The following is a 72,089-nucleotide window of genomic DNA, read 5'->3' as shown; positions in this document are numbered from 1 at the left end:
GTGAAATAAGCTATACTTCCACCACAAACATAAATATGCAGTCATACACAAAGACTTCAAGTATGCCAACCAAATGACAAAAAATCAAAAGCGATTGTTGTAAATTACAAAAAACAAGCATGGCTCCAAAGGAAAAAAATAAAATGCTCCTACTCTGCCCCTTTGCAGAGGTGAGAGGTCCATGAGTGTGGTACATTGCACATTTTCAGACTTTTGTGATGCCTTAATCAATTTTACTGCTTTTCTTTTTCTCTTCAAATAAAATGAAAAAAAAAAAGGCAAGAGGTGATAAAGGTCTGAACTAGGGTAGTGGCTATGTGAATGGAGAGGGAAGGATGTATACAAGATATATTGTGGAGAGAAACAAGATTCAGCAAGTGTTTGGATATGTGAGGTAAGTGAGAGTTATGAGTTTAGGATGATATTATTCTTAGGAATCTGGGTGACCCCTCGCCCACCCTTTCCCATTAGTTCTAGGGAAGTTCAAAAGATAGGTAATAGGGAACCATTGATGTTTATTGGAGTGGGTGGAGGTGGGGGAGGGGGGTTGACATAATCTGACCTGTTTAGAGTTGGGAGAGACCTGAGGAAGGAGATCATTTAGAAGGCTGTTGCAATAGTCTGGGAGAGAGGTGATGAGGTCCTGAAGTAGTGGGAGGGCTACGTGAGTGGAGGGCAGACGTACAGAAGAGATGCTATGATGATAGAAATGACAAGATCTGACGACAGACTGGATATGTGGAATGAGACTAAGGAGTAGAGGATGATACTGAGATTATCGGCCTGGATAACTGGGAGGATGGTAGTGACCTAATCAGCAATGGGGATGTTCAAACCAGAAGATTTTGTGTGGGGAAGCTATTTTTTGTTATAGCCATGATGAGTTCATGATGTCATGAACTGGGACACCTAGTTCATGAGAACTAGAAAACATTTTGGTGATTTGGGACTGGAGTTTAGAAGAGAGATTAGAGCTGGATAAATAGATCTGAGAGTCATCTGTATAGAGGTGGTAATTGATGGGATCTGATGAAATTATCAAAATAGTATAGAGTAATGAATAGGATTTAGCTTTGGGGGATGCATAGTTAGTGGGTATGATCAGGTGACTAAAAAGAGGTGATCAGACAGGAGGAAAACTGTAAGAACAGTATTCTGAGAGTGAATATGCAGGAGCAGATGGCGATCAATAATATCAAAGGCTATAGGGAAGTGGAGAAGAAGGAGGTTGGGGAGTAGAGTTGGAGGGTAGTTTAAAAGATCACAACTTTGGAAAGGACAGTTTCAATTGGAAAATATCAGAAGCCAGATTTCAGAAAGTTTAGAAATTAGAAGAGAGAAAGTAGAAGCACCTAGTCTATAAACAGCTTTCTGAAGAACTTAAACAAGAAGAGAAATATCCAACAACTTTTGGATTTTGTCAGATCAAGGATCAAGCCAAAGTTTTTAAGGACGGGAGATATGAGCAGGCTTGTAGGCAAAAGGGAAGGAGTCAGATAGGGAGAATTGAAGATTAGATAGTGGGGGGCCATCTGCTGGAGAAGATTAGAGGGATGCAGCAAGTAACTTAACTTCCCAATGACGCAGGCAACTCTCAAAGACTAAATTACAAATGAATTGCTGATCTGTATCACTATGGGGACTTTCTATAATAAGAGTTTCCCTACACCCATGAAATCTCAGGTATAGACCAGACCCAACAAAAGAACCAAACTGTTTAGTTTTTGCTTAAGTTTGGAGATGATCAAACTTAATAGCTGTATTTTTCTGTAATTTAAAATAAAGGAAATAAATACCTTAGGATATACTTTCACGTGGCTATTTAATATGGTATTGGAGAAGCAAGAATTGCTTTTGTAACGGAACAAAAATTACTATACAGAAGCTATGTGAAAAATATTGCAGTGGTTATAACTCAAAATAACCAGAAAGAAAATACAAAAATCTAAATAAGAATGGGAACGTCATTTACAATTCTAGAACTTATCAGCCCTAAGAGGTAGTTTTTAAACTTCTACTTTTTTGAGAACAGAGTGCCATGATCTTATAAATGAATCTGGTCATATCACTTCTCTGCTCAAAAACCATCAGTGGTTTCCTCTTACCTCCTAGGTAAGATTTAGACTTCTTTGATTGGCATTTAAGACCTTCTGCCTTATGGCACTGCCCTACCTTTCTAGCCTCATCTAGCATTTAACTAGATTTTGCTTCAGTCATTCAGTTGTGTCTTACTTTTCATGAACAGGACTGTGCTGTCCTGGGGTTTTCTTGGCAAAGATGCTGGAGTGGTTTGCCATTTCCTTCTCTAGTGGATTTAGGCAGAGAGTAAATTACTTTCCCAGGGTCACACAGTCAATAAGTGTCTGAGGTCACATTTGAACTCAGGTCTTCCTGACTCTAGGCCCAGTTCTCTATCTACTGAGTCATCTAGCAGCCTTCAACTGGACATAACAACATTCTTAAGGTCCATCCAAATTGGACTACACTCTATACCTTTCCTCTACATATTCCTTGTCTTTGCTCATATTGTTCCCTAAGTCTGGAATGTCTTATTTTCTAATGTTTAATTCCTAGGCATCCTTTAAAGCCCAACTGAAAAAAGGCAGTGATCACCTAGGCACAATTATTTTTCTCTTTAGAGCACAAAACACTTTTATACGTAACATACCAGGAAGGGACATTGGAGGTTAAATAGTACAACCCCTCTCATTTTTGCTTTATACCTCTCTTAATGCATTTATCATAAAATATAGAATCCAATTCAACTCAGTATTTCTTTTTACAAAGTTAAATAAATTATTTATCCAAGTTCCAACGCAAAGCAGAGTGTAACTGTTCTCCTCCAACAAGCTTGAGGACCTATAAACAACATAATACTAGACAAGTTCTAGCACTGACACTGACAAAGTGAGTGGGCAACCACTGACATCTCTGGCTTGTGAAGATTCACTGTCAGCACCATTTGTCACACAGGGAAAGGGGCACATACAGCCAAGGGTGTAGAAAAGAGAGGGAGAAGTTCAACTCAATATTTTTAACACCTATTATTTTGAAAGGCAGCTAGGTGGCACAGTGGATAGAGTACTGGGTTTGGAATCAGGGAGACTCATTTCCATGAGTTCAAATCTAACCTCACATGTATTAGCTGTGTGACCCTAGGCCAGTCACTTAATCTTGTTTGCCTCAGTTTCCTCATCTGTAAAATGATCTGGAGAAGAAAATGGCAAACCACTCGTTTCTTTGCCAAGAAAATGGGGTCACAGACATGACTGAAAAACTAGAACAAAAGATCTGGTACTAGGCCATTTTATACTTTTTTTCATTTTTTTTCTTGGAGATTCTTGATTTTTTATTCCTCCAGATGAATTTTGTTATTTTTCTCTCTATAGTAGTCAAATTCCAAAATTACCAGGTCAAAGAGAAAATACTGCAAGCAGCCAGAAAGAAACAGTTTAAATATCATGGAACCACAGTCAGGATTACATAGGACCTTGAAGCTTCTACATTAAAAGACCATAGGGTGTGGAATATGATATTCTGTAAGGCAAAGGAGCTTGGATTACAACCAAGGATCAACAACTCAGTGAAAATGAGCATGATCTTTCAGGGGAGGAGATGGATATTCGACAGAACAGGGGACTTCCATACCTTCCTGATAAAAAGACCAGAGCTCAGCAGAAAATTTGATCTTCAAATACAAGACTCAAGAGAGACAAAAAAGGTAAACAGGACAGAAGGTAATAACATGTTATTAATAAAGGCAAACTCTTTACATCCCTACAAGGGAAGATGACACTTGTAATTCTTGAGAACTGTATTGTTATTAACACCATGTTAAAGGGGTATACATAAAGGGGGTAGGTATAAACTAACTTTGATGTAATGATGAAAAAAATCTAATCAAGCAGATTGGATTCAAGTAAGTGGATTAATCTGATCTAACTAAGAAAATGTACTGAGAGAAAAGGAAAGGAGGAGTCAGACAAGGGTAAATTAAATTACAGGAAAAGGCACAAAAACTTATTACAGCAGAGGGAAAGAAGGGAGGGAGATGAGCATTGTTTGAACCTTACTCTCATCAGATTTGGCTCAAGAAGGGGATAACATAATCAGTTAGGTATAGAAATCTAACATGCCCTATAGGCAGTAGGAGGGAAACAGGGAAAGAAAAGGGAGGGGACTAATAGAAGGGAGGTGGTGGTCAAAAGCAAAACATTAGCGAGGAGGGAAAAGGAGAAAGGAGAAAGAAAAGCATAAACGGGGGGGAAAAGGATGGAGAGAAAGACACAGATAGTAATCATAACTGTGAATGTGATAAATGAATGTAATGGAATACTATTGTGCTATAAGAAATGATGAACAGGGGGCAGCTAGGTGGCGCAGTGTATAGAGCACTGGCCTCAAAGTCAGGAGGACCTGAGTTCAAATGTGGCCTCAGACCAAACACTTGACGAGTACTAGCTGTGTGACCTTGGGCAAGTCACTTAACCCCAATTGCCTTACCAAAAAAAAAAAAAGAAATGATGAACAGGCAGACTTCAGAAAAACCTGGAAAAACTTGTATGGACTGATGCTGAGTGAAGTGAGCAGAACCAGGAGAATGTTGTACACCACGTTGTGTGATGACTAATATTGATAGACTTAACCCTTCTCAGCAATACAAGGATCTAAGACATCTCCAAAGGCCTCGTGATGGAAAATGCTATCCACATCCAAAGAAAGAACTATGGAGTTTGAATGCAGATCAAAGCATAATACTATTTGCTATTTTTTTTCTTCTGCTGTGTTTTGTTTCCTCTTTCTGGTGGTTCTTCCTATTAGTTCTAATTCTTACTTACAACATCACTAATGTGAAAATATATTTAACAGGAATGTATATGTATAGCCTATATCAGATTGCATGCCATCTTGGGGAGGGAGGAGGAGAAAAATTTAAAACTCAAAAACTTATGGAAGTGATTGTTGATAAATCAAAATAAATTAATAAAAAAAGAAAAACAAAAAAATCCTTTGTTAGTTTGATTGACATGGTACTGAATAAATAAATGAAGTCATATTAACATTTCTATTATATTCCCAAGGTCTACTTACAAGCAATTAATATATTTCCCCAATTGTTTACATTTGTCCTTATTTTTATAAAAAGTATTTTTATTTATACTCCCAAAGTCCCTGTGTGTGTCTTGCTAGGTAGACTGACAATAGTTCATATACTAGTTATTCCAAATGGATTTTATCTTTCTATCTCTTCCTGTTGGGTTTGGTTGGTAATCTACAGAAGTGCTATATGGGTTTATTTTATATCTTGCAATTTTGCTGAAGTTTTGGGTTCAGTTAATTTTTTAGTTGATTCTTTAGATAGGTCATCATATATCATCTGGAAAAATGATTTTTTTGGTTCCAGTTTTGCCAGAGTTTATTACCTGCAGCCTCTCTCTCTGATAAACTGGTACCTCCTAGAATCTCCAATTTAAGGAGGAGACTCAGGCCAATCGTTTCTTCATTCCTCTCAAGGCTGCACTACTAACTTATCTCTACCTTTCTTCCTACTTGAAGTCAGGGACTGTCTTCCTTTCTGCTTGCATTTATATCCCCAGTGCTTAGTACAGTGCTAAGTAAGTAAGTGCTTAGTAAATGCTTGTTGACTGACTCAATTTCTTTTTTTAATGCTATTACTATAGTTAGCATTTCTACAATTGTTACAAATAAAAATGGTATTAATGGACATCCTTGTTTTAGCCTTGTAAAAATCTAACCTCTAGCCTTTCTCAGATAGATAGAGAGATAGATAGGTTGCTCTTCATGCTCAAAGAGGACCAAAATGACATCGCTATGTCAAGGTACAGTGTGTTCAACTGTGGCTGATCAGATTAATATGAGCTTGGAAGGCTCTACCACAGGTTGGGTACAAATAGCCCATGTGAACATATGGAGTAGATATGTCTCAATTTGCTCATCTCATGTTTCTTTTGAGTCATTGCAATTCTGCTTTGCTCATGGAGCACAGCACCTTCTTTGATGCAGGCGCACCATGCGAGGTGGTCCTGTGCCAGAGCCTCCCACGTCTCACAATCAATTCCAAAGTTCTTCAGAGAGACTTTGAGAATGTCTTTGCATCCCTTCTTCTGATCTCCATGTGAGCACTTGTTTTGTGTGAGTTCTCCATAAAATAGTCTTTCAGGCAGACGTACATTTGGCATTTGAACATGGCCAGCCCATCAGAGTTGCCCTTGAGATAGGACCTCAGTGTCTGGTACCTTACCTTGCCAAGTGATCTTCAGAATCTTTCTAAAACAATTCAAATGGAAGCAATTCAGTTTCCTGGCATGGTGCTGGCAAACTGTCCAGATTTCACAGGCATACGAATAATGAGGTCAGCATAACAGCTCTGTAGACCTTCAATTTGGTAAGCAGCCTAATATCTCTTCTCTCCCATACTTTGCTTTGCAGCCCCCCAAAATTGAGCTAGCTCTGGCAATACATGTGTCAACCTCGTCATCTATGTGTACATCCCTGGAAAGTATACTGCCAAAATAAGTGAATTTGTCCGCAGCATTCAAAATTTCTCCATTTGTTGTAACCCATGGTTCCACTTATGGATGGTGTGGTGCTGGCTGGTAGAGAACCTCTGTTTACTTGGCGATAATTGTCAGGCCAAAATTAGCACAAGTGGCAAAGAACTGATCATACTGTCTTGCATATCAGCCTCAGAAGCTACATTGAGTGAACAATCATCTGTAAGCAAAAAATCATGCACCAATTCTCTCTCCACTTTAGTCTTGGCTTATAGCATTTTCAAGTTAAATAATTTACCATTAGTGCAATAGCTGACCTTGATGTGATTTTCACCCTTGTTGAAGGCATCCAACAACATTGCTGAAATAATCATGCTAAAAAAGACAGAGACCTCCTTGTGATTGTCACAGGATAACCTATTTCCTTTTCCTTTATAGAGATGGACAGTGGAGGCATCCTTAAACTCCTGGGGGATAGCCTCCTCTTGCCATATAATTTGGAAGATTTCGGTTAGCTTTTGTTTGAGCAGTGGACCCCTTGCCTTGTAAATCTCTGCTGAAATAAAATCAGTACTAGGTGCTTTGCCACAGGAGAGGAGCCTGATGCTGGCATTCAAAACCTCTTCTTTAGTTGGAAATTCAGCTAGAGAGGGATTGACTTCAATCTGAGGTAAACAGTCCATGACTTCAGCATTGGTTGATGATGGTCTGTTGAGAATGCTATGAAAGTGTTCAGTCCATCTCTCCAGGATCACATCCTTATCACTAATCAATGTGGCTCCATCAGCACTGAGTAGTTGAGACTCACCATCGGCCTTTGGTTCATAAGTAGCCTTCAGGGCATAATAAAAGTGCTTTGGGTTGTTACTATTAGTGTAAAACAGAATTTCATCTGCCTTCTCACCAAGCCAGGAATCCTGCACCTCTCTAAAGCTTCCATTACATTTTGTATCTCTTGTTTCATTTTGCCAAGGTATTTTTGTAATCCATATGACCAGGTCATTGTTCTGAAGCTTGGTGTTGCTATGGAATTACTATCTTCTGGATTTACTTGTCTCTTCTGCCCCTTTCAATCCATAGTATTTCTTCATTATATTCAGCATTTTCTTCTGTTTACTTATATCTCAGCCTCAGTTTCTGATTGCTTCACAAAATAGTTTGAAGTGTAAGTTTTGGCCCTGATTCCTTCTCCACCTCCTCAAACAATCCTGAACCTGGAATTGACTGTCTCTTTCTGTGACAGGTGTCTTGCCACACTCTCAGCTACAGGCATACCTTGGAAATATTGAGGTTTTGGTTCTAGAACACTGCAATAAAGTGAATATTGCAATAAAGAAAGTCACAGTTTTTTTTGTTTCTGAGGACATATAAAAGTTATATTTATACAATACTGTAGTCTATTAAATGTACAATAATACTGTATCTAAACAATGTGCATACTTTAATTGAAAAATACTTTATTGCTAAAAAAAATGCTAACCATCATCTGAGCCTTCAGGGAATCATAATCTTTTTGCTGATAGAGAGTTTTGCCTCGATGTTGATGGCTACTGACTGATCAGGGTAGTGGTTGCTGAAGGTTGGGGTGGCTGTGACAGTTTCTTAAAAAAGACAACAATGAAGTTTGAAGTATTGATGGACTCTTCCTTTCACTTGACTACTTAGAGGCCATAGTAGGGTTGGTTATTAATTAGCCTAATTTCGTCATCATTTCATCTCAGGGAATAGGGAGGTGCAAGGAGAAGGAGAGACTGGGATGGCTGGTCAGTGGAACAATCAGAACACACATTTATGCCCATCTTATATGGGCACAGTTCATGATACCCCAAAATAATTACAATAGTAACATCAAAGATCACTGATCACAGATCACCATAACAGATATAATAATGATGAAAAAGTTTGAAATATTGTGAAAATAACCAAAATGTGACGCAGAGATAGGATGTGAACACATACTGTTGGAATAATGGCACCAATAGACTTGCTTGATTTAGGGTTGCCAAAAACCTTCAATTTGTTAAAAATGCAGTATCTGTGAAGTACAGTAAAATGAAGCATAATAAAACGAGATATGCCCATACTTTTTTCCTAGGAACTGCCCTGGCCATTTATGATGGCTGTATGTGATACTGAAGAGGAGGCCATAACATAACCAACTGGTGCAGAAAGGGGCAGAAAAGAAAGCAGTTCACATGAGAGCTAGAGCCACTCAATTTGTGACCCAACTAACTTACAGGAGAAACTATAAGAGTGGTTATACATGTAGTCAGAAGACAGTACTAATGTTTACCCCTCTAATGTATGCCTTGCATGTAACTGCATATCTTTATTGATGCACATTTTTTTTAACATTCATTTTTAAAAATTTTGAGTTCCAAATTATCTCCCTCCAGCCTCTTCCTTTACCCACTGAGAGGGCCAGAAATATGATATATTTATACACATACTAAATAATAAGTATTTTGGAGTTATGATTCTGCTTTTTACTTTGTTGTTTATTTTGATGTACATAATAATATTAGACATATAGTATAGCAACATCTTTCTATTAGGTATGTCTTGTTTTGGGGTTTATATGTATAGCAATAAACATGAACTTTTCCAATTTACAAAGTAATGCTTATAATGCTTGTAAGTTTTTATGTAGGCCTTTTGATATTATTATTACTACTATGGCTTTTTTTGCTGTTATTTTTATTTACTGGCATACTATGGTGATTCTTCTGTTATCATGGTATGCATATATAATATGTCCTGCATGTCATTTAGAAAGCTGGTCCCTGAAGCAGCCATTCAAATACTGCTTTATGGTGTCTATTGCATAAAATGCTAGTAAGGATTTGTATAAATAGTTCCATGGGATGATAATCCAGGATGCTAGAATAACCATCCTTTTTATTTTAAGTGTTAATATTTATTTAGATAAGTTTTGGGGCAGTTACATGGTGGTGTGGATAGGGTGCTGGGCCAGGAAGACTCATCTTCATGAGTTCAAATCTAGCCTCAGACACTTAATAGCTATGTGACCCTGGGTAAGTCACTTAACCCTATTTGCCTCAGTTCCTCATCTATAAAATGAGCTGGAGAAGGAAATGGCAAACTGTTCTAGGATCTTTGCCAAGAAAAGCCCAAATAGGCTCACAAAGAGTTGGACATGACTGAAACACATGCACAACAACAAAATTATTTTAATATTTATCAAATATACCTCACTGATTTTGCAAGAGACAGCAAACATTTATTTATGGCTTCAGGGAAGACTATAACCTGGCCTTACTGTAACTCACCCCTCAGAGTCATTACCTTAAAAACTTGGGGTGCCAGGTATCTTTCTGTCTATGGGCTAGCCACAGAGTTAACTAGGTTCTTGTGGTTTTGTTCTTGACCTCGAACCAATTTGCTAGAAAAAGTCAGGAGAAAGCTGAGGAAGAAATAGCAACCATGTTGGAATGTTGCACCATGTTCTGGTGGAAGTCTTAGCTGGGACTTCATCTGAGATCAGTTAAGCAGGGAGCTGAGTAGTATCTAATGGCCAGAGCCTAAGCTTCAAGGAGAAGTTATTGAGGATGAGGTATGGAGGACAAACTATCGAAGAAGGGTACAGACCGGAGAAATCAAAAGAAAGTGGGATGAGGTGGTGATGAAGTGCAAGCCAGGAGAAGCAAAGAAGTGACTGGGAAACCCTGGGCTTGATGAAGAACATCAACCCAATTAACCCCTTTCCCTCCCATTCCCCTTCAAATTTCCAGTAGAGAAGCCAATCTTTTACTTCCTGCTTTCATCCCTTTCTCCCTTGGGATAATTATCCTCTGATCACTTACTTTCAGTTTCTGGGCTATTTAAACTATTATAAGAATTAATGGCATCAACCTTAACTGTTTGCTTATTGAATGCATGACATGAGGGGGAGCGAAGGGTAGAAAACAGGCAACTCCTTTAAAGGGGCAGAAGACATTTTCCCACCATACAATCTGGGGTAAGGATGGAGCCAATTAGAAAGGGAAGGGAAGCTAGACCATGGGAAAAGATATTTAGCTGATTTTACTTCGGGTAGATTCAGGGCCCATTTCTATAATTTTAGTAATTTATTAGGAATATTCTAGAGAATATCAACTAGATTGCCTTTTGAACCCAGAAAGAGGATGAATTAATAAGGCAATAAGCCAGTAGTGGAGAGGAGGAAGGAAGGAAACAACAGACATATATTAAGTGTCTACTGTGTGCAGGGCACCATGCTAGGTGTTTTATAATTATCTTGTTTGATCCTCACAATATCTGAGAGGAAGGTGATATTATTATCCCCATTTTCCACTTGAGAAAACTGAGGCAGGGTTACACAACTAGTAAGTGTCTAAGATCAAATTTGCACATAGGTCTTCCTGAAAAATGGGGTCACGAAGAGTAGGATAGGATTGAAACAACCAAACCAACTTCCTAACTTCAAGTCCATGGGCAGTTAGGTAGCACAGCGGATAGAGTGCTGGGCCTGGAGTCAGGAAGACATCTTCCTGAGTTCAAATCTGACCTCAGACACTCACTAGCAGTGTGGCCCTGGGCAAGTCACTTAACCCTGTTTGCTCAGTTCCTCATCTGTAAAATGAGCTGGAGAAAGAAATGCCAAACCGCTGTAGTATCTTTGCCAAGAAAACCCTAAATGGGGTTACAAAGAGTTGAATACGACTGAAATGACTAAATAACAACAACAAGCTTCAAGGGCTCTCCTAGCTGCCCCTCGGGCAGTTTCCTCACCTGTAAAATGATAATAATAGTACCTACCTCACAGGATTATTGTGAGGATCAAAGATAATATTTGTAAATCGATTAGCTCAGTGCCTGGCACAGAGTAGGCACTTAATAAATGCTTATTAAGTCTAAACCTAAAGTCTTAAGACAGAAGTTAAATGATTTGCCAGGGGTCACACAGCTAGTAAATGACTGAGGCTGAATTTATACTAGGTTATCATAACCTCCAGAAAGGGATGGGTGTTGATGTGGTTGTCTCTGATTATGCCCTGAATCACATACTTACCCCACAAGAGCTATAATTCACCTTGGAAAATAAAGATGCCTTCCAATGACTGATAAAGACTTTGTCAAAGACTGATGAAGAATTTCATTCACAATCATAACTTGGCAAGGTTCCCATCAACCTTCACCTCTAATAGTCCTTTTGCAGTCCTACCAGTATCAACCTAAATTGGTTGTGAGTTCTCTGTGCGTCTACATTGATCCCTGAGTGCTCCCATCCTGGTCCCTGAATGTACCCAAACAACTTGGGCTGACCATTAAAGGAAGATGAGAATTCTGAGAGGGAGAGATGAACTGATAACTCACTACCAGCTCAGATTTTTTTACGGCATGTACAGAGGGAAGCAAGGACAGGTAGGTAACAAAGGATAAATATGAAAGTATGGCACGGTATTGGAAAAATAGTGTCAGAAGTGCTAAAACTCAAAAATGAACAAAGTCCAGGAAGGAAAGCTGAGGACAGCAAAAAAGATAATGGGTTTTTAAAAACTATATTAGAAGATCAAAGAAGTGAGAGGACTGCTTCTTGGAGTGATTGGTTGGAATAATGATAACATAACAGAAGGCAGAAATGCTCCATTTTTATTTTACTTTTTCAGTAAATTTTCTTTTTTTTTTTTAATTTGAAAAACGTCAATAAACATGAACTCTTCTATATAAAAAGAATGGAAAATGAGGACTGTATATGAAATTCACAAATCTTATTTTAAAAAAGTATACATTAAATTTAACGTAACAGTGTCAATAGTATCCTTATGAACTTCTCTCTCTCTCCTTTTCTTCTTTTTTTACATCACTATTAATATTTCTCTCCCTTCCTATTCTCCCCCAACTCCATTTTAACAAATGAGTATATGATAAAACAAATACACACATTAATTATGTTTGGAAGTGTATGCTTCATTCATTCTGTACCTCTAGTCTATCACTTCTCTGACAAGAGGTGGAAAATAAAATCATGATCTTGCTTCTCTTTTCTCAGCAAAAAAGAATGACTTTGTGTGGAAGAAAACCTCGGTATCCTGCCAGATTGGCACAAGCCTCTCAGAAACAAATTTATTAATTAAATTCCGAACAGTGTAGCTTAGAGAAAAAGAAATCCAAAAAGGGCATAATTTCCCCCTGCCTCTGAAAATCTCTAACCCAAACCACTTCATGATTACAATTTTAAAGAGTTCAAAAACAAAGACATTACCCTTTGGGCAGTTCTCATGTCAGTATTTCCATGCTTCCTTATGTTCATTTCTTTCAGCAAAGTAATATTCCATTACATTCATGTACCACCACAATTTGTTTAGCCATTCCCCAATCAAGGGCTATGGATGGTTGGATATGGACATTTTAGTCACTTTCTTTATATAACTATAAATCAATTTCCAAAATTATTATCCCAATTTATAGCCCTAAAAACTATATTCCTCTTTCCACAATTTCTCCAATACTGACTATATCTTTTGGCATCTTGAGAATTTATTGGGTGTGTGTTAAAGAACCTGGAAAGTTTTTTGGGTTTTGTTTTGGGTTTTTTTTTTTTTGCATATGTCACATTAGAGCTGTATGTTAGTATTCTTTGATCACCTATTAAGGGATGACTTTTGGTTTTATACATTAGTTGTTTCTTAGATAACAAACTTTTTTTTTCTTTTTTTTCTTTTTAACATGTGTTTTTAAAACTTTGGGTTACAAATTTTCTCCCTTCCTCACTCCCCACCCACCCTCACTGAAAAGGCAAGTATCTTGCTATAGGTTATAGATGTGTAGTCATGCAAAATACTTCCATAGTAGTCCTGTTGTGAAAAACTAAGTATATTTCCCTTCATCCTATCCTACTCCCCATTTATTCTATTCTCTCTTTTGACCCTGTCCCTCCTCAGAAGTGTTTGCTTTTAATTATCCCCTTCCCCAATCTGCCCTCCCCTCTATCAACCTCTCTTGTCCCCTTCCCCCCTTATTTTCCTGTAGGGTAAGATAGATTTCCATACCCCATTGTGTATGTTATTCCCTCCTTAAGCCAAATCCTATGAGAATAAGATTCACTCATTCCCCCTCACCTTCCCCCATTTCCCCTCTACTGTAAAAACCTTTTCTTGTCTGTTTCCTGTGAGATAATTTACCCCATTCTACTTCTCCCTTTCTCCTTCTCCCAGTATAATCCTCTCTCACCCCTTAATTTTATTTTCCAGATATCACCCCTTCATTTTAAATTTACCCTGTGCCCTCTATCTATCTATACATACATATAATTTTTTTCCCTCCCAGTACCCTAATACTGACAAAGGACTCATGAGTTACAAATATCATCTTTCCTTGAAGGAATGTAAACAGTTTAACCTTAATAAGTCTCTCATGATTTCTCTTTTCTGTTTACCTCTTCCATATTTCACTTGAGTCTTATATTTGAAGGTCAAATTTTCTATTCAGCTCTGGTCTTTTCCACAGGAATGCTTGAAAGTCCCCTATTTCATTGAATGACCATTTTTTACCCTGAAGGATTATACTCAGTTTTGCTTGGTAGGTGATTCTAGGTTGTAGACTTAACTCCTTTGCCCTCCAGAATATCATACCCCATGCACTCCGGATGCTTAATGTAGAAGCTGCTAAATCTTGTGTTACCCTGATTGTGTTTCCACAATACTTGAATTGTTTCCTTCTGGCTGCTTGCAATATCTTCTCCTTGACCTGGGAATTCTAGAATTTGGCTACAACATTCCTAGGAGTTTTCCTTTGGGGATCTCTTTCAGGAGGTGATTGGTGGATTCTTTCAATTTCTATTTTGCCCTCTGGTTCTAAAATATCAGGGCAGTTTTCCTTGATAATTTCTTGAAAGATGATGTCTAGGCTCTTTTTTTTGATCATGGCTTTCAGATAGTCCAATAATTTTTAAATTCTCTCTCCTGGATCTATTTTCCAGGTCAGTTGTTTTTCCAATGAGATATTTCACATTCTCTTCTATTTTTTCATTCCTTTTGATTAGTGTTACAGTGCCTTGATTTCTCAAATTGTCCCTAGCTTTCAATTTCTCCATTCTAGTTTTTAAGGAAGTATTTTCTTCAGTAAGCTTTTGGACTTCCTTTTCCATTTGGCCAATTTTGCTTTTTAGGGCATTCTTCTCCTCATTGGCTTTGTGGACCTCTTTTGCCATTTGGGTTAGGCTATTTTTTAAGGTGTTATTTTTTTCAGTATTTTTTTGGGTCTCCTTTAGCATCACTCTCAGTTTTTCCTCTACTTCTCTTACTTGCTTCTCAAAATCCTTTTTGAGCTCTTCTATGGCCTGGGACCAATTCATATTTTTCTTGGAGGCTTTGGATGTAGGAGCTTTGGCTTCATTGTCTTCTTCTGGTTGTATGTTTTGATCTTCTTTGTCACCAAAGTAAGATAATATAGTCTGATTCTTTTTGCACTGCTTGCTCATGATCTCAGCCAATTGCTTGAGTTATAGACTCTTTGTTAAGGTAGGAGCAGTTTCCAGTGTGGAGAATGTACTGTCCCAAGCTTCAGAGGTTTTGTGCACCTGTTTTCAGAGATACTTCTAGGGACCTGTAAATTTTCAGTTCTTCCAAGGTGCTATGATCAAGGGCGAGGTGTTTACTACATTCCTGGCCTGTGCTCTGGTCTATGAGCACTCTTTCCTGTCTTCGAACTGTGAGGAGAGTTTCCTCTCCACAGCCACTAAAAGCTCCACCATGCCAGCGCTCCTCCTCACCCCAGGACCAACACCCAGAACTGTGACCCAGATCCAAGCACTGGCAAAGCAAGAGATTCCTGTCCCAGCACAGGCAAAGAGATCCCTGCAATCTCCCTCTGATCAGCCACTCAATTCCCCCTCAGTCTGTGGGCCGGAAGCTCCAGAGGCAGCCGCTGCCAGCGCTTAGAACTTGTGGCTGAGACCTAGCTTCTCTCTCACCAAAGTCACAGACTTTTCCCACTGACCTTCTAAGTTGTTGCTGGCGTACGTGGGTTGAGAAGTCTGGAAACGGCCACAGCTGCCTGGGATTCAGTCTTCTGAGGCCTGCTCCAGGTTCGCTGCGGCCTGTGTGCCCATGCTGAACTTTGCTCCTCTCCCTGCCCGGCATGATATACTTTTCTGATCAACCATCCAGGCTGTCTTTGGCTGGAAATTTGTTTCACTCTGTCTTTTTGTGGGTTCTGCTGCTTTAGAATTTGTTTAGAGTCATTTTTTATAGGGATTTGGAAGAGTTTGGGGCTCTGCCCCCTAGATAACAAACTCTTATCAGATACTTGATAGAAAGATTTTCTCTCCAGTTGACCACATTCATTCTTATCTTAGCTGCATTTATTCTTTCAAACTTTAAAATTCATATAGTCAAAATAATTATATTTTTTATAATCACTTTTGTCTCTTATTTAAAAATGCATTCCCTGCAGTAGTGGTGAAAGGTACCCAATCTGTTTCTCTATTTATTTTTGGCATGACCTTAATATTTAGAGCATATGTCCAGTTTGAATTTATTATGTTATATAATGTAAGATGTTGGTCTAAACCTAATTTCTGACGGACAGCTTTCCCATTTTCCCAGGAGTTCTTGTCTAGCCTTATTTTTAAAGGCAGAATTTCACATTTCAAATGACCAGGTGGGCTATAGCAGTCATATAAGGAAATATTCAGCAAAATACATCCAAAACACTTGTGTATATGAATGTTGATAAATGAAGAAGGTGCCTAAAAAAACTCAAGAGATTAGAACTTTTTACTGGCCAGAAAGATAAACAAAGAAAAGGGACTTTGTTCTTCCCAGGTTTACATAATAAAGGTTGGAATGTAGAGCCAGGTGCCTGTAGTCCTTCCAATTGGAGGGACACTGCTCTTTTGTTTTTGATCCTGAATTTTTCTGAGTAGCAGCCAGGGAGTGAGGCCTTGAAGTTTGTTTGTACTAAAGCCCAGAAATGGTTTGTGGAGATAAGAGATCGACAGTCATGGATCTGTCAGGAGTTAAAATGAATTTTCCATGTCCAAATCAGATAATGCACTCTAACCTCAGCGAGGTACACCAACTACCAAAAGAGCAGTCAGAAAGACTAGATTTTAACATGAGGCTTTCTACTGGTTTTTTTTCTGGCCTTGGCTTGCTGTGGTAGCTCAGAAACCTGGGGTTTGAACTAAAAAGGGTTTATCTTGCTTTCCAGGAATAAGCTTCCTAGCTGCTACTGACCAATTAGTAAAACAGTTAATTGTAGACCAGAGGTCTAGAGCACAGGTCTCTTTTCTCCTAGTCTACTGCTATTTCTGCACAAAGGAATGAGTGGTGATAGAGAATCGATCAATCTGGGCTATTTGGGGGATTCATCTATTTTTAAATTATTGGATATGTGCAAAAGACATATTTAAACTAGCATGATTAGAAAGAATCATTTTAAATAGTTTACTTCCATTAAAGATTTATTATTTCAAAATCTTTTCTTGTGACTCTCCATTCAGAATCTGTCCTTTCTTCATGCATGTGTTTCTTGCTGCTATAACTAACAAAAGTTAGCATGAAATACTGTATCTGGCCCTTGCATTACACTATTTATTGTTCATGAGTTATATTGCAATATAACTTTTTTCCTCCTTTTATAAAAAAGTAGTTGGAGTATATTAATGGACTGCCATCCCCAGTTTCCTGCCTTTGACAGCTTAAATTTGGACAATAATTCTTGTTCAAAGATATTTGCAAAATCACACATTACTCATGCCATTGAACGTATCTTTTTAGACTGTTATAATACTGTTATAATAAGGTCATGTTGGTGTCCTTGGTAGAGTTCCTGGGATCTTAGTCCTAGAGAACCTTCTATTAGTTCTTCAGTTTAATAGAACACATATTTACTCTTAAAATTTATTTATAGATTGAGCCTTGCATCCCTGGTAACTTCTCATCCTTAGCTCTCATAAAATGGTCCTAACAGTACTTGTCCATCACGTCCCCTAATGTACCTTCTAGCTATTGCTATATTTTCTATTATTTATACCTCATTCTACCCCCCACTGTCTACATTATCCAGACAGCTCTTTAGCTGCTTCATTTTAGAATACATTATTTCAATTTTAGCCTAGAGGGGAAAAAGTTTTGCACAGAAAATCCCACATGGAATTGATTTTGTTCCAACATTTCAAGAACTGGATTGATTTCCAGCGGTGAAGGAAGTGGAAGGGATGGAGGCCTAGAGACACAAGTGGGAATATCCAGCTTAAAACAATTTTACTGATCCCTTTTCTTCTCTTTATTATTTTTACAGACATCTGCAAAGTACCAGAACTTTGTCATTTAACATTTCACACAGTACTGTTATGTTTCTGTAAATTCAGAAGGGCTAAGAGACAAGTAAAGGTAATAAAACAAATTAAAGACAAGTTTTAAAGTCTTTCCAATGTTAAGATGCTCCTGAATTTTTTTTAAAAAAGCAATTGCTTTAATATTTATATACTTTTTTGCTTCTAGGAAGCTGGGAGATCTGGGAGAAAGTACTGTTATCCTTAGAAATGTCTTAACAGAATTACAAAATCTTTCTGTATTTTATACGAGCCCTAGACGTCCTCATCCCAATTCCCATTGGCACTAACAAGTCAGGTTCACAGAGCGTAGACATATATCTCTTCCTCATGGTTCTTAGGCCTACCTCTGAAGGGTTGGGATGTCTTTCTAATGCAAAGTGGCACAAGGCTTTATTCTGTTTCCCTAATATCAATCACCAGTTTCAATAAATATTTTCTTCATTGATTATTTCAATGATTAGCACCCCTATATCAGTTTGACCAATTAACATCAATTAGCTTCTTATATAAGGATAATTACCAAGATGACATAGCAAGAAAAGGACATCCCTCCAGAACTGGGGATACACTCTCTCAGTCCCTAAGGAGACTGGGGTCTCACATCTCAGTTCCTAAGGAGAGTAGGCTCAAAGTGAATAAGGTGGCTACAAAGCATCAAATTTACTCCTAGGTATGTCATAGCTCATGGACAGTGTCACTTTCATGCTTGCAGGACATGGCATCTCAGCTGCTCTCAATGAGCTGCTGATAGGTCTCCTTGAGGCTGCCCTCTTAATCTAGGCTCAGTTGCCTGCCAATTCTTGTGGGTTCTTCCAACCTCTTAAGATCTCATAAGGCACTATACCGAAGGAAAGAAAACACAAACGGGATGTGCCCATCCTAGACATAGGTTTGTCTAGGAAGCCATGTATTCCCCAGTGGTCCCATTTCAAAGTGTAGTGTCTCTTCTCATTGAGGGCAAGTTTCTCCATTGGGGCCTTCAGTATGCACTCTCAGTTCTAGCTCAGCAGCCAGGAAAAAGGCTTTTCCTCTACTATGTAGTAAGCACATGGGGAATAGTCAAAGAATATGTATGCTTTGAAATGGAAAGCCATGTTCCTTTACTCCACTTCACAAACTTCCAGATGAAGGCTCACAGAAAATCCATATGGATCCTGTACAGGTGTTCAGGACTAAGCCCTCACAGGGCAGCACCACCCTCTGCCCCCCACCAATACATTAGAGTTAAAAGAGACCTTAGAGCAATCTAGTTTAACCCACAGACCCATCCCCATTCCCTTATAAACCACCACTATAATATAACTGACAAGTAGTGACTTAGCCTTTGCTTGAAGACTTTCCCTAAGGGAGGACCCATTACCTATTGAGGTGCCCATTCCACTTATGGAGAGCGATAATTGTAAAAAAGTTTTTCCTGACATCAAGCCTAAATCTGCTTCTTTGTGACTTATACCCTTTGTGCCTGGTTCTGCCTTCTATAACCAAAGAGAACAAATCTAATTCCTCTTCTACATGACAGTGCATCATATATTTGAAGACGGCTGTCATATCCCTTTATCTTCTGTTCTTCATGCTAACACCCCCAGCTCTTCAGCTATTATGGACTCAAATTCTTCCTCAGAGTGGTTATACTCTTGAACACTTCAGTTTGTCCAAGTAGTTCCTAAATTGTGGTTCCAAGATTATGACGCAGAGACTTCAACTCTGGAGAGGGGATTATAAACACTGAAAGAAAGTGTAAGATCCAGTATTCTGGGTCTGGTCTAGTTGAAAGAAGGAAAGGCAGAGAAAGTGGAATTAGATGACTTTAGTTATAAATCACCTCTCTTTCCCCACCTTCTTTTTCTTTGTAATGGGGGTGGAAGGTAGAACAAAGAGAATAGAAAAGCATGACAGGGTATGACAGAGAGAAAAATACAATGAACAGTCACAACCATGAATGTGAATGGAATGTATATACCCATAAAACAGAGGAAAGTAGAATGGATTAGACAATAGACTCTAACAAGAGAAACTTGGAATAGAAGTGCAGGATATTTTCAGACATAACCAGTGTGTTGATTTGTTTTGTTTACACCTTTTACTTGCTGTTCCTTGAATGTGACACTCCATCTCTGATTCTGTGCCTTTACAATCAGTCTCTCCTATACCTTGAGTGTTCTTCCCTCCTTACCTCTTATCTTTCTTTGCTTCCTTCAAGACTCAGCTGAAATCTCATCTTCTGCAGGAAACCCTTCCCTATCTTCCTTGCTGCTAGTGCCTTCCCTCTGAGATTAATTTCCATATAGTTTGTATATATTTTATATGTACATAGTTATTTACATGTTGCCTTCTCGACTAGAATGTAAATTCCTTGAGTTTAGGGACTATTTTTGTCTTTCTTTGTACCTCCAAGACTCAGCACAGTGTTTAACAAATAGTAAATGCCTAATAAGTGCTTTTTGATTGATTAATTGATATTTGTTACAAGGGGAAGGAGTTTATGAGGGGAGGGAGTTGGAGAGCAGTGATAGTGATGGAAAAAAGAAGAAAGAAGGAAAAGTGTCAATTAAACATTTAAAAAACAAACAGAAGAGAGCAAAAAGAAGTTCAGAAAGAGACACAGACAAGAAGTTTTGTAACTGTGGTATAAAACAATATACATTTAAAAAATTATATGTAATAAAGTCGTGTTTCCATGGACAGTCCTCTTTTCCATTCTTTGTACATTGAGACATTTGTGGTTGTTAATATTTAGGTTTGTAACAAAAAAAAATTCAAGCAAAACAAAATAAAATTGAAAGTACAATATGTAACATCTTCTGAGAGGCTTATCCTAACTCCTACTTGTCCTGATTAGTTGGATCCCCAGAGGTCATCTGTGCTGTATCTCCACAAGGCTCTAGAGATACCCCTGAGAGGTTTGGGGGTATCTTTTCTAATGCAAAAGTTGATGAACCCCCACGGGGCGTTTCCCATCATCATCATCAACTGATAATCATTTAGTTGGGCATACTTAAATTGTTTTTAGAAAGGGACATTTACTAAGGTAGCATAGTTGGTACAGATCACCCCCTGCCAAAAAAAAAAATCTTTAACACACAAAGACCTGGGGAAATTAGGTTCAAGCTTAGAATGCACATTTGGCAAAATGATAACTTCTGGCTCCTAGTTGCTAGAAATCCTTTTCTCCCCTTTGTGGGGTGGTCAAGCATGGAGTGAGTTTGGTTTTTTTTTGTTTGACTCTTTATAGTGTTTCTCTTTTCCTTTTTTTTTTTTAAGGCAATTGGGGTTAAGTGACTTGCCTAGGGTCACACAGCTAGTAAGTCTCAAGTGTTTGGTCTGGGGCCAGATTTGAACTTAGGTCCTCCTGACTTCAGGGCCAGTGCTCTATCCACTGTGCCACCTAGCTGCTCCACTCTTTATAGTGTTTTGAATCTACTTCCATTCTGTCCTTGGTTCCCAGTATTGACACTGCCACCAGCTACTGCTGTCTCCTGCTGTCTCAAGGGATGATGCCAGGGATGCTGATGGAAAGATGGGAAATCTAAAACCCTTTAAAGCTTGAAAAATTCTCCAGCTGAGGGTGGAAGAGGGGAGAGACCAAAGCCAAAGCTGAAGTGCTCTGCCTTCCCCAGCTCCTCATTTGCCACTTGCTGGAATCAAAATTTTTACCATATGCTCAGATAACTGGTCTATTTTATAGAAAACCCAGCAGGCATGACGTAAGTTTCTTCAGTCAATCTGAATACTATTTATGTCAATGTAACTGCAGCCCACGAAAGGACATTTTGAACATTTGCTATATGTCTTCTGACCTTCGTGATCTTTAAAATATCATTAATAGTGTCTAAGCAAATACACTTACCATTCTTTCAGTACCGAAGAATGTACGTAGTTGTTTATCTAGTTCAGGTGATGTGAATTCATCAAGGGCCAGCTGAATGATTTCTTTACTTATTTTCAGTAATGAATGATTCCCTCTTTGTCATTTTATCCTGTCCTTTCTGTTGTTATTGCTATTGAGTTGTTTCAGTTGTGTCCAACTCTTTGTGACTCCATTTAGGGTTTTCTTGATAAAGATACTGGAGTGGTTTGCCATTTCCTTCTCTAGCCCATTTTACAGATGAGATAACTGAGGCAAACAGGGTTAAGTGACTTGCCCAGGGTCACACAGCTAGTGTCTGAGGCAAGATTTGAACTCAGGAAGATGAGTCTTCCTGACTCCAGGCCCAGCACTCTATTTACTGTGCCACTTAGCTGCCCTGTTCTTTCTGATGCACAAGTTATTCAGCTTTGTGAATAAAATTGTGAACAGCTCTGCCTTCTTCTCTGTTGTTGGTTATCATCATTTTATCTAACTCTACCAATAATCCTATCCTTTCTTTGAACCTCCTCTTTCCCCTAGTGCTGCTAACCCATTCAACTATCAAAACTAAATACTTCCTTTTCTGCTGTCCTTAGCTTTCCACATCATCCTTAGCTTACCATTTTGAGTTGTGGCATTTCTAATACTATTCATACAGTCATCTCCCACTCTTTTGTGGTCCAGATTAGGCTTCTTGCTGTTTCCTACATATGGAATTCCATCTCCTGTCTCTGTCTCTTTGCACAGGCTGTCACCTATGCCTGGAAGGCACTTCAAACTCATCTCTACCTCTTAGAATCCCTAGCTTCCTTCTGAGCTCCTCTCAAATGCCACCTCCTATATGAGGTCTTTCCTGACCACCCTCTAATAGCTCTCTATTTACTTAGTGTATAATTGTTTTTAAGTATATATTGTGAATCCACTTATATTAATTATTAATATTTAACATATTATTGTAAAAACAACTTAATAATGTTTTTTATAAGTGATAAATATTAAATAATAAATAAATGGTATTTTATAGCACCTGCTATGTGCCAGGCACTGTGCTACATGCTTTATAAATATTATCTCAATTGATCCTCACAACAACCCTGGGAGGCAGGTGCTATCATTATCCCCATTTTACAGATGAGGAAACTGAGCCAAGCAGATGTTAATAGACTTGTCCAAAGTCATACAGCTAGTAAGTGTCTGAGGCCAGATTTAAACTCAGGTCTTTCTGACTCCAGACACTCTATCCACTGTGTTCCCTAGCTGGCCCATATGTACATACATATGTGTACAACATGTGCATATGTACATATTATTCTCCATAAGATATAAATTCTTTGCAGCAAAGGTTGTTTCATTTTGGGTTGGTATCCTCAATAGTCCCTGGCACACAGTCAGTCCTTAATAAATGTGTGTGTATTTATTCATTCTTTGTTACCTGTCCCTGCTTTCACCTTCTGAACATACCCTTATGAAATCCAAGTCGGTCAATGCATTCTTTGTGCACGTCTTTCAGAATCCTAGCCTTCCAAGGCTCAGCTAATGTTGTCTGAAGAGGATGCATAAAGAATTTACCAACCACCTTAGATTTTTAATAAAATAATGCTAGATTAATAGCTAGATGTCTAAGGAGGTGGTCAGGAAAGGAAGAAAAGGATTTTGAAAAGCAAAGACAGGTAAAAAGTGCATTTTAGGGGAATGGAGGGATGTACAGTAACCAGAGGTGGGGAAGGGTGAATAGTCTTGTTTTGCTAGAAGGCATGAAATATACCTGGAAAGGTAGGTTGTAGCTAAATTGGGGTGCACTTTAAATTGTCAGGCTAAGCTGTTTGTGTTTTATCCTAGAAGCAATAGCATAAATACCAATTTCCTCCTTATCAGAATTGTTTCCCTTTGTAGAGAAAACAATTAGAGAAGATTAATATATTTTTGTGGAGTGAATACTAAATGAATCTTGCCACAAGGCTGGGCTTCAACCCATATCTGGAGGTCTTGGTCTCTGTAAAACGAAGAATTTGGATTAAGTTGTTGTATAGAGTGCCTAGTTAGTGCTTAATAAATGCACTTTAGACTTTTAGAGGATTGATCAGTTCATCTTGCAGACATTATTGGGAAGCAAGCCTGCATCTTCCTCAGGAAGGTGTGGACTTGTTCATTAACATCCCTTTGAGGTACTGGGACATTTCTTTAGCCAGTTACTTTCTGACCTACTCATATAATATTGAGCATGAATCTCAGCATCTCAAAGATTATTTGATTGGTTCAAGTCATTTTGGATCCGCCCCTTTGTACTAGGTCTTCAAGTCATCCTCAACTCTCTCAAAAAGACTCAATCTGTCCTAAAGACAACCTTCCAGTAACCTAATTAAAATGTAAGCTCCTTGAGGGCAGGGGCTGTCTTTAGTCTTTTTATTTTTGTATACCCAGGGCTCAGTTTAATAAATGTTTATTGATTGATTGATGGATTTCTCTCTAGATTAACTTTACAGAAACCTTCAAAGGTCCACATTAACTCAAAGAATTTATTTATCACTCCATGTGTGGCCCTTGACATTCAGAAGGTAAAAACACTGATCTTGAATATCAATTATTTGAAAATGTGTTATCTCCCACACTTTTGACTTTTCCTTTAAAGAACTGACACGCATTAGAAAAGAGTGTTACATAATTTCAAGCTATCATTATTATTAGCTGGATGAAAAAACAGGTTGGGAAGGAGGATTATTTTAAATCAAAAGGTTCAGTTGGTGCTCACTAAAAGATAAATAATAAATGCATGAGAAAATACAACCGTCTCTGTCCTCTTTGGTTCCAGTATTATCTCCATCCGTCAAACAAGCCTCATTTGCAGTCATTAAGTCCACTAGCTGCTCAAGGCAGCCTGCAAAGTCAAGTAGCCAATTAATTAGGTCTAAGGAATGGAATTAAAAGTTCTAACTCACTCTTTCGTCTTGTTCTGGTATCTCCCTAGATAATGGAATTTTTGGAGACTGGGGAGAGGAAGGGTAAAACTCAAGCGGGGAGTTGCGGGGGAGGGGGAGAAGAAAAAAGAGAGCTATGCAAGTCCTGACAAAGATATCTAGCCTTAGGTTTGGAGTAAATCTGAGTCTACATTTACTAGACTAGAAGTCTAGTAGAATAGAAGAACAATTGATAAATGGACATTTTCTGGAAACTCACTTTGTGTATTATGCCTGAAGTGCAGGGCTTCCTAGAAGCAGGAATTTCTTATGGCATAGCCTCGTCAGCTGTACCTAGAGTAAATTGGAGTAAAGAAGAGTGAATTGGCACTTGTGTGGAGCGGCTCAAAGATAACCTAGGCTGGTGACCTCAGGATTGTGGGTGGCGCCATTCCGCTGCCTGGGAAAAAAAAGAGCTGTGAGGTTGTGGGTGGAGCTTGTTAAGTTTGGGGACTGGCTGAGGTTTTTGAGGGCTTAGAGGACTTCTCCCAAGAAATTGGAGGCGCTCCCCCGAACAGAAATGGTGGAGGCCTGGTACATGGATGACTCTGCGGAGGATCAGAGGAAACCCCACAGATGCGAGCCCGCGCGTCCTGTCAGCCTGGATAAGCTGCAGCAGCTTGGCGTCTTTTACTGGAAGGTGGGTTACGGGGAGCGGGCGCGAGCGCTTTCGGGAGGGAGGGAGGGAAGAAGGGGGAGAGCCCTGGATGGGGAGCGCGCCTCGCTTTGTGACCCACATCTGCGCAGTGACTGAGCATGCCCCGTAGGAGAGCGCACTGGACGGGGGCTGGGTGCATTATCCGGGGCTATCGCTCCCTCGGCCCCCAGGGCGGGAGGTGGGAGCCAGCGCTGGGTCCTCGGGCGGGCGGGCAGGGCGTCCCATAGAACGTTGATGGCCCGCTGGGGCGGACTTGACCTTGAGAGCCTGCGTTTTACTGTGGGGGAGGGAGGAGGGGAGGAACCGTAGTGCGCCTGCGGGCTTTGGGTAACGAGCCCTCCCCGAGGGGCGCCCACCCCTCCCTGTTGCCGGTGCCATCCGCAGTTCCATATTAATTAGCAAAGCTGGCAGAAGCTGAGTGGTGGCGTAGGGTGGGTGGAGCTCGGGGCTTGCAGCTTCTGGCGCTTGTTAGCAGCGTGACCCTCGGCCTTCGTGTACTGTGTGCAGTCAGGGAGTTGGGCGCAAACGTTTATGATTCACTCAGTGCCGGGCCTGGCATCTTCCTGAATTCAAATCCGGCCTCAGACACTAACTAGCAGTGTGACCTTGGGCAAGTCACTTAACCCAGTTTGCCCCAGTTTCCTCATCAGTAAAGTGACCTGGAAAAGGAAATGACAGACCACTCCAGCATCTCTGCAAAGAAAACCTCAAATGGAGTCACGAAGAGTTGGACAGACTGAACAACAGCTACTTTTGGAGAAGGAAATGGCAAACCATTGCAGTATCTTTTCCTAGAAAACCCCGCGGACAAACCCGGGGTCACGAAGAGTGACGAAATTGGACAACAAAGAATGGAGATAAAAAGAGCACCTACCTCAAATGAGATAACTTGGAGAGTGCTTTGCAAACCTACAGTTGCTTTAAAAAAGTTAATTATTATTTTGGGGTTTTTGAAAATCCTGGAACTTTATCTCTTAACAATGTGACATGTGTGGGTGACCCTGTGAATGAAATGTGGGACAGCTTGGGTAGTGGAGCTTAGCACAGTGGCTGGCACTTAATAAGTGTTGATTGATTAATTTTCTCCATAGGCTGTTCTGGGGACTTCCAGTCTTGGGCTCCTAGCTCTTAAAATGGGGTGGGATCCCACAGCCCTCAGGGGGAAAATTAGATCAGATATCTCTGAATATTTTAAGCTCAACAGAATGCTAGGTCAGGGGTCTTAGCCTTTTATGTGTCATAGACCCCTTTGAGGTCTGGTGAAGCCTATGGATAGACCCCTTTCTCAGAATGTTTTAAAATGCATGAAATAAAATACTTAAGATTACAAAGGAAATAAAATATAATGAAATAATTATCAAAATTTTTTTTGAAAACACATTTGAGGACCCCAGGTTAAGAACCCCTGTCTACTCCAATTTACATCCACCCCTTTTTACAGATGAGGAAACTGGGGCTCAGAGAGGGGTAATAAGGTGCCCAAGGTCACATCAATAGCAGACCTGGGCTTTGAAGCTAGAAGCTCAGACTCCTAATTCCAAAATTCTTTGTATTGCCCTCAAAATACCTTTTAGTTTTGTACTCATCCTCCGTGAGAGTAGCTTTCTTACTGTGACTACTGCCTTTTCATAGGACCAATAAATCTAGGGCTGGAAGGGACCTCAGGCCATCAAGCCCAACTCCCTCACTTTACAAATGAAGGGAAGGGAAGAGACCTTAAGAGACTTGTGTGTGTCAGCCACTGTGTTAAATGTTTTATTTCCTTTGACCCTCACAGCAACTCTGATGGAGGTGCTGTTTGGATTCCCATTCTACAGCTGAGGATGACTTGTCCAAGGTCACAGATAGTAAATGACCAAGCCAGGATTTGAATGCAGGTCTTCTAGACTCCAGTGCTCTATCCACTTGTGCCCTAACTGCCTAACTGAGGAAACTGAGGCCCAGGAAAATTATTTGTCAACACAAAATCATACCAATAGTGAGCATGGATCAGATGCTGGATTTAAATCCTTGCCCTCTGACTGCAGAATCAATGCTTTGGGAAGAGGGAGAGGTGGCAGTAAGTAATAGTGAGATAAGTGCCCCCATCTTTGAGAAAATAGGGTGCCCCATTTTAATGAGGCCACTTTTAAGAAAGTAATGAGAAAGGAAACTGGCTTTGGAGCCTGTAGGTGTGGATGGAAATCCTGACTACTACAATCTATCTTTGAGATATTGGCCAAGTCACTTTGACCTGTGGGTCCATCTCAAAAAGCTTGGCATGACCCCTGGTTTCATCTTCTCCCTGATGATGCTTCAGTTTGGGATTAGTAGGTTTAATATTGTGTGTAGGGGATTCATTTAAACTCAATTCAGAAGAATATTTGTGTCTACTATGCATGAGACCTCCTATGATACTCTTAGGATGCAGATATTAAAAAAATGACAGACTTTTTTTCAAGGGCCTTACTATCTCACCTGGGAACTAGGGAACTCAGACTAGGGAGGGTAAGGCAGCAAGCAAAGGAAGGTCCATGCTAAGTGTCTTGAGTTGGAGGTGGGAGAGAACACTTTTACTTGGGGGGAAGGCTTTTTGGAGGAGGTAGCATCTGAAATAGGCCTTGAGAGAAGGTAGGAATTTGATATAGAAGATATTTGATAGAAGAAGAGGGTGGAGGAGGAGAGTTGGAGGAGAGCCCATTCCAGATTGGGGATTAGTAGAAGCAAAGGAATCAAGAAGAAAGAAGAAATCAGGAAGATTGGATACTGGCAGTAGTGCAGAAATCACATACATTACAAAGCCTTATGCTCCCTGCCTCTGGCCCCCAGCCGCAGATTTGAAAGCTTAAGTAGTTTTCCTGTGCTGTGGGTATTCTAGAATGACTGGTTCTTCACTTGATACCTTCAATGTCAATCCTATTAGTAAACAGGAAGTTGTTGGAAATTGAAATTGAACACCAAGGTCTCCCCACAGTTGCTGTCTCAAATTTAAGGAGGCTTAATTTTTTTTTTAAAGCCAGTTTTTATTTATTTGTTCAGTCATTTTCAGTCGTATCTGTCTCTTCTTGACCCTATTTGGGGTTTTCTTGTCAGGATACTGAAGCTCATTTTAGAAGAAGAAACTGAGGCAAACAGCGTTAAGTAACTTGCTCAGGGTCACACAGCTAGTAAGTGTCTGAGGTCAGATTTGAAGATGAGTTTTCCTGACTCTAGGCCCAGCACTCTATCCACTGTACCACCTAGCTACTCCTAAATTTTTTTCTTTGTACCTTTCTTTTTCAAAAAATCTTATTTTTATGGGTAACTTTTGTTTTTTATATCAGATAACTTCAGGATATATCTCACTCCCTCTCCTACAAGTGAGCCATCCATCCTGTGTAATAAGAAAAAGCAGTTCAGCAAAAAATCAACATATCAAACCTATCTGACAGTATATGTAGTATTTCACAACCATAGTCCCCCACCTTTGCAATGAAGAGAGGGAGGTGCATTTTCTCACCTTTTCTCTGGGGCCAAACTGAGTCATTATAATTACCCACCTGTATCTTTCTCATTTATTCAACAAATATTTATTGAGAACTTTCTACAGGTGGATTGGGAAGTTGTAAAGAAACATCATTATTTGTTCCTTTAATTCAACAATGCAACATATATTAAGTGCCCTATGCATTTATGAATGCTTAATTTATCAATGATTCATTAATAATGATTTATGAATAATACATTCATAAATGTGCAAGACATTTCTGTTGAGTGCTAGGGAAATGATCCCTGCCTTCAAGGAGCTTACATTCTACTGAGTGTTTATAACATACACACAAATAATTAAATACAAAATAATTTTGAGAGAGAGAAAGAGAAAGAGAAAGTTAACATCCTTGGGTTAATAGGCAGTACCTGAACAGTATTTTGGAGAGCAGGCTGTGAGGGACTGTCTGATGTTGGCTACTGCCAAGTGAAGGTTGTGGCAAGATGGGGTAGGAACTGGGTATTAGGAAGTAACCGGAGCTCACGCTCCCGAGGCAGGGGCTGTGGTAGGCGGAGTTGTGTTGAACTGGGATGGGCTGGATACGGAGAAGTCCTGAGGCAGTGGGTAGTGTTATGTGAGCTGCCATAGCTGGGGAAGGAACAAGATACAAGGAAGTAGCCGGAGCACGTGCTCCTGAGGCAGGGGGCTGTGCCACGTGGGAGCGAGACGGCAGAGGATGAGTTCCCTTTGCTTAATCCCCTCCCTAAATGCAACGTCAACCCCAGACGCCTCCTTCCTGTGTCCTTCCTGACTTCCTGGGTCACGTACCTTGCCTTTGTGTAGCACTGACCCCAGACGCCTCCTCCCGGTATCTGGGCCTGACTTCCTAGGTCACATGCTCTCTCTTTGTCTATGCACTAATCCCAGACGCCTCCTTCTTGTATCCGGTCCTAGCCTCCTGAGTCACTTCCTCTCCCTTGGTGCGCTAAACCCAGACATCCCCTTCCGGTATCTGATCCTACAATCAATGACTAGTAGGCGGGCTGAGGAGGAGGGGCTAAGTAGGTACTTAAGGAATGGTCCTGGTCGGAGCACACGCTCTCTTTGCTCCTACTCTCTTGCTATGGCCTTGCGCTTGGCCTTGCTGTGATGGCCTCTGAATAAAGCTCGGGTGTTGGCACCTCCTGGTCGGCTCGTCTCTGTGTGTTTATCCGGGTGGTACCCGAAGACTGGTAAGTATGACTCTGGCAGCCTGCTCCTGATAGGAGGAGAGTGCACGGCGCGGCCGGCACACAGGCAGTACACCTGTGCAGAGTCAGAATCATATGGAATGTCATGTGTAGAATAGCTATTGAGGAGTGAAACTTGATATGTAAGACTATGAGATATCATATAACTAAGTGCTGAAGTGAGGCCACCAATATAGTTGTGGAAGCAGGGGAAAAAAACCCTAGATTCCTGTTTCAACTCTGCCATCAACTACCTGAGTGACTATGGAAAAATTACAGCCTCTTAGGTAATCGAGTGCTTCTTAAACTGTGGGTCACAAGCACTGAAGAGGTTGCAAGTGGAAAAAAGTTTAAGAAGCCCAGAATTAACTACCTAAACTGAAAAAGGAAGAAATTGGAGCCTGAAATTCTCTAAAAACTCAGATTAAAGAGAGGGTAGAGAATTAGAGTAGTCAGAAAAAAAAAAGGGGGTGAAGGCTTAAGCTAAGCCTCGTAGGATGAGTAGAATTTGGAGAGGCAGCGTAAAGATGGTGGGTTTTCCAGGAGATGGAACAACTTGAGCATAGACCTTTGAGCTCTCATTTAGCTGTAGCTTGTATGAAAAATCTAGGTAGGGAGATTGGCCCAAGTAGAGGAGAGGGTGCATATCTAGAAGTATTAAATCCTTTCCATTACTGGTTAAGTGGAGTAACACCAGATTTTGAAAGTTCCAATAAATGAGATTGAGTTAGATTGAAGCGATATGAAATAGTGAACTTCTGAAAGGTTTTCTGTCTACTATAAATAGCTTATTTTACTTAGTACTTGCACTCTGTCTTTCAGAATGTTTCTTTGAATTTCTTAAACTGTTTTTTTAGATTGTCAATTTGCATGAGCTAGTTGGGTGGAAGAACATAATCTTAAGGATTTTTTTTCTTAGAGGAGGGCAAGCAGTATGCCAAGTATGCAATGAAGAAGTTTCGTTTAATTTCCACATTCTACATAGAATACTATTGTTTCCATACCTTCTATAGATGTAATCGGTAACTTTAGCCTTAGGAAAGGTTTGTGTGCACTCAAGCATATATTTTACATTTATTTAAATTTGTTAAAACCTTAAAGTGCTCTTTGTAAAAGTGAGCTATTTAATCTTTTTTCCTTCTGGGCTTCTCAAAGTACTCAAAGCACTGGGACATTAATAAGTCACTATTTTCTAAACATTTTGCAATAATAGGATACTTTATCTAGGTTCTATGTTGGGGTAAAGTGAAATGTAAAGAAAGGGATAAATTTGAATTAACTGTTGATCCTATCTTTGTTTCAACCTTTTCTCTTGTAACTCCCTAGTAGCTAGTTCAATGCCTGGCACATTGTAGATGCTTGATAAATGCTTGTTGAATGGATGAATAAATGAATGAATGAGTGAGTAATGGATATAAGCCCTATTTTGCAAATGATGAATCTGAGAAATTCACCTCTCCTGGAAGGCACAGAGCTAAAAATGTCAGCCAGAACTGGGACCCAAGTCTCCTGGTCCGATGTTCTTTCCACTACATACTAGTTAGCATCTTATAACCAAGATAAAGGACTTTTTGATTTTGTATGTAAATGTCTATATAATTTATCTGTCTTTCTCCATGGCTCAATGTAATGATGGGTTCGCTCTTTCTTTGTGTCTTTATTTTTAAAAATTTTTCCTTAATAGTATTTTAATTTTTTTCTCAATTACATGTAAAGATAGCATCAACATTCATTTTTGTTGAATTTTGAGTTCCAAATTTTTTTACCTTCCTCCCTCTCCTCCCCTTTCCCTAAGATGGCAAGGAAGCCAATATAGGTTATACATGTACAATCATGTTAAATATATTTCCATATGTCACGTTGTGAAAGAAGAATCAGAACAAAAGGGAAAAACCTCGAGAAAGAAAAAACAAACAAAAAAAAACCCAGAAAAAACAAAAGTGAAAATAGTATGCTTCCATCTGCCTTCAAACTCTATAGTTCTTTCTCTGGATGTTGTTCGCATTTTCCATCCAAGTGTTTTGGAATTGTCTTGTATCATTGTATTGCTGAGAAGAGCTAAGTCTCATAGTAAATCATAGCACAGTGTTGCTGTTGCTGCGTGCAATGTTCTCCTGGTTCTGCTTCACTTCATTTAGCATCAGTTCATGTAAGTCTTTCTAGGTTTTTTTCCGAAATCTGCCTGCTCATCATTTCCTGTAGCAAAATAGTGTTTCATTACATTCATGTGCTACAACTTGTTCAGCCATTCCTTAATTGATGGGCATCCCCTCAATTTTTGGGCTCAATTTTTATAACAAAGTGTCATCTTCAGTGCAAGCAATCACTCACTTTGTTCCTATGGCATGACTTTTTTTCTTTTACAGTAAATTCTCACTTATCTGAAATCTAAATGACTGGGAAGCTGGCATAAAAGTGTTATTTTCCTTTTGCGTATTTTACAGATTAAAAAACAGATTACCCCTGCCCTAGCATGGTGTTCTGCATACAGTAGATATTTAATGCTTGTAGTATTGAAATAGCCAATCAGCAAACATTTATTAAGCACCTACTATATGGCAGACATTGGAAATTCCTAAAGATACAAAAGCAAAAATAAAAGAGCTCACATTCCATCAAGAGAGACAACAACATATAAATATGGAACAAAATAAAAGAAGATAATTTCAACAAAGAAGCAAGTGGGAGGAGGTGGTCAGGAAAGATGAATATCTCATTGTATCAGTGCATATTTACCATATTAGAATGAGCATTGAAGTTGGTTGGAGTTGGGAGACATGGATTTAATTCATGGTTCTGACAGCTTCTCAAAACACTGACATATTTGTTTCTTCATCTGTAAAATGATGATGATATTCTTTACGTCACAGGGTTCTTTATGAGGAAAGCATTTTGTAAATCTTAAAGCTCTACTACACGAACAAGAACTGTCATTACTCTCGCTGATAATTGATGCTTATAATTATACTTGTCAGTATGTACTTGTTGAATGGAGAAGTGGCTTAGCAGACCCTGACCAACACTACACTCTCCTGGGCCACCCTCTGCCTAGACAGTAAAACTCAAGGAGATTTTTCAATTCTGCAAACATTTGTTGATCTCTTATGTGCTAGGTACTGTGTTAGGGTCAGGAGAGAAAGGGGCCAATACAAAGGAAAAAAGGAGCTTACATTCTACTAGGCAGCTGACTTTTGATGGTTCCAGCAAGAACAAGGGATTGTGAGACTCTATCAGCTCCTTTTGGGCCCTGAGTCAAAATCTGGTGAAAATATCTTTGATCTGGTAGGGGCAGCTAGGTGGATTAGAATGCTGGGCCTGGAATCAGGAAGACTCATCTTCTTGAGTTCAGATGGCTTAGACACTTACTAGCTGTGTGATCCTGGGCAAGTCACTTAACCCTGTTGGCTTTAGTTTCTTCATCTGTAAAATGAGCTGGAGAAGGAAATGGTAAACCACTCCAGTGTCTTTGCCCAGAACAACCCAAATGGGATCATGAAGAGTTGAAAACAACTGAACGATAACCACCCTTGATTTGGTAGATTGGTTTTGCAGAGCTTGGGTGGATCTGAGGCTACTCATAAATCAAGTTCCAGCTTTAGTTCCCAGCTGGATTTGAAGTATCCCTACGAGTACACTGCTTACTGGGAGCTAGTGCGTGCTGGGGGAGGGCCCATGCAGCTTTGAGAGCACCATGTAGCCCTCTGCAGCTGCCCAGATACAGTGTTCTTCTCAATCAGTTAGCAAGTATTTATTAATGTTAAGGCACTTACTATGTGCCTACTAGAGGCAGCTGTATGGCACAGCATAAAGCACTTAGCACAGTGTGTGGCACACAGTAATCTCTTAAAAATTCTTGTTTCTATCCTTTCCTTTCTGTGTGCCAGGCACTTCAGTCTAATAAACAGGAAAAACAGTGTCTGCTCTCAAGGAACTTACATATATATAACTGTATATGTATAAGATATATATAATTTAAATGGAAGGTAATTTTAGAGGGAAAAGGACTGGGGGTTGTGGAGAGGCAGGGCATATCACAGGACGTTTCCGGCCTCATGCAGAAAGTGGCATTTGAGCGGTTTTAAAGGAAGCTAGAACATGGCAGACAGCCAGTGCAAATATGTGGAGTCAGGAGATACAGTGCTGTGTGTAAGGCAAGCATGTCTGTATTATGGAGTATATTTAAGAGAGTAAAGTATAAGAAGACTGGAAAGGTAGGAAGGGTACAGGTTATAAAAACTTTGTGAAACTCTGCCTTATTTAAATCCAATTCACGGGGAGTCTGCCTCACTTAAATCTAATTCACGGGGAGAGTCAAGACATCACCCTGTTATGTCATTGGTCCTCTTCAAAAAATAGAGGACGAAGAATAACAGGTTGTGAAGCCACTTTACCTGCCAAATCACCTTTAGCATTTAAAGTCAATCTACCCATGACTGGCCTACCTATCACTATAGGTAAATATATGACAGCTTCCTTTCTTCCCCCATTGTCTCCTGTCTTTATACTGTTTCTCTCTGTATACCTTCTAATCCCACAATTTATCAGTTTCACATTCTTGAAATTGGACTGTTATGTCTTTGGGTATTGTAGGCATCAGCTATGGTGGAATCAAGACCTTTGAGAATTTTGTAGATTAAATTTTGGCTCAGATACAGTGAAAATCTCAGAGATCTTATGGGATGAGTTTATGTGTTCATTGCTTTACAAGGGCAACTGGGTTAGGAAGAGGCTTAGCAAGCAATTTGACTGACCTCACCCCTGACCACATTAGCACACTATGCAGGGAAGCCACACAGCCACAGTAAAGAAATCAAAGCTTTGGAAAATAAGTTGAATAGGATGAATAAATGACTAAGTGGTCAACTCTGCATTTTGGTTTCTTCGGCTGATACTGATTTCATGGACTTCACCTTTTCACTGACAATCAGTTCCCCTCCATCCTCCAGTCTCAATACTTTGGCTGTCAGTACTCAGGAGGCAGAAAAGATGTGCATTTGGCTTGTGATTGGTATCCTCCCAATTCAGTCTGCTGACCCAGGCAAGAAATGCCCTTCCTTTGGTCCCGAGATTTTCTTAATTCCATGTGTTGGAAACATCCTAGCAGGATTATCTCACAATAGACAATGTAGACAATTCAGAAGAAAACCCATTTTGATCATACATAGGGATGCATATTTTTAGAACACCTATTATATGACCATAGCACTTCTAAAAGAGGTTTAAAAGGTTTCAGAGGCAGAGTGGTACAGTGGACAGTTCACTGGATTTGGCATCAGAGAATTTAGCCTTGAATCTTCTATTATTTACCTATGTGAACTTGGCTTAGTTACTAAACTTCTCTGGGCCTCGGCGTCCTCATGTGAAAAATGAGGGGGTTGGACGAGACAAACTTCACCTTCCCTTCCTGATCTAGATCAGTGGAGGGAGTACTGACCCTCCCTTCTAGAAAGCCTATATCTTTAAGTGCTGTGAGGTAAAAGTGGATTATACTGTCTGACTTATCAAGGTGATTGTGTAGTGACTTGCATGTTTCTTTGATTTGTACCTGATGTAAATACTCAGTGTCTTCATATATTGGTTTATTTTCTTTTAGCATCTGACCCTGTGTGTGTATAATCATGTTAGTATATTGGGCTCAGAGTCAAGAACTAGCTTCAGGATTTAATTTTGTATTTTTTGTTTTTCTCCTAGCACATAGCATGGTGCCTTATATATAATGGGCATTCAGTTGAACTAAACTGATGTTGCTATGGTGGTATGATCCTCTGGATGCTTCTGCCCAAGAAAAGTCCAAAAAGGATTGTTGTTGCAATTATCTGGCTAACGTGATCAGAGAACCTCTCTGATAGAAATGAATTTAGAGTTTGACCAAATCAGGCTGTTGTCTGCCTTGAGCCATTGGGCTGGCTGCCTGGAGGTGCTAAATCAAAGCCAGATACACTAGGGAATGTTTTTCCTGTAGGTTCAACTTTTTATTCACCTACAGTCTCAGGCATCTCAAGTGCAGCCAAATGTGCTATTACAGAAACCCAAATTTGGACACCTGGCAGATCAATCATGCTGATAGGCCCTTCTCTGTGGTATAATATTTGCATCTACTAGACCTCATCTCAAGTCACTGGGACTGATCCAGGAGTAGCAGACAAGGGACCGTTTTCTACTAGCTGGTTGTCCACTCTCCAAGCAGGCATGACGTCTGCACCAGGGGAAGGCTGGTCACAGGCTAATTGCACTTCTGCTTGTTTCTATATACTCCTAGCAAGACCCTCTTTCTTTGAGTGTAGCCTCGTGACAGGTCCTGGGGATTTATTCAAGTACCTGGTTTGTCACTGGCTTCTGGCTATGATTTTTTTTTTCATTTAGCATAATTTTAATATAGTCCCCAGGGGCAGCTAGATTGCGCAGTGGATAGAGTGCCAGCCTGGAGTCAGACATTTACTATCTCTGCAATCCTGGGCAAATCACTCAACTCTGTGTGCCTCACTTTCCTCATCTGTAAAATGAGGTGGAGAAGGAAATGGCAAACTACTCCAATATCTTTGCCAAGAAAACCCCAAAGAGGGTCACAAATAGTTGGACAGGATTGAAAACATCTGAACAATACCAAAATCCCAATGAAGATAATAAAAAGGTAGAAATTCCAAAATTCCAAATGTATAGACTGCTCCCAGTGGCAGCTGGAGGCTTAGTAGCTAGAACACTGGGCCTGGAGTCAGAAAGACCTTTGTTCAAATCAAGCCTCAGACACAACCTAGCTGTGTGACCCTGGGCAAGTCATCCAACCTCTGATTGCCTGACAAAAGGATCCGCTTGTCCACCTGAGAAGGAAATGGCAAACCATTTCACCATCTTTCTGGCTATGATTTTTGACTCAGTGTGAGTCATATGAATTATGTGCTTAGGCCAAGAAGCTGAAGGAAAAAAGAAAATCAGTATTTATTAAGTGCCAGACACTGTGCTAAGCACTTTACAAATATCTCATTTAATCTTCACAACAACATTATTATTCTATTGTTATCTTTATCTTATAGTTGAGGAAACTGAGAAGGTAAGTGACTTGCCCCTAGTCACACTACTACTAACTGTGTGAGGTGGAATTTGAATTCAGGTCTTCATGATACCAGGCCCAACACTATCCACTGGACCACCTAGCAAGGCTGCTGTAATCCCTGACAATTGCCCTCCTACCTTGAGTGGTGATACTATTAAATTTCATCTTAGACCTACTTCATACAGAACAGTTTCCAGTGTTATATACCTTTTATCATCAAGAAGACTAAGCCATCTACTTAGCCCACTGTACAATTGGAAATAACTATCCAGCACATGGCCTTCTATAAACTAATTTCTATCCACTTTTTTTTTCTTCTACTCAGCATAGCAATTAGTTGGTTGACTGTGTGAGAAATTTTGAGGCTACCCAAGCTAACTTGCAGGCAGTTTCACTAGGTAATATGGATATTAACTAGAAAAGCATTTTCCAAGACTTTTCTGAATAAACAACAGGTTTTTGTAGTGTCAAATTAATTTTGGCATTCCCTATTACATCCAGTTATCTTTTTTTTATTAAAGGTATTTTCACATTAGTCATGTTGTAAAGAAGAATTAGAATCAATAGGAGGAACCACAAGAAAGAAGAAACAAAACAAAACAGAAGAAAAAAAAGCAAATAGTATGCTTTGATCTGCATTCAAACTTCATAGTTCTTTCTCTGGATGTGAATAGCATTTTCTATCATGAAACTTTTGGAGATGTCTTACATCCTTGCGTTGCTGAGAGGAGCTAAGTCTATTAAAGTTAGTCATTTCACAATGTGGCTGTTACTGTGGACAATGTTCTCCTGGTTCTGTTCATTTCACTTAGCATCAGTTCACATAAGTCTTTCCAGGTTTTTCTGAAGTCCGCCTGCTTATCATTTCTTATAGCACAATAGTATTCCATTACATTCATATAACACAACTTGTTTAGCCTTTCCCCAATTGATCTGCATCTCCTCAATTTCCAGTTCTTTGCCACCACAAAAAGGGTTGCTCAAATATTTTTGTACATGTGGGTCGTTTTTGTCCAATTATCTAACATAGAATTTTGTCTGTAGAAGGAACTCAATAAATAATTTTTAAATAACGTGTTAATATTTAAGTATGCTACTTTCTTAATCTTTTTAGCTGGATGCTGACAAATATGAGGATGACCCAGAGCTAGAGAAGATCCGAAAAGAAAAAAACTACTGCTGGATGGATATAATAACCATTTGTAAAGACAAGCTGCCAAATTATGAAGAAAAGGTAAGGGAAATCTGGAATTGTTTGGAAGAGGGGGATCTATTAGTGACTGGAGACTATCTCCAGACTTCTTTTGAATGAGTAGGAATTTGCCTTGTTATTTTTGAAACCTCACAATAACAGTAAAAAAAATAGAATAAACAAACAATAATAAGCAAAACAAAAAAAAAACATCTAAATAAGGACATAGTAAACTTTTTGTAAACAAACTGATCTGGTCTTCTATTTGTACTTGTTTTGATCTGGCCAAGTTCTGATATTTGTTATATACTGAGTGCTACAGTGACTTATTCAATTCTTTTGGTCTGACTCTTTTCTTGTTTCTTAGGAACTGCCTGCCTGAGGAATAGTCTTTCCATTGCTTCTTTCATAGAGCAACTATGCTCTTTGGTCTTTTATTAGTGGAGGTCCATGATAACATAGTCTGCCCCAGCTGCTTCTTATTCTTCCTCTTAGACCATGTTGTTTCTGAACAAATTAATCAGTATGATTCTTGACAGCCTGAGTTATTAAAAACTGCATCTTTGTTGGTATCTTTTGTTACATCACCTACATTTCCACTATATTCTTCCCCTTTCCCTTCCCAGAAAACGTCCTTTTAGAACAAAATTTTTTTAAATTTTTATTTAAAGTTTTAAGTTCTAAATTCTATCCCTCCCTCCCTGAGATAGTAAACAATCAGTGTTTTTGTACAAGAAGACTCGAATAAAAGAGAAAAAAAAAGAAAGTGAAAAATAGCATGCTTCAGACTGTATTCAAACAATATCAGTTCTTTCTCTGGAGGTGGATTGTGTGCTTCATCATTAGTCCTTTGGGATTGTCTTGGATCATTGTATTGCTGAGAATAGCTAAGTTATTTACAGTTGATCATCATACAATATTGCTGTTACTGTGTACAACATTTTCCTGGTTCTTCACTTTGTATTAGTTCATATAAGTCTTTCCAGGTTTTTCTGAAATCATCCTGCTTGTCATTTCTTATAGCACAATAATAATTCTATTACAATCATATACCACAGCTTGTTTAGCCATTCCCCAATTGATGGGCATCCTTTCAATTTCCAATTCTTGGCCACCAAAAAAAGAGCTGCTACAAATATTTTTGTACAAATAGGTCCTTTTCCCTTTTTTTGGATGTCTTTGAGATAGCACTAGCAGTGGTATTGTTGGATTAAAGGATATGCAGTTTTATAGCCCTTTAGGCATAGTTCCAAATTGTTCTTCAGCATGGTTGGATCAGTTCACAACTCCACCAATAGTGCATTAGTGTCCCGGTTTTCCTATATCCCCTCCAACATGCAACATTTTCTTTTTTTTTTTTGTCATATTAGTCAATCTGATAGATGTAAGTTGTTACCTCAGAGCACAACCCCTCCAATATTGAATATTCTCATCTTTTGTCATATTTGCCAATTTGCTGGTGAGGTGAAAGCTCAGGTTTTCTGATTTGTATTTCTCTTATTAGCAGTTATTAGGAGCATTCCTTCATGTGGTTGTTAGAGAAGTATTTGTTCATATTGCTTGACCACTTACCTATTGGGGAATAGCATTCAACCTACAGGTATTTCAAAATTATCTGTTATTTGTGTTCTTATTGGTGGTACCAGTTGATTTCTTTCAATCCATTTTAAAAAATCCATTTTATCCCTAGAATATAACAGATACACTGGAAATAAATACTTGTCAATTAAGCTGTAGCATTTTTTAATTCCACCCTGTGCATCTTCATACTGTGAGTTTTATAGAATTACAGAGCTAAGGTAGTAGATATTCAAAAACATAATGAATTTAAGTTTGTATGTGAAGCAATATTGATCCAGCTTGTGACTGTTGATTAATATTGTGTTACTGATGCAGAACTGGGAGTCTACAGCAGAAATACTGTGTTTTCCAAGTTTAAGTCTTGAATATTACCAAACTGTCCCTGTGCTAGTGAAAATTTTGTTTTTTCATATTTTTAATTTAGAATGTGATAAAGTAATCTACTTTAGATAGATTTTCCTTGTTTGTATTTGATTAATAGTAGTTCTCAGAGTTATAAAATTTTATTTTATTTTATTTTTAGAGTTAGAAGAGATCTTAAACAACCATCTATTCAAACCTATGCCCCAAGCAGCACTCTGTTGTCTGTGAATGCCTGGGAGTCCCTGAGATTTTCAGGGGGTCCCTCAGATCAAAACTATTTTTATAATAATACTAATATGTTGTTTGCCTGTAAAAATACTCCCTTTTCAACTCTTTATCTTTGTGAGGCTGAATTAGCTTTGTGTGCTTCAACCAAACCAACATATCACAAAAGAATTGAATGCAAAAGAGGATATGAGACTCTGTCTTCTATTAAACTAGATATTAAAGAGATTTACAAAAATACATACAATAGTGCTACTCTTTTCACTAAATTTTTAAAAGTATTTTAACATTTTTATTTGAAGTTTTGAGTTCCAAATTCTCTCTCTCCCCCTTTCTCCTTCTCCTTTCCCCTCCCTGAGATGGTAAGCTATCAGATATAGGTTATACATGTGCAATTATGTAAAAATTTCTATATTAGTCATTTTGAACAAGAAGACTTGAATAAAAGAAAAGAAAGAAAGAAAGTGAAAAAAAGCAGGCTTCAGTTTCTATTCAGACAATATCAGTTCTTTCTCTGGAGGTGGATAGTATGCTTCATCATTAATCCTTTGGGATTGTTTTAGATCATTGTTTTGCTGAGAATAGCTAAGTCTCAGTAATTTTTTTAATTTTGGAAAATATAGTTTATTTTTATGAAAATATGTAATTTATGTTAACATGAAATGGGTTTGATACAAAGAAGAAAAAATGTTACTCCACTCTGTTTTAGGTATATCTGGTAGAAACAATTTTTTTTTTTTTTTTGTGGTGAGGCAGTTGGGGTTAAGTGACTTGCCCAGAGTCACACAGCTAGTGAGTGTTATGTGTCTGAAACAATTTTTATTAATTTAACATTCTAAATCCAAACATTTCTAACTTAGACAAATGTCAAAAGGGATGCAGCCCTCTCATGTCCTAGGACATCTCTCAATCTTAAGACAATTTGAAGTAATATTTATTCATTAGATTGTAAGCCCTGTGAGGGTGGGGAGTAGTTTTCTTATTTGCATCTCCTGCATTTAGCCCAGTGCTTGGCACACAGTAGGTGCTTAATAAATGTTTATTGTACTATTGTATTGTATTTATAGGAATCTTGAACAAGGAAAAGGTCATATGTTAAAATGCAGTTGGGGCTAACCTTCGTGCACTATTCCCATCTAAGACTGAAAGCGTTTCTTAGTGATCAAAAACAAATTTTTAATTCTTAAATGGAAGAGGGTAGGTTGTGTTTCTCCTTCTACCTTAATGTTTGTTCTTGACCTCTTACACATTTTCCTAAAGGGAAACACTTTTAGGTTAGAGAAAACATTATTTCTTAATATTTTCAGTTGATCTAAAAAAGGGGTTTTTTAATATGCATTTGCACCAGTCAACCTGCTTCCCTTCTAATAGCAATTTCATTAATTTTGTACATTCAAATTTTATCAGTTTTAAATTGCAATTATCTGTTATCTTTTGTAATTGCCTTTATCCCTTGCTTTATTAATAATTCACTCTTTAGTCATAACTATGAAAGGTACTCAATTTTTTTCTTTTTTAAATAGTTTTTATTAAGGTCTTTTGCTTTTTCTATCACCATAGTTTCCCCTAGTATCTCTTCCTCTCCTAGACAATCATCCCATATAACAATGGTACTTTTTTAAATACTGAAAGAAAAGAAAAAGGGAATAAATCATCATAATTGGAAAAGTCTGGAAATATGTGTAATGTGCAACAGTTGTAGACCACCCACCTCTGTGAAAGGATGGGGTAGGAGTTTCTTCTCATATCTCTTCTTTCCAGCTATGCTTCTCTTCTTTATAATTTTGAAATACTTTTGATTTTGTGTGTGTGGTTGTTCTTTCTGTTTACGTAGTTGTTTTTGTTTACATTGTTTACATAGTTATTGTATGTATTGTTTTCTTGGCTCTACTTTGCTCTGCATCAGTTCATGTAGATATTTCTGTGCTTCTCTGTATTCATCACATTCATCATTTCTGACAGCATAGTAATATTCCAATACATTCATGTACCACAATTTATTTAGTCATTCCCCAGTGAATGGACATTTCCCTATATGGTGGTGTATATGGGTACTTTCTTTTTATCAGTGATGTCTTTGGGATATAACAGAGTCTCTTAGTCAAAGGATATGGATATTTTAGTCATTTTCTTTGTATAATTCCAAATTACTTTCCAAAATGTTATACCAATTCATAGCTCTACCAACAATGTACCAGTGTGCCTATCTTCACACAAACCCTCCAACATAGATTATTGCCATCTTTTGTCATTTTTGCTAATTTGCAGGGTGTAGAGTAAAACCTCAGGGTTGTTTTGATTTGTATTTTTGTAATTATTAGTGATTTGGAGCATTCTTTCATGTGGTTAATAATTTATAATTCTTTTGAGAAGTCTTTCTTTTTATCTTTTGACCACTTAACTAATTGGGGAATAGCTTTTGGCTATATGTATACATAGATATATACATATATCTATATCTACATATATAGTAAGTTTATATGTTAACCTTATCAGAGAAATTTGATGCAAAGATTTTTTTTCCCATTTGACTGCTTTCCTTCTTATCTTAGGTGCATTAATTTTATCTGTGTAGATATTTTAATTATTTGCCTTGTTATTCTAGAGCTTTTGTTTTTATTTTATCAAGTTCTATAAAGTCTCCTCCTGGCTATTTGATTGGTATAGTATTAAAAGTGTAAATTAACTTTGGTAAGTTTTATTACATTGGTAGGGTCCAGCTATGAGCACTGAATACTCCTCCAACTAGTTAAAGTATTCTTTCTTTCTTCAAGGAGGATTTTGTAATTGAATCTGTACAGGTCTTCTTTGTGCTTTGATAGGTCGATCCCAAGATGCTGTGATGTGCTTTGTAGTTATTTGGAATGAGATTTACCTTTGTATTATTGTTTCTAGGGTTTTGTTATTACTTAGAAATGCATGTCATTTTTGAGGATTTATCTTGTAGCCTGCAACTTTATTTATTTATCTGAGATTAGTTGTTTATCTGTTATTTATCTCAGATTAGTGTCTTTGCTGATTTCCTAGGATTTTCTGAATAAATCATCATATCATCAAATAGGGATAGTTGTATCTCCTCTTTACCTGTCTTTGAACCTTTAATTTCTTTCTCTTGTCTAATTATATTGTTAGTTTTTCCCAAATTGTGTCAAATAATTGTGGGGAAAATGAACATCTCCTTCCTCCCATATTTATTAGAAAAGGTTCTAGGGTATCTACATTGTTTGCTTTTGGTTTTAGATAGATACTCTGATTCTTTCTTATCTAGAATGTTCCACTCTTCTATTTTTCCTTGTTTCAATCAGTAAAAAATGATTTTGGGGTATAATTCAAGGTTTAGAAGGCTCTTCATCCCTACTTTTTTTCATTATTTCTCTTGAAATTTCTGAATCTTTTCCTTCAAATGAATTGCTGTTTTGTGTAGCTGTAGCTCTATCAAATATCCTCCCTGGTTATTTGATTGCTATTCTATACAGTTGTTTTTCAGTCATGTCCAACTCTTTGTGACCTCATTTGGGGTTTTCTTGGCAAAGATATTGGAGTGGTTTGTTTGCCATTTCTTTCTCCAGTTCATTTTACAGATGAGGAAACTGAGGCAAATAGGGTTAAATGAGTTGCCCAGGATCATACAGCTAGCAAGTAGCTGAGGCCATATTTGAACTCAGGAAGATGAGTCTTCCTGATTCCATGCCTTACACTCTGTCCCAGGGGTGGGGAACATGTGGCCTCAAGGCCGCTGCTGTATCCACTATGCTACTTAGCTGCCCAAGTTTCTTTGATTTGAGGTAGCACTAAATCTGTACATGAATTTAGGTGGGATCTTTATTTTTTAAAATTGTACATCCCAGCCATAAGCAGTGTATTATCTCTCCAGTTATGTAAGTCATTCTTTATTTCTTTGCCTAAGCACTTTGCCTTGTTACCTTATCTTTTTTTGTTTTTGTTTTTGTTTTTTTTTGTTAGGCAATGGGGTTAAGTGACTTGCCCAGGGTCACACAGCCAATAAGTGTTATGTGTCTGAGGCCGCATTTGAACTCAGGCCCTCCTGACTCCAAGGCTGGAGCTCTATCCACTGGTTACCTTTTCTTATTATGTGTGTTTAAAGCAGGGGTTCTTAACCTTTTTTGTGTCATGGACACCTTTGGCAGAGTGGTGAAGCCTATGGACCCCTTCTCAGAATAATGTTTTTAAATGCATAAAATACATAGAATTACAAAGGAAACCAATTATATCAAAGTAGTTATCAAAATAGTTTTTTTTAAAGTTTTGGTTAAGAACCCCTGACTTAGAGGGAAGCTCAAGAAAATATTCTGGATTAAAATAAAATTAGAACCACTTTTGAGTTTTTCCTAGTCCTTTCTCTACTTGTCATATTGATGATGTGTCCCTGAGGCAGGAAATCTGGAAGAGTACAGTATTCATGGTGTATGACTGAATTTTCATTTCATTACAATCCTTCACTCCCTCAAGTAATTTGAGAGCAGGAGTCTGTGGGTGAGCCCCTGTTAATTTGCATATTGGATCTTTAATACTTTACTAACAGTTCCCTCCTCCTTTAGATCAAGATGTTTTATGAAGAACATTTACACCTCGATGATGAAATTCGCTATATCCTGGATGGAAGTGGATACTTTGATGTAAGAGATAAAGAAGACAAGTGGATCCGCATCTTCATGGAGAAAGGAGACATGATAACACTTCCTGCTGGGATTTATCATCGCTTTACCCTGGATGAAACAGTACAGAATTTGTGACTAATATTTTTTTAAGTGTGAAACATGCAAATTTTAATTTTTGACACAAACCCTAGCAGAGCATTGTCTTTACCTTCCAGATGAAAATATTGGTTTTTGAGAGTTGAGTGGCAGTACTTACGACTTATATATCTTTTTGCTAAGGAGACAGCCTAGCATAGGTTAGTAATTTGGAACTTGGCCGTTTATTTTATTGTAGTTCATTAGTCTTCATATATTCATATGTGTAGGGGCAGCCAGATGGCACAGAGGTTAGAGTACCTGACCTAGAGTCAGGAAGACCTGAGTTCAAATGTGGCCTCAGAAATTTACTAGCTGTGTGACCCTGGGCAAATCACTTAACCCCTGTTTGCCTCAGTTTCCTCATCTGTAAAATGAACTGGAGAAGGAAATGGCAAACTACTCCAGTATCTTTGCCAAGAAAACCCCAAAAAGCATTCATGAAGAGTTAGACATGACTGAGAACAACTGAATAAAAATTCATAGTGTACCCTATGGACTGTGGCTCTCTGGGCAAAGTATAGCTCCTCAGTGATGTGACATGCAATAACTTGACATTGTCAAGGCAAGGAATAGTGAACAAACAGGCTATCATGCTCAGTGAGTTCAGATGGTCATAGATTTAGATGTAGAAGGGTCCTTACAGTCTGTCAAGTAGAATACCTTCATTTTATAGATGACGGAATTGAGGTCCAGAGAAATTAAGTAGTTTGCCTAGGGTCACACAGCTAAGCTAGTAAGTATGTGAGCTGGATTTGAGCCCAGGTCTTCCCAACTCCAGATCCCATGCTCTATCCGTTGTACTGCTTCTTGAGGTAGTTTCTTCCCTGCCCAGTAGTATACCTTCCCCACCTCTAAGAACTCCTAAGGGCATAGTAGAAATAGGTCTATAGAAATCTATTTTGCACTTTAAAAAATTTTCAATTCATTTTCACATATAAGTTGATTGAATTGAATTGGGTCTAGCCTGCATTTATCAGTGTCACTTCCAAAATTCCCATCCCTCCTGGTCCCTATCTTTTTCTACTTTTCACCTTATCAACAGGCTAAGAGAATGTATATATCTACCAGCTGCCAAAACTCAGGGTTCCCCTGCAAACATAGATTCTCAGGGAAACTCTTTCAAAAGGGCATTAGAAAAGTGGATCAAAATGTCAGTTTCACATTTGGACTGATGCCTACTTTTCTGGCTTTGGCTTATTTTCATAATCTCTATAGTTAGCAATAATTGGGGGTTGGAGGTAGAACAGAGGTACTGATAATACAATGAAAAAAGTGTTGGCCTTGGAGTCAGAGGAGCCTGGGTTTGAATCTTAACTCCTATTACCTTTGTGACCTTGGACAACTCCTTTCACTTTCTAGCCTCAGTTTCCCCACCTGTTAAATGGGTGGAAAGGGGTTTGAGCTAGAAGTAGATCTAAGTTCTCTGCTAGCTCCAGATCCATAAGCCTCTGATTCTACATTTTAACGTCTCTGGGAAGCACCTGAGATTTAGGTACTTTTGTGTTCCTGCTGCTGAAAGCTAAACTTGGTTCTGAAATAGGCTGAAAAACCTCCTACAGAAAAGGAGCCTGAGAATTACCTCTGCGGTGATTATCTCAATTCCAACAACTCTGTTGACTGAAATAGAGATCCTTTGGGGAACCCTTTTGGCAATGATTAAAACACTAAGGAAACTCATCTTTATTTCAAAGAACAAATTCAGAGTTGCTGTACTTCAATAATTTGTTCTCTATTTTTCCTAGAACTATGTTAAGGCGATGAGGCTGTTTGTTGGAGAACCCGTCTGGACAGCATACAATCGTCCGGCTGACCATTTTGAAATTCGAGGACAGTATTTGCAGTTTCTGACCCAAAGAGCATAGTGGTGCTCCCCGGAGCCTGACACACTACTTGGAAAAGGGCCAAACATGATAATTAAGCAAAATGTTAACAGTTTCCCCTTTTCTTCCATGTCAAGTACTTGAGTTTGAGTTTGAGTTCTTTCCTTTTCAGGATTATCTGATTTAAGAAAGGAAAAGTCATTAATTCAAAATGGAATGAACTGAGATTATGGACAAATCCTTGTTTAAAAAAAAAAACAACAAACAACTTTGTTTATCTGAATATAATTCCTGGTGAACCGGGAATTCTGGTTTGGGTTACGTGGATTCAGCTAGTAAAAAATATGTCCTTGAAAGTAATAGAGTAAAATCCTTTTTTGGCAGTATTTTTTAAAGTAGGATATTATTCCCATACCTAACACTGTGAAGGATAGGTATCTATATATCAGGTAAGCATTAGAAATTGGTTCTAATTAATTGCTTAGTTAATTAGAAATCTCTTGATTGTAACTCTGAACCTTTTGGATGAAAGGTACTACATGGATTCATTGTATCCCAAGTTATTAGTATTTCTATGACGTGAGACTCTGCACATCTACTGTTTGCCTATATCCTGGAGTCTTTTCAACATTGTAAGATAATTTGCTTAGAACTTAATTGTTTTATGATACAGTTGTGCCTAATTTGTTAATTATATAGAAAAATCATCATCAACCAGAAATCAACAGTTCTTTGAATAAGCACCTTATTTCTGAACATTCAAAATATTTGGACATCTATCTTCATCTTAAAATTTTCAACAAGGCTAGTACTAACCAGGTCACATTCCTGTCCTAGAGATGAGAAAAAGTGAAAGATCAAGTTAAATGAATATCTCTTAAATTCTCTGTTCTTTAAATGCTGAAGTGGGCTGCCAGCTGATCAAATGATTCTCTTACATCTGAAGTACTCTCACTTGCCTAAGTCATTGTTCCATTTAAATAATAAAACAGAAAATGCTTAACTACTAACTTTTTAAAATTAGTCTTTTGAAATGTCTTTTGCAAAGCAAAACTTTGTAATTATTGTAGAAACTGAACATTAAAGAGAATAGAAATTCAAACATTCTTTTTATTGACTTTGTAGCATCCTGTCTAGTGCTGTGCTCAGGGGCCCTTGTTTCCCATAGATTGTGCCTTCCCCAGGGATCTTAATGAACTCCTTTGAGGAGTTACTAAGGTCTTTCTGCTTCCCTGACAGTGCCTTCACAGACCAAGGAGAGCATTGAGCTGCTTAGTTAAATTATTTTGGTCTCAGTGAGGGTGGAGGGGATAGAGGGAAAGAGGAAAAAAATGTGGAACTCAGTTTGAAAAATTGAGTGTTAAAATTCAGTTTTACATGTAATTAAGAGAAAATAAAATATTAAATAAATTAAAAAGAAAATTTAAAAATTATTTTAGTCAAAGTTAGCCACTGAGGGGAGTGGGACTACAACATGTTGACCAAGGGCATCCTCATTTAGCTAACCTATCAACTGTGTTTGACAGTGCTCAACACTCTAATTCCCTTTGTGTTGATGAGCCCTCTCCTTTAAGCCTGTGGCTAATGACACTTAAAATAGTGAGCTCCTTCAGAGTTCAAGTTTTTGACTCTTTGAAAAATTGCATTTCAGTATGGGAAATTATGTTTCTAGTGTAGCAAAACACGAAAAGAAATAAGATCTTGGAGTGAGAAAAAAACTGGTTAAAAAGATAATTACAGTTTATTAATTCAAATTTAAACTAGTATCTTGTAGTACTAGAATGAAATAGAATAACTTACTAAGCGCCTACTGTGCGCCAGGTACTATGCTAACCCTGTGAGGTAGGTATTATGTTGTCCCTATTTTTTATACTAGAGAATACTGAAGCTGAGAGAAGGTTGCACACATGCAAATACTTATCTGAAGCTATATTTGAACCCCTAACCCCAGGGCACTACCTGCTGAGCCAGCTAATTGCCTCTAAACTAAGGAACACAGATGCTGGTCCCTCCACTAGTTCATAGGATCATAGATCTAAGCTGCAAGGGACCTCATAGGCCGTCTCATCCAAACCCCTTATTTAATGACTGAAGAAACGGAGACCCAAGAAGATTAAGTGACTTACCTGTGGTCGTACAATATAGTGTCAGAGGCAGAATTTGAAGCTAGGATCTCAGTCTCCAGAACCTGGGCAACATTCTACTATATCATGATGATTCCCTTCAACATTTCCCAGTTTATGGAAGCTGCCTTACACATAACAAATGTAGAAAAATTTAAAGGCCTGTAAACAACACTTCTAAGAAAGAAAGAAGGCTGGAGAGGGGGGAATGTGGAGAGCTTTGGTTCTGAGAGTGGGGAAAATAGTCTGTTATTGATCCATCGTGGAGTTCCTTTGGGAAGAGTGTAGTGTAGACACAGGTGAATTGTCAGTACCAAGCTCTGACCAACCCAGCTTGGTGGTGGAGAGGAAGGTCTTGGCCTTGATCCAGTTGGTTCTAACTGACAGTTGGTTCTAAGTCACTGCCAACAGGTTAGATATTACAGCCCAGGGGAGCAGCAGCATAGAATGGAGTGATTCCCAATCCCAATTGTCCTGCAGAATGCATGTTGTCTCTTCTCCACCTGATGACCTTCCTCTTCCTCAACCCCCAGCCAGATTTCTCTTCTTGAGGCTAAACATTTCCAATATCTTCAACATATACTGATATAGTATGGTCTTGAGGCCCTTTAATATGCTGGTTACTCTCCATTGTATACTTCAAGTTTATCAATGTTCTTAAAATGTGGCACCTAGAACTAAATACAATATTCCAAATATAGTCTAATCAAGTTTGAGTACAGTTGCCTAGTTCTTCAATACTGTGCCTCTCAATTCAGTTTAAGATCTCATTTTTTTCCTGATGCATTCATAAGATCATAGATCTAAAGCTAGAAGGAAACTGAGGCTGGAAGAGATGTGATTTGACTAGGGTAACAGCCAGTGTCTGAGGCAAGAGTTCATATTTTAGAAACCCCAATATATTTCCTTTGTCTGTTACTATCAGTAAATGACCTTAGAAAACCTAAAAATGGGCCACTTCATAGCCCATTTTTAGGCTATGCTAACACTGCAAGGTTAGCTGGGAAGAAGTTGGGAGCATGTATCGGTTTCTCCTAGTAGACCTGGAAGAAATCTCTAAGTCATAGATTTATAGTGAGAAAGGATCTTAGAAGTCCACTGACACCTGGTGATAATCCAGCCTCTGTTTGAAGACTTCCAGTTACAGAGAACTTTGAAAAAAGTGGGTAATAACAGGGAAGCAGGAAGGTCAAACCCTGGAGTTCTCAGGGAATTAGAATCTGGGGTACAATGCAGGGAAGTGAAATGTCAAGAGAAGAGTTTATCTCAAATTCCCCACCCAAAAACAAGATTCCATTAGAGCCCTTAGAGCTCTAGTCCATGGAATCTTCCTTATATACTGAAGAAGATACATTATAGTAATCTGTAAGAACAAGCTATATTAAACATCAAACCTAAATTAATGAAGGAAAGGCAACTAGGGGTTTTTTTGTTTTATCTCTTTTTTTTTTTAAGAAAAACTCACTTTTGGATTCTTTTGAGTTTTGTTGTTTCTAGAAAATGTTTTATTGGTTTTGTCTTTTGTTTTTTACACGTCACTTCCCAATAAAATCTCCTCCCTCATAAACTCCCCACTTTTGTCGTTCAGTTGAGGTTTTCAGCAAAGATACTGGAGTGGTTTGCCATTTTCTTTTCCAGATGAGGAAACTGAGGCAAACAGGGTTAAGTGACTTACCCAGGCTCACAAAGCTAATAAGTATCTGAGGCTAGATTTGAAAGTAGAAGAGTCCTCCTGACTCTATCCACTTCTCCACCTAGCTGCCCCTCCCTTCTTCCTAAGCCCTAAACCCTTCCTTTTGACAAATAAAATAAAATAAACAAAACAAACCCAGCCTGTGTTGCCACCTCTCTGAAAGCACAGGCAACATTTGGAACCTGTAGTCTACCACATCTCAACCAAAAGGAAGAAATTATGTTTAATCATTGGTCTGGAGAGCTCCCTCAACAGAAATAGAGGAGTTTGGCTTTTCCACTGAAGGCAAGGAGTTCAAGATGGCAGGAGAGTGGTCACTAAATCTAACTTCCCTGTGCCACCTCAAAATGATGACAAATGTTTGCAATAAAAGAAGAAAAAGGAGGAAAAAGAAGGAAACTCTTACAAGGGGGGAAAACTAGCAGGAAAAAATGAATAAGCATAACAGAGGCCACAGTACAATGAATAAGTATAGAGTTGCTGAAAGGGCACAAGACTACCCAACAACAGTTTCAGGTTTTTAAAAAAATTATCTTTTTAAAATTTTATTTCCTTTTTAATTTATGGGATAAAACAAGCATTTCCATAACATAGCATAATAAAAATGATTGCACATAAAACTGCAAATCTATTAGGTATAACTTGCTATTCTTTTTAAATATATAATGTCAGCATGTACATTTCTTTTTTTTCTTCCCTTCTTCCACTCTTACCCTAGAGATAGCTACCATTAAACAAATATGTATATCTATGTGAAATCATTCTATACATACTTCTATTTATCAATTCTTTCTCTAGATTCAGATAGTGTCTTATTGTATATCCTTTGTAATTAATTTGGGCATGTATAGTAATCAAAATGACTTAGTCGCTCAAAGTTGTTCTTAAAATAATAATGCTGTTACTGTAAACAATGTTCTCTTTGTTCTGCTCATTTCATTCTTCATTATTTCGTGTCTTTCTAAGTTTTTCTAAGATCATCGAGCTTATCATTTCTTATAGCACAGTAGTATTCCATCACAATCATATATTATAACTTGTTTAGCCATTCCTCAATTGACAGGCATCCCCGAAATTTCCAATTCTTTACCACCACAAAGAGAGCAGAATAGCTTCACCTTTAGAAGAATGTCTTTGGTCAATGTTAGAGGAATTATGGGAAGACAGACAAAGTAATATAGAATAACCAACCACCATGGAGCTGTGAAAAGGGCCAACCATTCTGGAAAACTGTAATTATGCAAGCAAAGTCATTAAATTGTTCTTACCCTTTGACCCAAATTTTCCACTGTTAGGCATATACCTCCAGGAGAGCACTGACTAAAAGAAAAGCTCCATATATGCCAAAATATTTATAGTAGCACTCTTTATGGTAATGAATCTCAAAGAAAAAAAAAAGATTGGAGCAGAGGTTGGGTCTAGTAGTAAGAAGTAAGCAACATGGGGCAGCTGGGTGGCTCAGTGGATAGAGCACTGGCCCTGGATTCAGGAGGACCTGAGTTCAAATTCGGCCTCAGACACATAACACTTACTAGCTGTGTGACACTGGGCAAGTCACTTAGCCCCATTGCCTAACCAAAAAAACAAACAAACAAACAAAAATAAGTAAGCAATGTGCTAACTCCTTATACTTCACTTTTGTGAGAAATGAGAGAAAAAGCAACTACACTGGGAGAGGACAAGGGATGAGGTGATGAGGTGTCTTCTAATGGCATCCAGGTATGGTCAACTCCAGATGACCATAGAATTGCAGATGTAGAGTTATAAGGGACCAGAGATGGAAAAAGAGCTGAAAAGAATCAAGGGAAAGTAGAAAGAAGCTAGGGACTAGGGAGAGGTAGGGCTACATAAGGTAGAGAATTCAGGGGATTCTAAGAGGAGCGTGGGCTCTTTATCTCAGCAAATGGTGACAGAATCATGAGGATTAGGGGCAGTAGGAAAACAGTGGCCAAAATGATTTTCTTAAACTACAAGTTTGCCCATGTCACTCGTCATGCTCAGGAAATTTCAATGACTCTCTGTTACCTGTAGAATCAACTAGAAACTCTTCTGTTTGGCTGAGGCAGTGTTGATGACATTTCTCTCCTTATCAGCAGTGGTTTGGAAATTGTGTGGCGTGATTATAGTGCGTAATATAGGTGCTTGTTCTGAATATAGTAATGGAGGGCAGCATGTGGTTATACAGAATGAAATATATGTGCCTTTTCAGAATAAAATGGTAACCGGGAGATCTCCAAGCCTATTCTTTCTTAGGGCCAGGCATAGTGAAGGAAGCCCCCTATTTAGATGGCCACTACTCTCCACAATTCATTCTTGTCTTCTTAAATAATTCGTGTCTATGTCCTTTCATAGATCTTCCATAGAGAATCTACCCAATCATTGGGTATTGGGGGCCTTCTTATTAGGAATTTTTGTATTTCATAGAAACTCATGCTCTGTGCAAGCTTGTCCATCTTTTATCCCGTCTTCACTACATGGCCAACCCACCTCCTTTTCTGGTCATATGTATCTTTGATTATGATTTTTACTCTACTTTTTGCCTGTAATTTATCATGATAACATATACTGCAGCCTGCTCATACCCATCGTGCAACTTTTCATTGCTCTTTAGATCATCTACACACACTGAAGTTTACTGACTTAATTTGCTATACAATATCTCAGTGCATGGGTCAAATTCATATTGTTCAAACAGTGGCATGCAATTGCATGGGCGACTGCAGCTTGGGAGATTTGCAGCCTGGGAGAATTTTGTTGTTAAAAAGATGAGTTTATATCTTAGGGAACAGTTTGGGGTTATTGATTATATCCTTGCTAGGTTATATAAGCTTATAATTACCTTTCTCTCTTCTGAACATCCTTAATTAACTATTAATAAATGCACTCTTTCCTCTTTGTGGTCTATTCTTGATTCTCTGGACTTTCTCTATGAAGCAGCTTCCTCACCCTGGAAATTCACTCCACTCTGGATTTCTCACACTGGGAGTACACTCACCCTTGCTGCTTCTGATTGGCTGGTTTCTCCCAAAACTGCCATTTTAAGAAAAGCACCCAGACCAGCCGTGTTTTCATTCATCCTGGAAGACCCACTCTACTCCCACCCTTATGTGTTGTCTTCCCACATTGGATTGTAAGCTCCTTGAGGGTAGGGATTGTCTTTTGCCTCTTTTTATATCCCTAGGGTTTAGCACAGTGCCTGGAACATAACAGGAACTTAATAAATGTTTATTAATTGAATGAAGGCAAGGATTGCCCTTCTTTCTGCTTATATTTGTGCTTCCAAAGTGCCTGGCACGTAGCAACAGCTTAGTAAATGGCTGTTGACTTGACATCCACCTTTGGGTGTGTTACATCGGGAGGTCTTAAATCTTTTCCTTCCATCTCCCCCTCCCTTTCCCCCTCTTACTATAATTGCATAGTGTCTCTTCTTCTTATATTCTATTAGATGGTAAGTACTTTAAGACACAAATAATGTTTTTTCTGTGTCCCTCAAAGAAATTAACACAGGGTCTTGCACCTAATAGGCACTCAAGAAATGTAGGATGATTGAATGCCAGTCTCGAAAAGCTTTAATTCTAGCTTAGAAGAATCCTTGATTCCATTGGGGTTTTTCTGCCAACTTGGTTCTGCTCTCATTTTTTGAGTGAACGTTTCTTGTATGTATTTTTTTCTCTACTCAGCTATTGAGGAGACACCCTTTCTTACTCTATAAAGACCCTGTTTCCCTTGGGACTTTTATCTTTTTAACCTAAAAGTACATTGGTAAGTGGGTAGAGGAGGGGACAATAGTCCTCCTAATGCAGCTTTCATTAGGTACTTCTTATCAGACAGATTATTCCATGAGTACTACTTAGCGTGTTCCGATTAAAATCAGACAGAGCCATTAAGTTCATTTTGCTTTTATTTCTGCCTTAAAAGAAAGATTTTTCATCAAAGTTAGATTCTATATTCACAGCCAAAAAAAAAAAACCTAACAAAAAACAACAAAAAAACCCTCAACCCTGAAGTGACTTCTTATTAGGAACAATTCTCCTTTTCAAGGCAATAGTCTGAAAGTATAGGGCCTTTTGGTGAGGAAAAGGATAACAGAGACTGTAGGAAAGAGCAAACAGCATCTCCAAGGAGTTGAATTCTTATTCAGAGTGATAGATTCCTATGGAATCACTATTTTAAATTATGAACTTGATATCTTATGCTTCATCATTGGGACATGGGTGGCCAAATTTAAAGAATTTGGGCCTGTATTATCATTGGGAAGGAAAAGGGAATAAGCATTTGTTAAGCATCTACTATGTGTTAGGTACTTTGCTAAGTGTTCTACAAATATTATCTCATTTTATTCTGTGGGGATTATAATTGCCCAATCTGCAATAAAACACTAAGGCAGAGCTCTGAGCCAATGGCACTTTATTAAAGGGTCCATGGTCCCCTCTAATGAGGTGCACCCCAGACCTTTCTCATGGTCTGAGATGTGCCCTTCCTCAAGGGCCTTATTTTTATAAGGTTTGATACCTGCACACCCTAGAGGGACTACACAAAATACAGAACCCCCATTGGTTGACAGATCTTTCTTCAAGGGCCAAAAATTAGGATGGACAAGGCAAGAGTCATTGCTAGTGACCAAGTGGTCAGAAGATGGTCACCTGCTCATGTGAGTGGTTCAGAGGTACAAAAATAAGTTGAGATACTTTCCAAAGAATCAAACCATCCCACCCTTACTGGGTTTGGACATGGAATTTGAGTAAAACAGGATGGAGATATCTTAATTAGCATTCTTATGGTTGTGCAAGTGAGCTTCATAATTGCTAAACAATAAGTGAACATGAGGCCTATTATAGGGGACCTTCTATAAGAACCTATTTTATCTAGTTATTTCTATATAATTTGTGTAAAATATCAAACTAATTAATACTGGAATAGAGTAGGGGTCCTAATGAATCTTATCTCACAATTTTCATAACAACCCTGGAAGTTAGGTGGTATTATTATCCCCATTTTACAAATGAGGAGACAGAGGCAGATAGAGGTCAAATTACTTGTCCAAGGACACACAACTAGTAAGTGAATGAGGCCAGAGTCCAGGGCATTGCTCTAGAGGCCAAGCCACCTAGCATCAGCACCCTAAAAGACACAGTTTTCATAAAACCCTAGAGTTGGAACGGACCTCAGAGGTTACCTAGGCCAACATGTACCTGAACAAGAATCCCCTCCACAATATACCTGAGAAATGGTCACCGAACTTTCTCTAGAAGACCTCCAATAAGGTGTAGGCAAACTATTCCTGACTTTGGTCATTAGGAAGTTTTGCCTCTGCAAATTTGCCTTTCTGCAACTTCCACTCCTAGTTCTGCCCTGGTGAGCCAAGCAGAACAAGTATGATCTCACTTCACATATGAGAAGACAGCTACCATGTCCACCTTCAGTCTTCTCTTCTCCAGATTAACCATCCCTAGTTTCTCCTCATATGCCATGGTCATGTGACCCTTCACCATCCTGGTTTTTTCCACCTACACCCTTTCAAGCCACCAGTTTCTTTCCTAAAATCTACCATTCAGAACTGAACACAATATACCAGATATCATCTGACCAGGAATATGACCACTATGGTCTTGAGGTAGCAAGGTGGCACAATGAATAAAGTTCTGGATCTGAGTTCAAAGCTGGACTCAGACACTTACTAGCTGTGTGACCCTGGGCAAATAATTTGACTTTTATCTGTCTCAGTTTTCTCATCTTTAAAAGGAGAATAATAATAGCACCTAACTCTTAGGGATATTGTGAGGATAAAGTGATATAATATTTGTAAAACGCTTTGCAAATCTCAAAATGTTATATAAATGCTATCATCATCATTGTTATTGTTAGTCCTAGACATTAAATCTATTTTAATACAGTTTAAGAATGAATTACCTCTTTTGACTACCATATTACACTGTTAATTCATTAATCTTTCTTTTCTAATTCTTTTTTTAAAATTGGTCTTTCATTGAAATAAAGCCCCAAGATCTTTTTCAAACAAACTGTTGGCTAGCCATGCCTCTCCCACTGGATCCTTGTGAAGCTGATTTTTTGAATCCTAATGTTAAACTTTGTATTTATACCTATTAAAAGTGCAAAGCTAAGCAAAGATCCACGAAGCATTCCTCTAGAAACTTCCAAGTTGACATTCAATCATTAATGATTACTCTTTGGGTTTAGTCATCCAGCCAGTTCCATAGCCGCATATCTTATGCTATCATCTAGCCTACATCTTTCTGTCTTTTCTACAAGAATAACATGACTTTGTTGGATGCCTCAAAAGGATCACTATATCTTGTTAGCCCTATCCATGGTTTTTTTTCCTCCCCAGCTGCCTTGCCACCATCTATCTTCTTTCCTCCAATCTCCCTTTCCAGTTCTGAAACCATAATCAAATCAATACTGCTATAGAGAGGCCTACAAGTAAGCCTCATCATTCCCATCACTCTTTCCCTGACATGGCTTCCTCCCCCTAAATAAAAAAAGCCCTCTTTTGGAACAAATCAAAGTAGCCAAACAAAGGCAATTTGGGTTGTATTGGCAACGTCTGAAAATGTATGGTATGACCTATTCTTTTTAAAAATAAATGTTATTGATATATTTTGGTTGTATATTACTTTGTTTCTTATTGCCTCTTTCCAGAGAACCATCCCTCATAATAAAGAATAAAAAAAGAGGAAAGGGAAAAAAAAAACAAACTAACCAACATATAAGACATGTATGACATTATATGTGGTGTCACAAACAAAGAGTCCCTCATTTCTGCTAAACGAGGGGAGTGTCTTTTCATAATTCCTCTTTGGTGCCAAGCTTAGTAATTTAATTTTGGAGAATTTACTTTTGGTTGTCTTCTTCTTCTTGTTGCTGTTTCCATTTTTGTAGTCATTATGCATATTTTTTCCTGGTTCTGCCTATTTCACTTTGCATCAGTTCGTGTAAGTCCACCTTTCTCTGTATTGAGTTTTGAACTTTTCTTGCTGATGAGATTTTGCCATACACCCTGTTGGGTCCTCGTGATCACCATTTTCTGTTTTTGGATCTTCACCAACCATACCTTTAATAATATGTTCTAGAATTTTGCCAAACATCTGAAGCTGAGAGGTTAATTGAAGATCCAGACTCATTCAGGTGGCAGGTGTCTGAGGCAGGTTTCGAACCCAGGACTTTATGACTTCAAATCCAGCTCTATGCATTGTATCATACTATCTCTATTTATTTAGTGTTGACTTTAAAGAGCATGTAAGTCAGGTTTGTTTTGCTCCCCTAAGAGCAGTTGAGAGAGCCTGTTTTTAGTTTTTGCTTAACAGGTCAAGAAACTAGACAAATAACAGAAGAACAGGTAGGGCATCTGTGTGTATGGCTCACTATTTAGCACATACACATACATAAACACACACACAATCATAAAGATATTAAAGACCAGATGTTGAAAAGGATCCATTTAAAAACTGGCAGATGTAACTTGCCTAAAGAGCAGAGAAATGATTCCTTCAGAGCATGCAATGGTTATGATGGAGCAGGCCTGTAATCCCTGCTTCTGAGGCTAAGAATGGAGGATCTCTTGAGCTCAGAAGTTCTGTGCTTCAGTAGACTAGTCACTGATAGGGAATCCACACTAGGTTTAGCATTAACATGGTGAGGGGAAGTGGGGGACAAGTCAGCCCAGGTTGAAAATGGAGAAGGTCAAAATTTTCAGTCAGATCACAGTGGGACTGGGCTTACAAGTAGCATCAGTGCTACCAACTTGGGTAAGACAGGAAAATCAAGACTTAAAAAAAAAGACAATAAAAATTAAAAAATAAAAACTTTTAAAAATCTAAATTCAAATGCTTTTCAGTAACAAAGTGAAGTTTTAAAAAAAACCCAAAGTAATAAAAGTAAAGTATTTTTAAAACTCAAAGTTTTTCATTTTAAAAAATGAATGTATAGTTTTAAAAAAAAAACTTTCTCTTGAATAACACACTTAGGAAAGGCCTATTTGAATCATCAGACCCATTTGCAAATGGGTCTAATCTAGGAAGATGGGCCTCTATATATGTACACACTCTCTCAGACCTGAGCCCTCTCAGGCACAATTGAGGCTAACAGCAGTAAATTACAGAATGTGAAGAGGCCATTGAGGTTTTCCCTTTCCCTTTCACTGTCTGTTCTTCCTGAGGAACTAGTTGATAATGTAATCACTTCAAAAGTTCCACTATGTCTCCCTTCAGGGGACATAATCTTTGTAATTAGGCACAAGTTCTGTTGCTGGGATGGTCCTTCTTAATCATAGAGAGGAATTTACTGCCCTAGCCATATTGTTGTTCCAAGAGGCTGGGGTGACATAAATGAAAGCGTCTTGTATTTGATCTATGATCAATGGGTTTCTACAGAGCTGGCCACTCATGCCATCTGATGAATTTAAAGTGTAAAATCTGCCAATAGTAAAGACTTTCCAGTGTTAATTCAATTAATAGTAGTAATAGAAAAGGGAGAATTATTTGGGACTGAGAAAGGGATTGTAACCTGTGCAGTCAACAAAAGTAATTTCACAAACTCCAAAGGTCAAAATCTGACCAAATATGAAGAGTTAAAAAAAAAAAAAGCAACCTTTTCTTTAAGGAAAACTCATTTTTAAGTTATCCATGAATATATGGGTAACTAACTTTTTGAAAGAACACTGTACAATGTCAAACCCATGATACATGCCTTGCCAAACTAAAGGTCTTTTGGAGTCTTTTTTTCTTTTTCTCTTTCTTTCTTTCTTTTTTTATAATAGTCCTGTGATTTCATTGGTGGAGGAAGCCAGGGAAGAAATTTCTTCTACCAATATGAATCCCTAACTCTTCTTCAATTTAAAGTTTTAGAGAATTGCCTCTGAAAAGAAAGAGTTGTAGAGGCAGCTTAGCATGAGGAGAGAGAGCTAGCCTCAAAAACGGAAAGACAGGGATTCAGGCCCTACTATGCCCAACAACTCCTTGCTGTATGACCCTAGACAAGTCACTTAGGCACTTTCAAAGCCCAACACAACTTAGACTGCAAATTTTAAAACAAAAGGGAAGAGATGAATGAGATGGTATTGGTCATGCTTTTAAAGGGGTTACATACTACAAAACTCTTCCAGCAAGCCTGAGAGTGATGATCTAGGATCGTTTTTATAACCAGAAGGTATAAAATATTTGTGTAATAATATTAGCTAGCATTTAAATAGCTAAAGTATACAAAATGCTTTACGTATGCTATCTTGTTTGATCATCACAAGCACCCTGTGAGATAGGTGCTATTATTATCCTCGTTTTTTTATACATGGGAAACTGAGGTAGAGGGTGATTAAGTGACTTTACACAGAGCTAATGTCTGAGGCAGGATTCAAACTCAGGTCTTCCTGCCTTATTGTTGCTGTTGAGTTGTTTCTGATTCCTCTGTGACCCCATTTCAGCTTTTTTTTTTTTTTGGCAAAGATACTGGAATGATTTGCCATTTCCTTCTCTAGCTCATTTTACACATGAGGAAACTGAGGCAAACAGGGTTAAGTGACTTGTCCAGGGTCACACAACTAGTAAGTGTCAGAGGACAGATTTGACCTCAGGTCTTTCTGACCCCAGCCCTGGTGCTTTATTCACTGAGCCACCTAGATGCCCCATTTTAGTAGACTGCCTTTTGCTCCTTATTTAAACAAATTAAAAAAAAAAAGTTTTATTGACATCTTTTGTGTTTCATACCAAAGTGATTTTTTTATTATCTCTTCCATCCCCAAACTCTCCCTAAGAACAAAGAATGTTAAACAACCAACTGAGATGGTTTCTGACAACATGCCTTAACATGATTCTGCATTCATCTCTGCTCCTCTTTTTGAGCAGAGAGAAGTGTTTCCTCATCTCTTCTCTGGGATCAAAATTGATCATTGGATTTCATTTGAATTCTGTTGCCTAAAAACTTTACTTTTTTGCTTCCCTCATTGAAGTGATGGGTATGCTGTTCTCCTGGTTCTTTCTTTGATCCACATCTGTACATAGCTTCTCATGTTTTGCTGAATCCTTCTTCTTCTTCCTTACTTAGGGAGCAATAATATTCATAAACCACATTTTGTTCAAACATTTCCCAATTGTTGGGTATCTACTTGTTTTAATTTTTGCTATCACAAAATTTAGTGCTACATGTATTTTGGCATATGTGGGTCCTTTCTTTTTGTCATTGACTTTTTTGAAGTATATAGCTACATGGCACAGTGGATAGAGTGCTGGGCCTAAAGTCAGAAAGATCTGAGTTCAAATCCACTTCAGACTTTTATTAGCTCTGTGACCCTGGGCAAGTCTGTCTCAGTTTTCCCATCTGTAAAATGGCGACAATAATAGGACCCACCAGGGTTATTGGGAGGATAAAATTTGTAAGGCACTATATAAATGTCAGCTATTATTATTATTCTCAGTAATATGGGGTACTTAATCTTTTGCTTGTCATAGACTCCTGGGCAGTGTGGTGAAGACTATGGAACCCTTCTCAAAATAATGCATAGGTGTGTTATTTTTTATTAAATGCATAAAATAAAATACATAGGATTATAAGGGAAACCAATTATACTGAAATACAGTTATCAAAATATGTTAAAAATTCATGAACCACTTAAAATCTATAGATTTGAGATTAAGAACACCTTAGTCCCCTCTTTTCTTTTCTTTTAAGCATAATTCCAAAATTTTCCACAATAGTTGGGTCAATTCACAGTTCCACCAATGGTTTACTAGTGTGCCTGTTTTCTCAAAGCCCTTCAATGTTAACTATTTCTATTTTTGCCAATTTGAGGAGTGTGAAGTGAAACCTTTTGGTTGTGTTCATTTCTATTTTTCTTATTAATGATTTGTAGCATTTTTTGATATTTTAATTTTGGTTGTTGATAGTTTTTGTAAATCATATAGAAAAATGGGGTTAATTTCCTGAGGCTATGTTCAAGAGAACAATGCTATTCACCAATTTGTTGCTAGTTTTGGGGGAATTTCTTAGGCCTCTGGCTGCTCTGAAGGAAAATTGTTAGAACCATTTCCGACACTGGACAGACAGACCTTGAGTTTTCTTTTTGGTATCCTTTTCACTTAAAAAAAGAATGGTCCTTGTATATTCTCCACACAACTACCAAAACGATATTCCTAAAGTGTAGGTCTGACCGTGTTACCTCTTCTTAGTCAATAAGTCTGGAAACTCCCTATTAGATCCTGGATCAAATATAAAGTCCTTCGTTGCTGAAAACTCTTTACAACTGAGTCCCTTCATATGCTTCACTCTACAATCCAGCAATACCGGAGCACTAGCTGTTCCTCAAACCTAACGCTCCGCTTGGACTCTGTGCTTCTCCACTATTGTCCCCCATGCCTGGAATGCTCTCCTTCCTCCCTTCCTCCCTCCCTCTTCTCAGAGTCCCTGCCTTCCTTCAGGAGTCAGCTCAAATGTCCCCTTTGGCAGAAGGCCTTTTTCACTTCCCTCCCCTTCCAGTTGCTAGAGCTCATCTATATCTTGTCCAGCCACTTTCAATGCCTGTTAGAAACCTGTCTAGTGCCTATTTGTTTCCGTATTGTCTTCTCCATTAGAGGGGCAGTTAGGTGGTGAAGTGGCTAGAGCACTGGGCTGGGATTCAGGAAGATTTATCCTCATGAGTTCAAACCAAGCCTCAGGCACTTACAAGCTGTGTGACACTGGGCAAGTCACTTAACCTTGTTTGCCTCAGTTTCCTCATCTGTAAAATGAACCAGAGAAGGAAATAGAACACCACTTAGTATCTTTGCCAAGAAAACCCCAAATGGGGACATTAAGAGTCAGACACAACTGAACAAAACTCCTCCATTAGAACATGAGCTACTTTAAGACAGGGACTGTTTTTTGGCCTTTCTTTGCATCTCCTAGAACTTAGCAGAGCACCTGACCCATAGTAAGTGCTTAATAAAAACTTGTGGATTGATTAATTTTTCAAACATATTTGTTTATGTATTGTATATAAACCATGGTCCAAAGCAGCTCTAGATAAGGTCCTGAATCCATATCTTGGAAACATCATATATCTACCCAATCAATCAATCAATAAGCATTTATTAATGCCTGCTATATGCCAGGTACGGTGCTAAACACTAGAGATACCCAGAGAAACTTCTTTTTGGGAGCATGTAAATTGGGCTTATTTCTAGATCTCATCTCATTGAGCAAGTTTATATATGTGTGTGAGAGAGCAAGAGAAAGAGGGAAGAAGAAGGGGAGAAGATTTTTATCTAAATCCACAGTCAGGAATACTTATTACTATTAAGTTCTATTTTCCCTAGGAACTTCCCTATATTCACTTCAGACTTGAAGCACCACCTTACAGAATTTTTAGTTCATTCTCCCCCAAGCAGAAAAAGATTTGGGGGCCTATAGAGATGTAGGGAGTTGAGAGAGATGATCATTAATAGACAACGATTTGGGGAGATCCAGAATTCCCTCTTTTTCTAAAGACCTCATTTCAGAAACTCAGTCTCAGAAGGTTGAACTAACTTTCTCCTCCATCAGACACCACCCAACCTTCCTAGAAATCCCTAATCTAAAGTGAATTCCATTCAGTTAAGCTTGGGGGGCGGGGTTCGGGTATAGGGATAGTCTTTCTGTCCAAGAGTGACAAAATGTCACTCTCAGCCCCTCCTTATAATATTCATTCTCTCATTAATTGTTAACTAATCAGAGTTGATTGCCACCCTCGAGAACACTGCGCTTCCAAGGGCATGTAAGTCATGATTGCCTTTGGCATTCAGAAGTGCCACTGACCTCTTTTTATTAATGAAGTGTTAGCATTATTAAAATGTGATTAAATTACCTAGAAACTATGAATCTCAAACTTTTTAAACACCCCAGAGTGAAATATCCCACTCCTCTGGTGAGTTCCATTTTCCCTGGGATTTAGATTGTTAATGTGGTTGAGACCCTCCCTAGTAAAGAAACTACTTAAGACCATTACCTCTGTAGTTAGAGGAGCCAGCTTCAAATCTGATCTCTGATCTTTACACCCTGTTTATGATCTTTGGCAAGTCACTTAACTTCCCTGGGACTCAGTTTTCCCATCTATAGTTGCAGATTCACTTTCCCTTGCTGCTGCTGATGTTGCCACCATGTCCGTAGCTGCCATATTTTTCCTGTTAATACTGGTTTTGGGCAAAGTGTTACAGCTTTGTTAGATTTAGAACACCCAGACTAGAGGTGGACAACAACCTATTTTCCACTCTGTTGTTAGAATTATGGTCCTTCCTTGCTGACACACAAAAAGGCCAGTCATGAAGCTGTTAGCACGTTAGCCCTTCTCAACTAGAGGTCCCAGCTTCTCACTCCTAACTACATTAAGGGGAATCCATTTGCCTCTTTGCCTCATGGTTCAATGTCCCCCCACGTGGGGATTGAAGAGGGTAGAGGTGGAAAGCAGAGAGCTACTCCCATGTCCTTCACTTAAGGAAGGTTCCCAGGCCTTCTATCTCTTCATTTCCCATATGGCTACACTCCTCTGGATTTCATCATGCCCTCCAGAAACCTTATCTTCCTGTAAAATCATATCAACTTTGGAATTCACACCTCTTCAGTGCCGCCTGCCCTCTGATTGGAGAGGTTGGAGAGTGGAGAATAGAGAGCTCCATTTAAATAAGTTGCCCAGTCCAGCCATCTCTTTACTTCCCACTGGCTACATTTCTCCGGGCTCTCCACCTACCTTCTTTTCCCCTAATCTCAGTTTTTCAGCTTCCTTTTACGTGGTGTCTTCCCCAGTTAGATTGTGAGGCCTTGAGGGTCAGGATTATCTTTTGTCTTTCATTTTATTCCCACCACTCAGAACAGTGCAACTGATAGTCAGTACACTTGACTAAATCTTATTGATGTCAGGGAAATAAATGTCTTTCCCTTTACTTTTACAAGTGTATGCTCCGAAACTCCAACTAGCACCAGGCCATAAAAACATTCTTGTCTCCACTGGAGTTAGATACTTGAAATGGAATATTATAGTATGGTGTAACAGAAACAATATTGGGCTTGGAGTCAGGAGTCCTGGGCTCTAGTCCTAGTTCTTATGATTTAGAACAAGTTACTTTTACTTTCTTGGCCTCAGTTTCCTCATCAATAAATTGAGGGAGTTGGAAAAAAAACATCTTTCAGGGTCTTTCAGGTCTAAAATTATGTGATTCTGTTAATTATCCCCTTCCCCCACCCCCTATTTCAACATTTCACTGCAATATTAATTTTAAGTTCACTTTATCTCAATACAAACACTGGGAGTGAGGGAGAAGCACATGGTATGATTTTCTTTTGGTCTCACCCCTCTTGAACTATCGAATTACCCCCACTCCCACCCCCACCCCCAGTGAGCTGAAGAATATATATGTATATACATATATATAAAGGGTAGAAGAGATTGCATAGCTGCATGGGAGAACATGCTATATTAAGGAGAGACTTCAAAGGAGGATACAGAAAACCTGCCAGATTCTTCCAAGCCTAAGGGGCAGCCTGAAAGAAGTGAAGCTGGCAACCACTTGAAACTCTGGTCCCTGATAAACTCTCTTCTGTCTTCCCTAGGGCTTTGGAAATTCTGCCAACCTAACCCAAATGTTATAGTTCCTGGGATTCAGCAATGGAATACTCATGGTCCCTGAATTAATTTTAGTCCCAGAGAAAAGAAACCAGAACTGCTTCTCCTATGGCTCTAGCCTTCAAGAACATTCTCTATTAGCAATTTATCAGTCGCATACACCCTGGGAATAACATCTAAACACTGATATTGCCCCTTAATGACTGTCAGACTCCTGGGTTTCAGGGAGGGGGTTGGAGAGAGGGATCAGGATCCAAGGAAACTTCCAGTTTCCTTTAAGGTCAGTTAGCCCAACTCCATTTTACAGATGAGGAAACCGAGATGAACAGGGGTTAAGTGACTTGTCCATGGTCATACCATAAGTGGTAGAACCAGTATTTGAACCCAGGTTCTCTGACTCCAAATCCAACATTGATTCCCATTATTTGTTTTAAACGGGCAGGCCACTTTTACACGCAGCTTCTCCACATTCTGATGCATGCTGAGGAGGAGATGCAGGCATTATTTTAACACCATTGTACTTTGCAATCTGTGCTGCAAACAGCTATTTCAGCTTGGAGAGAGAGCCAAATCAGCCTTATGTGTTTAATTTTTCGGTTGCAGCTCCTGAGCAGGACGGATGGTGATTTTACTTTTCCATTTGCAGTTTTTATCATTGGAACAAACATGGCCCCATATTGCCTGTGAAGGGCTGCGGGGGGCTGATGCCTTACAGCCTCCATTTTCTTTCCCTGTCATAGGGAAATGAAAAATTTAACGAGACATTCCCAAGGTCTGCTGATCTTCAATCAGCAGGGAACTGAGAATGCTTAACAAAGCCTGCTATAACATCGTTCATTATTATGTGGAGCTGGCTGTCTATCATGGGTGAATCTTGTCCCTGAAACATCATAACCCTGTATAGTAAAAGCATGGCATGACAAGTTTAGTCTGTAAGTCCGGCATCGGTCAGGTCTGACCACAGAATAAAAGAGACAGATTCAAAATAGGTGACTTTTCCTCCTTACAAAAAAAGTCAGAATTTTGTCTCTTTTATTTTAAAGATGAGAACATTGAGATGGATCATATGATCATACAATCATAGACTTAGAGCTGGAGGAGCCCTTAAAGGCTATCTAGTCCAACCCTGATTTTACAGATGAGGAAACTGAGGCCCAGGCAGGTTAGGTAACTTGCTTCAGGTTACATTTATAGTAAGTATCAAAGGCAGAATTTGAATCCAAATCCTTTCACTCCAGAGACAATACTCTTTCCATTGTTCCACAGGAGACCCAATAGACTAGAAATCTGAATTCAGATTCATCACTTGTTTTTTTTTCCCTCACTAGCAAAATAAGAATGATAATTTCTTGTTGAAGAGAACCAATGACATCAAGAGGTGATGTCTTGACTTGCTCATGAATTAGATTTCAGTGAGGCAGATCCGGGCAAAGTCATCAGCCTCACTATCTCTTCCAGAGTCATCGAAGTCCAATGGCAGAACAAAAGTCAAGGCAGCTGGTGATAGGCTGGGGTGCAGTGGATGACCTTGGTGACTTCCATGTCTGACCAAGCTCTAAGTGCTCAGCTGCCTTCATGGACATTGGAAAGAATTGTTCTCATCTGTCCATTCCACAGGGGGAAGTCTTCATATGCTTGCAGCAAAAGCATCCATCTAACTCACTGATGGGTTTGAGGTCAAGTGATAATACCATGCATTCTTTTTACCAATATCATAGTAAAGTATTTCTATGAGGCACTTGGAGATCAAGTTTATACTCATAGCTGTAACTAACAGAGGTGAATAAGGCTTTGTCTCAGGATCCCGACATCTAATGGGGGCACTTCTTTCTCAAAAGGGTACACTTCATTCCCGTGGTGAACATTGTCCCCGCATCTTGATATGGTCCTCCACTGGCCTGGACAGCCATGTGATGCAACCACCCCCAAAATGTACTTTTGAGGTCCCATCACTGTGAAGCCTGTCTCCTGGGGCCCATCTTTCCCTACAGTTCCTTTAGGAATGATGATCAGATTCTCTAGGGTATGGGCCTTGTCATATGCCTTTCTGCTATCTTCTTCTCCATACCAGAAATGGAGCTTTAAAAACACTATCCCTGTCCCTTTCTAAGTGTTAATCCACTAAACTTTGGAACTCACCCTAGAGTAGAGATTGGCAGGCCCAGACCATGTTTTATCCCATCCAGTCATCCACTAAGATATCAGGGCCTAGTCAATGCAGGTACCTTGCCACCTAACCTGATGCTCTGTATATATTTCCTTCCCACACTCTCTCTGCCTTTTGCTCAGAGAATAATAAACCACATTGTCACTGCCACCAGAAAGGGCATGACTAACTATTGCCCTTTGTTTCCACCCACAATTCCTCTGATTGCTTGAAGTCCCTAGACCAAAGATAATCCCTTCCCTGGCCATTGCTCTGCAGCATACACAACATAACCCTAGTAGAATGCAAATCCCTTGAAGGTAGGAATTGTGTTACTTTTACATTTGTATTTTCAATGCCTAACATATAGTAGGCTCTTAATAAATTCTTGATGATCATTGAGGTAGGGAATACAGGGGAAGATCACGAGAGGGACCTAAACAGGTGCTCCCCTTCCCCTAGAAAACAGAATAATGGAAAGACCTGTTGTGGTGGAGGAAGACTCCAAGGTTCTGTATGAAATCAGTGGCTATCAGTGCCCCCCTGGAAGCTGGCAGGGAAATTGGTGCAACATCAAGATGGTGGCTGCTACCTCCGCAGAAAAGCAGAAGGTATTTCTAGAAAATTCACGGAATTTCAGTTTGAAGGGACCTTGTTGGCTCAACCCACACCTGAAAACGAATTTTAGACTCTCTCAGTGATCACCCTCTCTTCTCAAAGGAATTTTTTGGAGATAGAGACTGGGTAATTAAAAGGAAGATCTAGATATCATTTTTTTTTGAAAGCTGAAATTTGGGTTGTTTCTCATAACCAAGAGTGCACATAATAAAACCTTGCTCCCCTCCCCTCCTCCTGCCTCAGCCTCCCACTCTTCCCTTAGTCAGTGCACTTACTGTTTTTGAGATAAAATTATGAGGTTGATGAACATCCCCTCTCAGCTGAACAAGAGGGCTTGAGAACACTGGGAAATGAAGGCTTTGGACTGGCAGCTAAAGGAGGGAATGATTTATACTCTTAATTAGAAAAGAAAGCAGTGCTGTTTGCTTTTATTTGATAGACACCACATCTGCCTGCACTTAATCGAGGAATAATTCTTAATCCTATGGACTAAAATGTGTAATAAAAATTCTACTCTTTTACAATTCCTAGAATGATTTTTTAAAGTACATGGTGGGGGTTGAGGAAATGGTATATCTTTGTCTAGGCTAAAATATTAGATAACCAGGACAGAAATAGAGGAAGGAGCTGAGAAAACCATTCCAGCCATTTGACTTTGAGATAACAGTGGCAAGTTTTTCTCCACCTGCCCCCATCTACCCAGCCCAATTCTTGACCTAGCAGGTCCAGTTTCACACACAGAAGAAACAGAAGAGACACTTGGCTATATGGTATCTTTTTTTTTTTTTTTTTTTGGTCAGGGCAATTGGAATTAAGTGACTTGCCCAGGGTCACATAGTTAGTGAATGTTATGTGTCTGAGGCTGGATTTGAACTCAGGTCCTCCTGACTCCAGGGCCAGTGCTCCATCCACTGTGCCACCTAGCTGCCCCTCTATGGTTTCTTTTAAGAAACTCTAGCCAATACCTTCCTGCCTTACCTTATCCCTCCGTGAAAGTTTGCCATACTGCTTCAGATTTCCTGTTAGCTTATTCTTTTCTGTTATTAGTTTTATCATTTTTTAATAACAGTTCACTTTTCTGTAGCATTGCATGGTTTACAAAGCCTCCTTTTGTTATCTGTTAGACTGTCTAACAGTCTCATTTTGATCCAATTCCCAACCAGATGCGTTGAATTAGCCTGGTTCAGGCCCAGCCTACAACAACAGGGGACCTGGACAGAGAGAAGGGGACAGTTGATTTTCCATTTATTTTGCAATTTGACCTCGGCCAGTCCTTCTCCAGAGAAGCCTGTTGTGGTGTTTAGCCCACTTGAAAATCCTCCATTTGGGTGATATTTCTAGGGCACAGGTACAGGACCTTTTTTTTTTTAATTTTCTTCTCTTTTCCTGAATTTTTGTGTTTCAGCTCTCAGTTTTCTGTCTCAAGAATCGATCACCTTTCAAAACATTCCTAAGAAATTCTACAAACTGCCAGGGCACTGGAGACAATCTAGGCAAGAATACAAAAATCTTACATTTAACAGAGACTGTGAATGAGCAGGGATTTGGCTGAGATCATGGAGCCCTGAGTCTGCATCCAGTCAGATTATGGGGTGACAATCCTGTTTGGACTTCATCCCTGCTGTTCAGTCAAGGCTATTCTCCCCCTGCTTAGCAATCTACTCCAAGTCTTCCTCTGGCTTTTGAATGTTGTCTGTTTTAGTACTCTGGAATGGATCTTCATTACCAAGGTATACAACAAAGGAAAAAGATCATGAATTTCTCCAAGAAGATCCCTCTTCCTTGCCTCTCCTCAGCATTTTTTAAAGTCATCTTTTTGGGGACTGTTGGGGGAGGGAATGTAGGAAGGTGTTTTATTTTTATTTACCAAAACGGCTTAAGAAGTGCTTTTCACCAAATACAAATTAAATATTTTCATCTGGAATTATATGACAACCTAGCAAAGGAAAAATCGATGAATTCTATATGATTTGCCTTAACAGCATCTATATATTTTTCAAGCTCTCTACCACCATTAATTAATTAATACTCGTAATATTCCTGTGAGACAGGATGCTCTTGTCATCCCGATTTTATTGATAGAACCACTTTAAGAAGAACAAAGAAGTTAAGTAATTTGCCCAAGGTCACCCAGTAAGTCATGGCTGAGCCAGAAATAGAAGTAAATATCTACTGTCTTTCATCCTGACACTTCTAACCACTAAACCAGGAGTCTCCAACTGGGAGATATGACCCTTCTATTTTTTAAAATTAATTTATTTTGATTTATCAACAATCACTTCCATATGCTTTTGAGTTTAAAATTTTTCTCCCCCTTCCTCCCCAAGACGATGCACAACCTAATATAGGCTATACATATACATTCCTATTAAACATATTTTCACATTAGTGATGTTGTAACGAGGAATTAGAACCACAGAAAGAGGAAATAAAACTCAACAGAAGAAAGGAAAAAAAATAGCAAATAGTATGCTTCAATTTGCATTCAGACTCCATAGTTCTTTCTTTGGATGTGGATAGCATTTTCCATCCTGAGACCTTTGGAGATGTCTTAGATCCTTGTATTGCTGGGAAGGGTTAAGTTTATCAATATTAGTCATCACACAAAGTGGTGTTATTGTGTACAACGTTCTCTTGTTTCTGCTCACTTCACTCAGCATCAGATCAGACAAGTCTTTCCAGGCTTTTCTGAAGTCTGCCTGTTTATCATTTCTTATAGCATAATAGTATTCCATTACATTCATATACCACAACTTGTTCAGCCAATCCCCAACTGATGGGCATCCCCTCAATGTCCCATTCTTTGCCACCACAAAAAGAGCTGCTATGAACATTTTTGTACATGTGGATCCTTTTCGCATTTGTATGATCTCTTTGGGATATAGCCCCAGAAGTGCTGTTGCTATGACCCTTCTATTTGGTTGAGGTTACAACTCCCTTCCCAGTCCACCAGGTTCAAAGCCTCTGTCATCCTTGAGTCTCCCTTCCCTTGCCTTTTTTTTTTTAGCTCCTGTCCTTTCCACTGTCTTTCTGTCTTTCCTGTCTTTCAATTCACACAGTCCAAACCACACTTTTCAACTTAATTTCATACTACTCCCCTTTCCAAACTCTGTGGTTCAGCCATTTTGAACTACTGTTTCCTAATCTAAACTCTAGTTCTCCTGTCCTCATACATTCCCACAAGCCACCTCTATGCCTGGATTGCGCTCCCTCTTCATCTCTGCCTTTCAGAATCCTAATCTGAGGTTTAGCTCATGTGCCACTTCCTTTGGGGAGCCTACCCTCATTTCTCTAGTTCACAGTGCTCTCTGCCTCCAAAATTTCCCTTGTACTGTGCCATATTTATTTCTGTACATAGTGTAGCCCCCAAGTAAAAGGTAAGCTCCTTGAGGACAGGGTCTATTTCATTTGTGTCTTTCTCTCCCCTGTGCCTAGTGTTTTGGACAAGGCGGATGTTTGATAAATGTTGGTTGAATTGTGTTTGTTGAAGATGTCAAAGCTTGATTTGGTCGATTGGAATCCAAATTGGTTGTGTCTGCTATGTACCCCATTTTTATGAGTTACCTTAATGACCAGAGGGGAGAGAATACCTGTCAACCCAGAGCACCTCTTCCCTAAATTGTATACAAACACCTGTTCACAGATTGCATCACTCAGCATGTTGCCTCAAGATTTCAGCAAATAAAAAGTACCTTGTCCTCGGAAAGGACGTGAAATGGGATAAAGCTTAAGTTTTGCTTGCATAAGCAATTAAATTTAGCTGCATTGTCTCTCCTTTTTGAAGTTTCTTGCTTGTGCAAAAACAATTTTGCACCGACTGGGCTAGAAGTCTTCTGGTCTTTCTAATTCTAAATCTTTATTAGTAATACCTTATTCACATCTCCCCACCCCCATTTATATAGATGTCTAGGATATAGCTTCTAGGTGATACAGAAGATGATAACACTGGGCCTAGAATCAGGAAGACCTGAGTTCAAATCTAG

At 38.8% G+C, this 72,089-nt stretch overlaps 1 protein-coding gene across 1 annotated transcript; it reads left to right on the top strand.

Annotated features, from left to right (window-relative positions):
* The first annotated feature begins 25,039 nt into the window (after positions 1-25,039).
* On the top strand, positions 25,040-48,047 carry ADI1 (acireductone dioxygenase 1). Its single transcript, XM_027840443.1, has 4 exons — positions 25,040-25,261; positions 38,122-38,241; positions 44,928-45,107; positions 46,868-48,047. The coding sequence occupies exons 1-4, from the start codon at positions 25,142-25,144 to the stop codon at positions 46,985-46,987; spliced, it is 540 nt and encodes a 179-aa protein (XP_027696244.1). The 5' UTR covers positions 25,040-25,141; the 3' UTR covers positions 46,988-48,047.
* Positions 48,048-72,089: the final 24,042 nt, after the last annotated feature.

The sequence above is a fragment of the Vombatus ursinus genome, unplaced genomic scaffold (assembly GCF_900497805.2).
Source record: "Vombatus ursinus unplaced genomic scaffold, bare-nosed wombat genome assembly UNPS02014841.1, whole genome shotgun sequence".
Lineage (NCBI taxonomy): Eukaryota > Metazoa > Chordata > Mammalia > Diprotodontia > Vombatidae > Vombatus > Vombatus ursinus.
Note: the sequence above shows the minus strand (reverse complement) of the source record. Positions and strands in the feature narration are given on the sequence as shown.

Excerpts from the sequence above, each read along its gene's own strand:
- ADI1 (XM_027840443.1), top strand. The coding sequence starts at position 25,142 with ATGGTGGAGGCCTGGTACATGGATGACTCTGCGGAGGATCAGAGGAAA. Across the intron at positions 38,242-44,927 it reads TGCCAAATTATGAAGAAAAG|ATCAAGATGTTTTATGAAGA; the intron begins GTAAGGGAAATC and ends CTCCTCCTTTAG. Across the intron at positions 45,108-46,867 it reads GCTTTACCCTGGATGAAACA|AACTATGTTAAGGCGATGAG; the intron begins GTACAGAATTTG and ends TATTTTTCCTAG.